Source organism: Physcomitrium patens, chromosome 9, assembly GCF_059467195.1.
Source record: "Physcomitrium patens ecotype Gransden chromosome 9, ASM5946719v1, whole genome shotgun sequence".
In the NCBI taxonomy this organism is placed as follows: domain Eukaryota; kingdom Viridiplantae; phylum Streptophyta; class Bryopsida; order Funariales; family Funariaceae; genus Physcomitrium; species Physcomitrium patens.
In genome coordinates this window covers 12,639,336-12,708,793 of record NC_143418.1, presented here as the reverse complement: position 1 = coordinate 12,708,793, position 69,458 = coordinate 12,639,336, and the positions used below count along the sequence as shown (strand labels likewise).

The 69,458-nt window shown below is 35.4% G+C and overlaps 7 protein-coding genes and 3 long non-coding RNA genes across 22 annotated transcripts in view; 5 read left to right on the top strand and 5 right to left on the bottom strand.

Moving 5' to 3' along the window:
• Positions 1–15,530: 15,530 nt before the first annotated feature.
• LOC112286659 (putative serine/threonine-protein kinase At1g54610) lies at positions 15,531–21,990 on the top strand. 2 transcript variants are annotated; one of them, XM_024528759.3, is made up of 8 exons: positions 15,531–17,071; positions 17,284–17,568; positions 18,262–18,579; positions 18,837–19,064; positions 19,234–19,334; positions 19,660–19,783; positions 19,903–20,544; positions 21,263–21,990. In XM_024528759.3, the coding sequence occupies exons 1-8, from the start codon at positions 16,655–16,657 to the stop codon at positions 21,491–21,493; spliced, it is 2,346 nt and encodes a 781-aa protein (XP_024384527.1). In that variant the 5' UTR covers positions 15,531–16,654; the 3' UTR covers positions 21,494–21,990. The 2 variants fall into 2 exon arrangements, with proteins under 2 accessions (XP_024384527.1, XP_024384526.1); XM_024528758.3 differs by having other exon boundaries at positions 21,254–21,990.
• Positions 21,991–24,754: 2,764 nt separating this feature from the next.
• On the top strand, positions 24,755–26,624 carry LOC149988382 (uncharacterized). The gene is made up of 4 exons (XR_016504796.1): positions 24,755–25,079; positions 25,465–25,728; positions 26,154–26,268; positions 26,488–26,624. It is a non-coding gene; the product is annotated as an uncharacterized LOC149988382 (long non-coding RNA).
• Positions 25,948–26,627, bottom strand: LOC149988381 (uncharacterized). The gene is made up of 2 exons (XR_016504797.1): positions 26,493–26,627; positions 25,948–26,243 (listed from the first exon to the last, which is right to left on the bottom strand). It is a non-coding gene; the product is annotated as an uncharacterized LOC149988381 (long non-coding RNA).
• Positions 26,628–27,047: 420 nt separating this feature from the next.
• On the top strand, positions 27,048–31,044 carry LOC112286495 (uncharacterized). Of its 3 annotated transcripts, XM_073536094.1 has the most exons (5): positions 28,370–29,173; positions 29,358–29,690; positions 29,951–30,151; positions 30,319–30,396; positions 30,515–31,044. In XM_073536094.1, the coding sequence occupies exons 1-4, from the start codon at positions 28,370–28,372 to the stop codon at positions 30,370–30,372; spliced, it is 1,392 nt and encodes a 463-aa protein (XP_073392195.1). In that variant the 3' UTR covers positions 30,373–30,396; positions 30,515–31,044. The 3 variants fall into 3 exon arrangements, with proteins under 3 accessions (XP_024384192.1, XP_024384191.1, XP_073392195.1); XM_024528424.3 differs by lacking the exon at positions 30,319–30,396 and having other exon boundaries at positions 27,048–29,173; positions 29,954–30,151; XM_024528423.3 differs by lacking the exon at positions 30,319–30,396 and having other exon boundaries at positions 27,048–29,173.
• On the bottom strand, positions 28,206–30,601 carry LOC141045750 (uncharacterized). The gene is made up of 2 exons (XR_012218134.1): positions 30,466–30,601; positions 28,206–30,190 (listed from the first exon to the last, which is right to left on the bottom strand). It is a non-coding gene; the product is annotated as an uncharacterized LOC141045750 (long non-coding RNA).
• Positions 31,045–32,995: 1,951 nt separating the features above from the next.
• LOC112286216 (uncharacterized) lies at positions 32,996–38,224 on the top strand. 6 transcript variants are annotated; one of them, XR_016504795.1, is made up of 7 exons: positions 32,996–33,201; positions 33,918–35,221; positions 35,472–35,744; positions 35,948–36,099; positions 36,646–36,946; positions 37,272–37,482; positions 37,947–38,224. XR_016504795.1 is itself a non-coding variant. In XM_024527899.3 (6 exons), exons 2-6 carry the CDS (start codon positions 33,937–33,939, stop codon positions 37,421–37,423), a joined length of 2,163 nt encoding a protein of 720 aa, XP_024383667.1. In that variant the 5' UTR covers positions 32,996–33,201; positions 33,918–33,936; the 3' UTR covers positions 37,424–38,224. The 6 variants fall into 6 exon arrangements, 2 of the variants coding, with proteins under 2 accessions (XP_024383667.1, XP_090109344.1); XR_016504794.1 differs by having other exon boundaries at positions 37,272–37,557; XR_002970960.3 differs by having other exon boundaries at positions 33,039–33,201; positions 35,469–35,744.
• A 614-nt stretch (positions 38,225–38,838) lies between these two features.
• Positions 38,839–47,701, bottom strand: LOC112286215 (uncharacterized). Of its 2 annotated transcripts, none has more exons than XM_024527896.3 (19): positions 46,968–47,701; positions 46,551–46,698; positions 46,038–46,126; positions 45,537–45,606; positions 45,285–45,370; positions 44,553–44,696; positions 44,293–44,411; positions 43,977–44,075; positions 43,630–43,702; positions 43,383–43,502; positions 42,673–42,741; positions 42,325–42,387; positions 42,039–42,194; positions 41,582–41,725; positions 41,187–41,255; positions 40,830–40,901; positions 40,079–40,330; positions 39,462–39,542; positions 38,839–39,138 (listed from the first exon to the last, which is right to left on the bottom strand). In XM_024527896.3, the coding sequence occupies exons 1-19, from the start codon at positions 47,295–47,297 to the stop codon at positions 39,016–39,018; spliced, it is 2,307 nt and encodes a 768-aa protein (XP_024383664.1). In that variant the 5' UTR covers positions 47,298–47,701; the 3' UTR covers positions 38,839–39,015. The 2 variants fall into 2 exon arrangements, with proteins under 2 accessions (XP_024383664.1, XP_090109343.1); XM_090253217.1 differs by having other exon boundaries at positions 46,551–46,711; positions 46,968–47,683.
• A 4,334-nt stretch (positions 47,702–52,035) lies between these two features.
• LOC112286368 (COP9 signalosome complex subunit 7) lies at positions 52,036–55,849 on the bottom strand. Of its 4 annotated transcripts, none has more exons than XM_024528180.3 (9): positions 55,621–55,849; positions 54,980–55,055; positions 54,457–54,545; positions 54,207–54,296; positions 53,970–54,014; positions 53,797–53,867; positions 53,521–53,653; positions 53,003–53,097; positions 52,036–52,381 (listed from the first exon to the last, which is right to left on the bottom strand). In XM_024528180.3, the coding sequence occupies exons 1-9, from the start codon at positions 55,777–55,779 to the stop codon at positions 52,372–52,374; spliced, it is 768 nt and encodes a 255-aa protein (XP_024383948.3). In that variant the 5' UTR covers positions 55,780–55,849; the 3' UTR covers positions 52,036–52,371. The 4 variants fall into 4 exon arrangements, with proteins under 4 accessions (XP_024383948.3, XP_024383949.3, XP_024383950.3 ...); XM_024528181.3 differs by having other exon boundaries at positions 52,036–52,378; XM_024528182.3 differs by lacking the exon at positions 54,207–54,296.
• A 3,153-nt stretch (positions 55,850–59,002) lies between these two features.
• Positions 59,003–61,298, top strand: LOC112286261 (peroxidase 5). The gene is made up of 4 exons (XM_024527988.3): positions 59,003–59,458; positions 59,646–59,837; positions 59,957–60,134; positions 60,264–61,298. The coding sequence occupies exons 1-4, from the start codon at positions 59,216–59,218 to the stop codon at positions 60,674–60,676; spliced, it is 1,026 nt and encodes a 341-aa protein (XP_024383756.1). The 5' UTR covers positions 59,003–59,215; the 3' UTR covers positions 60,677–61,298.
• A 3,544-nt stretch (positions 61,299–64,842) lies between these two features.
• The window catches only part of LOC112286929 (uncharacterized), a 6,237-nt gene continuing 1,621 nt past the window's right edge, over positions 64,843–69,458 (bottom strand). Inside the window, exons 3-11 of the mRNA XM_024529345.3 lie at positions 68,850–69,458; positions 68,132–68,202; positions 67,807–67,895; positions 67,470–67,573; positions 67,186–67,288; positions 66,824–66,899; positions 66,599–66,713; positions 65,944–66,475; positions 64,843–65,750 (exon numbers count right to left, since the gene is read on the bottom strand). The exon at positions 68,850–69,458 is cut by the window's right edge and continues 126 nt beyond it. Coding sequence (XP_024385113.1) covers positions 65,249–65,750; positions 65,944–66,475; positions 66,599–66,713; positions 66,824–66,899; positions 67,186–67,288; positions 67,470–67,573; positions 67,807–67,895; positions 68,132–68,202; positions 68,850–69,458 — 2,201 coding nt within the window. The 3' untranslated portion in view covers positions 64,843–65,248. The remainder of the gene's footprint in view (positions 65,751–65,943; positions 66,476–66,598; positions 66,714–66,823; positions 66,900–67,185; positions 67,289–67,469; positions 67,574–67,806; positions 67,896–68,131; positions 68,203–68,849) is intronic.

Genomic DNA, 69,458 nt, shown 5'->3' with positions numbered 1-69,458 from the left:
ATTTTAATTTTTTTTCTAATATAATCAAGAATTTTGCTAATTAAGTAGAAAATCGTAAGTCTAATACTAACAAATTATTTATAAGTATAAGAACTTCTATGCATGTTACATAAAATGGTCATCTTTTTGTATTTATGCAATACTTATTTCTAATAGTAAAGAAGTTTTAAGTGGCATTCCAAACCAATATAAAGATTATCAAGACATTTTTTGAAAAGAATAATATTAATATTCTTTTAAAGAATTTTTTCTATGATTTTTCAATTGATGTTTTAGAATGTGGTCAACTGCCATTTGAACCAATGTACAACTTATCATAAGATAAATTTGCTTTATTTTATAAATACATTAATTAGAACTTGGCCAAAAACTTTACACATCATATTAAATTTCTATCAAGAAATTTTATCTTGTTTGTGAAGAATAAAATAAATTACTATAAATCTATTTGGATTATCAAGGATTCAATTAGATTACTATAAAAAATTAGTATCTTCTTTCTTTGTTATTAAGAATTTTTGATAAATTAAATCAAAAAATAATCTATATAAAAATAGATCTATAAAGAACAGACAAATTGATATGCATTAAAAGAGTGTTGTATCAAATATTTCTTTTTGAAATAAGTATAGATATTTTAAATATAATGTCATGTATTTTGGACTCACAAATGCACTAGCTGGTTTATAATATTTAATAAATTATTTTTTTTAAAAAAAATTAAAATTTTATATATTATCTAAATAAGACTTTAAATGTAATTAAAATTTTATATTATCTAAATAAGATTTTAATCTATCCTAAAAGCATAAAGTTTATAAATTTTTTCTTGGTTGTATGTTGCAAAATCTTAAAAATACAAGGCAATATGTCAAGATAAAAAAGTGTATATTTCATATAATTTAGATTAATTTTTTTAAATATATCATTTTGAATCATGGTTTTATGATGAATTATAAGAGATTTATAATTTCATAAATTAGAAAATTTTAAAATTAGTAAGAAATGCTTAATTTTTTTAAGAATTACTATCCAATATCATATTTTTATCAAAATATTTTTAAAATCAAAATTATATTCATACTTTTGACTTGTTAAGACAAACTTGAATGAAAAAAAGAATCTTAAATTACATTTAAAGTCTAAACTATAACTTTTTTTACAAATTAATCTTCTATTATATTGATTTTTTTAAAGTATGTTAAATAGAAAGAAACATATAAATTTTTATTTTAAATGAAATAATTTTAAAAATAGGAAAAAATAAAAAAACTTCATTTTTTTACTTTTTATTCAAGAAAATTTTCAGAAATTAAGAGCAGTTACAAAATCCATTATAAAAAATTTCTTGCAGTTATGGATTCATTTAAAAAATAATATTATTATTTATAAAGCACTTGTATATTTTTTTAGCTTAACAAGTTTTTTTGGCTACATGAATGTTTGGATATAATTGCCATTGAATATTAAGATTTAATTTCAAATATAAAAAATCTCTTAAAATTTGATTTTTTAAATAATTTTTTATATTAGGATCTAAATTTAGGAGATTTTTATGGCTTCAAATATAAAAAGTAATTAGAAAATTTTGAAAATCATATGATATTTGTGTAAGATAAAAAATTCCTTTTCATCAATCTTTTGGACTTTAATAGCCATTACTTATATCATAAGAACTATGTTTATTTATTTTTATAAATTTTATTATCATTATTTTAATATCAATCTATTATTATTATATATTTTTAATAAAATATTACTTTATTAAAATGGTATATTTTGTATCATAAAAAAAAATTATTACAAAAAAACAACTTAATTTTTTTAACAACATCCATTGCTATCATAGATTGTTAAAAGACATTATATTAGTGAAATGGATCCAATTTGTATCTATTTTTTTGATAATTATTTTAAAGATATTAAAGATAGACATAAATTTATTTTTAATATTTTATCCTCAAATTATTGAATAAAAAAAATATGTGAATTTAGTGTTAAAGCAATATTTGAAATATACCATCAACTACTACAAAGATGATTTAACAATTCTTTTACCATGAGAAAAATTTGATATTAAAAATATAATACATTCTTCTATTCAATAATCACCTGTCTATATTAATTATAGTTATCATCTATAATTCGATACTTTAATTTTAAAAAAATTAATAATCATATAGCCAAAGATTTATCAATTTTTTTTATTGAAGCTACATGCAATTACAAATGCATAATTAAAAGAAGTTTAAGAATGATCAAAGATCAATTCAAATACCTATTAGAAAGAACAACCTCAATTCTATGTTGGTGACAAGGTATGATTACTTTATTGTAATATCAAGACTATTTGTCTTTGTGACAAGTCAAAAAATTGAAAATTTAGACCATTTTTTATTTACAAAAAAATAAATTTAATAGTATAGTAATTATCTCTATAAGAGTCTACAAAGATGTATTTTATATTCTTTTTTTTGAATTATGTAAAATAATAATTAAAAAATAGATGTTGTTTCTTCATAGTAAAAGAAAAAAAAATCAAGAATTTGAAATAGAAGAAATTTTATACTCAATATAGAGCCAAAATTGATTGAAATACTTTATATATATATATCAATACATATAAAAAATTTCAAGAATCTTATAAAAATAGCAAAGAAGATTGATGCTTTTTATTAACAATATCTATCAAAATTAAGATGAAGAAATTTATTGTAATAAAATAAAATATATTAAATAAAATATTATATTCTAGATTCTATTATGTTTTGAATTTTGTATTTTTTATATTTGTGGCATTAATGAGATAAAGAATCAATAACAAGTAGATTCAATTTGAAAACTATCTCTTGATGAGTTACCAAATGAATTATTAAAATTATCATTGCCTTTAAGACAACATAATAGACATTAAGATCTTCAAAAATGACATGATTTTTGTCAATAGATGGCAAAATACAACGCATTTGATATCACAACTATAGGAAAAATTCTTAAGTTTTGGTAATATTATCAAAGTCAAAAATTACTTTGAATGGTATTTCAAATGTTTTAATTGTAATAAGTTATGAAGGTTTCAATAATGATTAAATAATAGGATGGTCTTTTTTCCATGATATGAGATACTAGTAATGATTGAAAGGACCTATCAACTACTTTCAAAAGAAATAAAAATCAAAATATGTGGCAAATACAATCTATTAATACCTTGAACTTCTTTAACATGTAATCATTGCTCTTTGTAAAACTTGTCTTAAGAAGGGAGAATATCATTAAAAATATATCAATTATTGAGACAAAACTAATTTTTTAAAAATTATTAAATTTAATAATATTTTATAGAAAAACTTTTTATAAGCTTTGTAGATGCAAATTTAACTTTTCAAGTGTTTATAGGAGATTGATAGGTTTTAATCTTATTCAATAAGTTCACTATATATTCTACACATTGGACATTTGCCTTGCAAGTTAAACATGTATCTTGAAATATGGACAATGGTCAAATAACCTATAAAATGTTGTCATGTAGCTTCTTAATTAAATAATATAGATAGAGATAAAAATGATGTCTCCATCACTCTTGTCAATACTTTTCTTATTTTTTAATTAATTTTAAGTATCTCTAGTTCTCTTATTTTTGGCAAAAATCATTTTTATTTCTTGTATAATATACATTCTTTTAATATATATATATATATATTTTTTAAAATATAAATTCTAATTTATTTTATTTATCTTCCTTTAATTTCTTGTCTTTAAGAAAAGCTTTATAAAGATCTATAATAGTAAGAACTTGGGACAAAGATGAATAAAATAGTGACCCTAGGATTTGGACAATTTTAAAAATAAGCTTTAATAACTTATAAGTTCTAAAAAAGAATATGTTTATATATATATATATATATATTTATATTTATATTTTGCTGATAATATATTTTCATGTAACATGTTGAAAGAAAGAGAATTCTAAATGTTGACAAACTGTAAAAGATTTGAAACATGATATAAAATTTGCATTAAATACATTGATTTGTTATTTATTGGCCAATATTGATGAAGATGGATTTATCAAAATACATGACCATTTAAGAGACATGAATCAAATGACAATTAAAAGATATGATGTATACAAAGATGCAAGAATATAGAAAATAAATCAAGTATTAAATAACATATTTTTAATAAAAATAAGTAATTTATTTTTTTATAAATAAAAAATATAAAAATTAATTAATATTTTATTTACTTTAAATTAAGTGGTTATGCATTTAGAATTTAACTAAAGTAGAATTAAAATATTTTTTAGTATATAAAAAATGTAAAATTATTTTTTATTTGAAATAGATTTTATTATCATTAAATAAATAAAAAGCATATCAGATCTAAACCATGATTTATTTGTATTTTGGTGTTTGAAAATTAGAAGATTTATATTATTAGAATAAAAAGAATATCGTATTAAGTGGTATTAGAAATATGAACTTTTTTCTTTTAAATTATTGATTCATATACTAAAAGAAAATGTATTAAATGGTGGTATATAGGTATAAAATATAATAACATTATTAATAAAATATTTTTATAAATTATACATATTTTTGGTATATATATATCTATAAAAAGATCTATGTTTAATGATATTTATATAAAAAATTATAGTTATTAAAGACAAGAATTAAAAGAAGATATATAAATATGTGAGATATGTATCAAAATAAGGTGAAAAAATAGAAATTAAAAGATATGTATATTTAAGAAGAAATTGGAATGGCTATTGCCAAAGACTAAAGATCTATAGATTCTTGAATCTAGACTAGAAGCAAGAAAAGAGTTGACAAGAGTGAGGAAGACTATACTCTTACATCTATATATATATATATATATATATATATATATATATATAACTAAGAGCTATGTGGCAACACTTTATATGACTTCTAACACATGCCCAACTTGCATGATACATATCTAACTTGCAAGAGAAGTTTCTTATATATATGTCGTATAGTTAGTTTATATAATAAGCTACCAATATGTACAACACGTGGTTAAATTGTTCGACAAATTTTCAACCTATTAATCACCTATGGACATGTGTAAAGGCAAAATTGAATCTATGGATCTTCTTTAGAAGATACTATCAAAAAAAATTATTTTTACATACTTTTATCTATTCATTTCATCTAATTAATTATTTAAGTAAATATATATGTCCATGACAATAATTACTCACAAACATGTTTAATTTTGTTTAAAGAAGCAATATTTTTACAATTAAAAAAATGATTTTATATAAAAATATATTTTTTTTTCAATTAATTTAAAATATTTTTTAAAATTAGAAATATCACCACATAACATATATAGTTTAATGTTATTGAATTTTTTTAACTCAAGAAGATATAAAAGCTTAAAGATACTACTTCAATCACTAAGAAAAAGTGATTTTCTTATAATGTTTTAGTATTACAAGATTCTTAAATTTAAAATCATTACTAAAAACATTGAGTAAGCTTATAGCTTTGGCATACTTAGATATAAGTACATGCTCAAACTTGACATCATTGGCAAAGAAGTTAGATAACATTTTATCTTTGATATGCTTTAATATAAGTAGACTAAATATAAGTAGATGATCAAACTTGATATTATTGCCAAAAGAGTATAGCAACCTTACATCTTTGACAAACTTAAATATAAGTAGATGTTTAAATTTGACATCATTGCTAGAAGAATTAGACATCTTTACATCTTTGATATTAGTACTAAAATTATTGGACAACCTTACATCTTTAACAAACATAGATATATGTGGATGCTCAAACTTGATATAATTGCTAAATGATTTGGCCTATTATATAAATTTTATAAATTTAAAAATAAGCGTATGCTTGAATTTCACATCATTATCAAAAGAATTTGGGCAACCATAAATTTGACATATTTAGATATAAGTGGATGCTAAAACTTAACATCATTGCCAGATAATTTTATCAACTTTATATCTTTGATATACTTACACATTAAAAGATGATACATACTATATTTGATAAGACTTTTGTCTACTTAATCAATATAAAAAATTAAATATATATTTAATTAAATTTATTTTTATTTTAAAACACATTATAATATAAAATATTTAAGATCTTATGATTAGCTATATTTAGATTAGAATTACTTTCTAAATAATATATATTTTAAAGATAAAATATTAATAGCATATAATTTTCTATTATATATCTCATTATTAATTTTAGATCTTTTAAAAAATTTAATAAACTATAATAGATTAAATTTTAATATAAATATATCCTCATTTTTAATAATAATAATTTTATTAAAAAGTATAATATAATTTTTTCTTAAAATAAAAGACTTTAAAAATTAAATTAACATTAAGTTAAAAATTTATTAAATAGAAATTTAAAACTTTAAAATATTAAACTTATGTCTTTCTTATATCATAATTTGTATATAAAACTTAATTTTATGGTTACAACTTAATTATGAAACTAAGATTTAGGTCTCAATTAAATATTAATTTATAAAAAAATAATTTTTAATTTAATATAAATAAATAAATAAATAATATTTTTAAAAAAAAACATTAAATCAACTTTAATACTAGAACTTCTAAGTCTTCATTAATAAGACCTCCCTAATTCTTTTTTTAAAATTTTTTATCAAAACAATTTAATATAAATCTCTTTAATACTTTTTTTAGTATATTATATTAATTATAATACAATAAAAACTAAAAATAATTTAATAATATATAATTTTAAATTTATTTTAAATTTTCTTTGTTATAATTTTAATTTTATATATTTATTAAATAAAATATTTAAAATAAATAGATAATTTTTTTCTTATTATATTTTTAAAATTATTTATAATTATATTTTAAACTATTTGAATATATATAAAAACCATATTCTTATTATTTATATTTCTCTCTCTCTCTCTCTCTCTCTCTCTCTCTATATATATATATATATATATATATATATATATGTCTTTTTACGTATTAAAAAGATATAGATTAATTAATAAGAAATAATATAAAATATCATTCTTAATATTTTAGATCTTAGATTATAGCTTAAATATTAATATAGCAAAAAAATTATCCAAAAATTGTATTATTGATTAAAAATTATCATCATTTATTATATAAGAAGAAGTTTGAATTTCAAAATATATATATATATATATATATATATATATATATATATTTATACATAATTATTACTTTAAACTTTTGATTGTATTATAAACCATTATTTTTATTTATTTATTTATATTTTAAATATATTTTTAAAAAATATATTATTATAGAGTATTTATTATTTCATAGCAATTATGCTATAGAATAATGACTTGAAAAGTTATCTTAGTTTTTTCAAATTTGAATTTTTAAGACCTCATTGCACTCTTTTGACCACACTTGCATGTATTTTTACTAATCCAATAATTTTAATATATATTCATTCAAATCATTTAACATTATTATATAAGTTATAGCTTAAGACAAAGAAAATACAATTGTACAATTGATCAAATAATAGCATTTAGTACTTGAGATGTTAAATTTCATTTAATATTATTTTTTTAATCATTGGTTACATTTACAAAAGACATATTTCACAATATTCTACTATTAAAAAAAATTGGCTCTAAGTTTTGGTTGACATCAACAATAAGAAAGTCAAATACAACATTACAAGAAATAAGGTAGATATTGTGATGTTGTATTATAATACAACTATTAGATGAAACCAAAAAAATATAGAGTATATTGTAGAAGTTCTTTATTAAAAAATATAGTATCAAAATAATTTTAAAATTATAAATAAAATATAGAGAATCAATAAGAATATTTATTATTAATACAATATTTTCCTAAAAAAATACTTATATTAACTTTATTATATCATAAACAGAACAAAACAAAGTAGATTAGAAAAAATAAAAATGTAAGTATCTTAAGGTGGAAGCAAAGAGTAGTTTCTAGCAAAAATTATCTAAAAAAATAAAAATTAATATTTAAAAAAGATTAATTATAATTCAAGGTCTAAATCAAATCCTAAGATTTAAAATTGTGCACCTACAGCATTTGCAAGGTTCTTTGAATAATTAGAAGACAAAGTTAATGAACAAATTTTATATGATTTATTTGACTATATATTTTGAGTGATTTGGATTGATATTTATTTTATAAGAGCTTTGCAAAGTTTGAATTGTTTTAAGAAATTTGGGATTTTGTGAAATAAACAAGAATTTATAATTTAAATAATTTTAATAGAATTATTGTAGATTAATAGGTGAAAATTTGTAGAATCGTAAATCTAAGTGATTTGAATAATTTTTGGAAATTTAAAATTAATCAAATAATCAAATCAAAGATTATTGAAATTCAAATGAAATTGGATCTTAAAAATTGGTTTTTAAAGATATTTTAGGGTTTCAAGAATTTCAAGAAATTTTTTGGTTGGATTAATTTATTTTTATAAATCTATACTGAACTAAATTTGAAATATTTTTTACACATTTTGAAAGCAAGTGAATGGTGTAAAATAAGATTCTGTTGTCGGATGAAGTGGATTGTTGACATTCAAGTAGATTAAGAGTTTTTTATTCCAAATTGTATGTCTAATTCTTTTTAAATTTTATGTAATTATTGTTAGTTAATAGATTGAAATATGTGCTAATTTCAAATTAAGATTAAGAATTTAATTCATAATTATTGAATTTAAAAATTTGAATGTATTGTAAGTGACATTAAAAATTAAAAAGCCGTTGCTATTACATTGTTACAATTAAGTATATTTAGACTTTGCCAACTCATACAAGTACTAGATTATTAAAGATTGGAAAAAGTTGAATAGTCTAATGAAACTAAGATAAACCGGTTGGAGTTATATAGACAAGTTTGATGTTAGAAGAAAAAAAAAAAAAAAAAAAAAAAAACATTTTCTAACCGTACTTGTAAAACAACCATTAAGCATGGTGATGATTCACTTATGATTTGGAAGAACATAGCCGCCCAAGACATTAATTATTTTACCAAGGTTAAAAGAAATATAAATATAGACTTATATTACAAGATGTGGCACAAAAAAAATCATAGAGATTCTAGATTAAAACAACTTAGGTGATAATAATGTGATTTTTTATTAAGGTAATAAGTCAAAACACACCTCCCAAAAGACAAAGGAGTGTTTTAAGGAACTTGGATTGTAAGTATTGCAATAGCTAATTCAGTCTCTAAACTTCAATCTAGTAGAACATTTGTAAAAGTATCTCAAACATTGTTTAAATGCTTGACCAATGCAACCATTTGAAATATTAGAGTTATAGAAGAGGGTAGAAGAAGAGTAGAAGAAAATCAATGAAGAAGTCATTTTAACCTTACAGATAGTATAACATATCATGAAAAGGCAATTTCAAAGTCAAATTATTGCCAAGAAAGTATTGACTTACCAATCAAAAAATTGTCTCAATGTCTTTCATACAAATATTTTTTTATTATTCTTTGGTAATACAACCAATTATTGTGATTCTTGTACTAGATATTAAAGTGATAATATCTAGTTCATTTTTTGAGCAAAAGATCATTTGGAATTAAAGAAAGAATAGTAATAAGATAAGACATGGAGTAAAAAAAAATATTGAGTTTCTTTTTAAGTCCTATAAATAACAATTGTGTTAAAATTAAAATAATGAATAATAAATTGAGACATTCTAGTTATGCTTTAAACTTATAAATTTTAGGACAAAAAAACTCTGGTTGTTATTATACTAATATATCTTTAGTAGCTATATTTAAAAAAATATTTTTTTAGATATTACTAGCTTCAAGACTAAAAAGAAGTTTTTGTTTTTATTGATCTAAATGAAAATATATCTTTTTACCAAATTTTCATTTGTAATGACTTCAAATTTTTTTTTATAGTCTTAAAATTATAGGTTTCATTTCTATTAAGTTTATTTTAGAATAAAGACATGAATATAATATATATATATATATATATATATATATATATATGTATTTATTTTGCCAAATTGAGATGCTTTTGAATGCATTGCATTAAGTATTTTATTAACGTGTTAGAAAAATATATGTTATTTGTCTACTATCGTTTTTAAAAGTTGAACATATATTAACAACATCTTGAGCAATTAAGCACTTGAATAATAACAAAAAAATGTAACTTGTAGTTATTTTTATTCCAGAATATATTTATTTAACTTTGTATAAATTAAGTTTTATTGAAATGTTTTAGGATTATCACATATGTGTTTCAGCAATTCAACACTATCATGTACAATCACAATTATTATTTTAAACTCAAAACAGTTTTTTGCTCTTTTACTTCTCTATTATGTTCTATTAGCACATTTTTTCTTGTAAATGTTGTAAAAAAAAAAACAAAATCTACTTACAGTATTTGGTCATTAAACTAATTTATCTATTAAGAATTCATTTGATCTTCTGTTTAATTTATTTATTTTCAAAGTTATTAAAAAATTGTAATCTGACCAAAAAAATTAACTTGGTATATGCACCTTGGAATATGCTGTGGAATTCATCCAGAATCATGCAAGCAAGACCTTGGCTTGTTGGAACAAGGCTAAGTAATTAATGTAATTGATATAATGATGACACTGTGTATTTTGTTTGTTTTTCAAAAAATCCCTCCCTTGTATTTTTTAATAAATTATTTTAAAATTATTCCATCTAAACATGTAGAATTAAGAGAGACTTTGTTGCATCTTATTAGACTGTGTGTGTTTGTATATATATATATATATATATATATTACTATTTATATCAACTTGCACTTTTTCCACACTAATTCTACAAGCTTTAGGTATTGTCATAGGATCTTTCTTGTTCTTTTGATGTATACCTTTCCAAAAATTAATTCTGCACAACTGTTAAATGGCTATGTTAAAATACAAGCAGATTGTAGACAAGAAAAGAAAAAATATTTCATAAAAGTTTTTACACGATCAAGTATGTCTTTGGTTTAACCTTTAATAATACAACTTGCCAGTCTACAAATTTATTGTCCAAATTTATTCATATATTTTTTGGTCTAATTAGTTTTTTATTTTTTTTATGGAAATACACATTATAGACATTTAGAATATATTTTTACATGTAAACATACAAATTATATTACCTGTTATTTTATATTTTATAAAATAAATTTATTAATTTTTTTTAGAATAATTCAAAAGATTTTGAAATGATATATAATTGGAATTTTTATTATGGTTTTTTTACAAATATAAATTTTGATCAAGATAATTTGTTTGTTTGTTTGTTTGTTTGTTTGTCTTTTCTTCTTCTTTTTTTAATAATGTTAATAGTTCCTTCAATTATAAAGATTGTTAGTTTTTATTATATATCTTCTTCTTCTTTTTTTATTTTGGCATGTCTAAGTTTAATGTACATGTTTGAAATATCAATTAAATTCTTTTTTTTTGCATTATTACATTTAAAAACGTATGATTTAATATTCTTCCAGGTTTTATTCAATAGCTAATTATAATGTAAGAATTGTTTTGCTTGTAAAAATTTAATCACCTATATTATCTTTTGCACTCTACTTAATTTAAAATCTTGGTAAATGGAAAGTTTCAACTTATGTAAGATTTTATAATTTATTTTGGATTATTAAATTTCATAGTTTCTAAGTATTATTATGGAATTGGAAAGTTATGAAAAAACGCAGATGAATGAACAGTACCAAGAGGCTATTATCATCATCATTGTACCTCCCTCTATTAAAGGTAATAGGCATAGGTTTTTTAGGTCGAGATTTAATTAGGTTTAACAATAAAAACCTAAAAATCGGAATTTTCACCAAACATGATTTAACCTATGCAATTCAAATTGCAAACAAGACTGCTTAACTGCTTATTACTACTTTTTAAGAAGTTAAATCTTAAGGATCACAAGTCTACAGTCTAACAATTTTTGTTACTTAGACATGCCTATAGTGCCATACATCATTATTAATGATTAAGCAAATTTGGCTTCTTATGTGCCTCTATTTAGCTTAAAGTAATGATGCATTTGGTAGTTTGGTATTACAAGCAAGGTAAATGGGGTGACATATAAGTGATGCAAGATTGGCAAGTTGGTGCTATTTACAAAAGACCAAAGTGACAAATTTTTCTTCATTGAGGTTGGCAAAAAAATATGTAGTTGCCAACCTTGAAGTTTCTAGTCAATTTTTTTAGAAACTATTAATCCATACTTTTTTAAAAAAAATATCCACAAACATTGCAAAGAAAATGTTATCATTTATAAGAAAAACAAGTATGCAATCACTCATCTTGTTGGAAGGTGTAAACTTTACAACATTATAATAAAAAAATTCAAGAAATTAGGTATTAAAGAGGATCTTTCCAAATGGTATATAAGTTATGGTAATGAGAAGCATAAAGCTTCTCACTCTAGTTTCTTTGTAGCTCTTTTGTTTAAAAAAATAAATTTAATTCATACGTTCATGTTGCAAAAATTCAACACCAATATAGAAGTTTTGTTTAAAAAGTATTTGGCAATGCATTATTTTGTGACATAAATTGCATTCTAAAAAGTCAAGGATAAGAACCTCAAAACAAAATTTAAAGTGTTCTAATCAAAGAATGACCTTCTTCTTAATTGTAAGAATATCAATAGTATGCTTTTTGAATAATAGTACAAAGATATTAAAGGTAAGTGCAATTAGTTTTTGCAATCAATATTTTTTGTAATTTGCCTTATGTATGGTCCAAAATTGTACAATCAATTAGTTTTTGCAAATAATATTTTTCTATGTATGGTCCAAAATTTATAAATGTTGATTATTGATTACATAGCAATAATTCCACTGCAAAATGAAAAGTTTAACAAAATAGAAGGATTATACTTTAGAATTGATCATTTTCCATAATAAAAAGTATAATTGATTACAAAAACTAATTGCACTTACCTTAAAACAATTTACTTTCCATTAGTTTAACAAAATAGAAAGGTTGTACTTTAGAATGGATTGCAAGGAATATTTGATGGATCATGAAGAAAAACACTATCAAATTTATTAGACTAATGATTGATAATACATTAGTGGATAGGAAGGTGTGGAAAATATTTTTTGTTAATTTTCTTGTATCATTTTTTCAAAGATATATATTGTATGTTTTCTATTTGTTGATTAAAGAGATCTTTGCTGCAATAAAGACTGTAAAGTTAGTAGATACAAAACCAAGCTAATATCTTGGATATTTATTTGAGTATCTACAACATTTGTTTTTGATGTTAAAGAAGTTTAAAATTCTTTAAATCACACCACAATACAAAGGCTAGGCTATCTAAGCTATAGAAGCCTCACAATTGTTGTGTTCTTACAACTTGTTGTCATAAGCTGAAAACAAGCTTATGCATTTGTTGAAAGTTTAATTGATTGAAACTATAACTTGTTGTCAGTAGATGCAAAAGATGACAAGTCAAAGATAATGAAGACAAAGTAGCTCCAAGCTTCCAATACAATACAAGTAAGAAACAATTATTTGAAGCAGAAGTTGGCACTTCCCTTGGTCTTGCTTTAGTCATGCAAAATAGATGTAGAATAAAAACAAATTTATGCTCTCACCTTCAATTTGCCCACTAAAAAGAAAGAAGATTGTTTTATTTTTATCATTCATTAACAAAAATCATTTGTTGAAATAAAACCTTATTGTCACATATATTTTACTATGGTTTTATACAAGTTTATTCTAACTTTGCCTTCCATCTATTTAATAATAGATAAAAACAAGACATTGGAAGTTTGGACAATGTGTTGATACTACATCCCATGAGTACCTTCAATGTGTGCATAGATTCTTATAATAACCTCCTTCTTGGTGGTCTTCATCACTCTTTCTTTTCCTTCCTCCCTCATATGTGCCTATGTCAACAAATGATCATTTCTTCTCAATCCACACCTCCTACTTTAATTATAAAATTTTTATTGATTTTAATTATATTTATTAATTATGCAAAAAAAACGTGATAAGTTTATGAATTAGGAACAGCTTGAGTTCCAACAAATATTATCAAGTAAGAGAAAATATTAATAAATAGATATCAAATAATCAATATACATTTATACACGTTTTACTTCACAACCTAAAAGTAGACAATAATTTAGCTACTATAGTGGTCTTGTGTGTCTTAGACCTTGTTATAACATAAATAATTGGATTGCATTATATTCTGTAATTTACAAGACAAATAGTATTGGTCAATATACAATTGTTTTGGGTAAAAACCTCATGGATAAATAATATATATATATATATATATATATATTTGTCATACCCCATGATCACTTGATCTGAAGATCACGTGAAAAGTTATTTCAAAAATAACCAATGACAAAAATATATTTCATGGATGCTGTTGCTTGTGAAATTCTATTCCATTTATTTAATCTACATTGACATTACTTGTGCTACTGTCTATTGACTACTGGAACAACAAATGAATAAACTAGAACAACAAGAATGAATAATACCCAAATATCCCTCAAGTATGGGAGGGGGGTCTGTTCAACAGTCATCCATTAAACCTGCAAAATTATTTCGCCCAATGTATTAGCCCAGAACACAATGAAAGGTGATGGTCTCCATGCTCTTAAACAGACTTTTTTGACATTTTAAGGAGATTTTAATATTTTAATGCTATTAATATTCTTCATTCTTGCCTTGTTTAAACTTGTAGGAATGTTATGGGTGGGGTATCCCTATAGCAGAAGTGCCAATGACCAGAACCCCACACACAACCCAATTCCGCACAGAATGTCGTCGTCTCGAAATGAAAGCTCTGAATTGATGAACCCAAGTCGCCCATTCTCAGCGTAATTGTGCGCTGGAAGAAGAATGTATTTCTGGGTGGTTCCCATGGTTCCCCAAGGGAGGGTGGGGGGACGGGAAGGGTAATGGCGCCGGCACAGGCAATAGAAATTCCTTCATGAATGCCCAATTCCCAGATCTGCACAATATCACATAGGCATAATAAAGTGGCCCGGCCCAGTGAGTGATGCCGCGGGTGGGACCTGGGGACGGGTTCGGGAAACCTGGCACTCACATGGGCACTCTCGAGAACGGAGGGTGGGGGAAACGGGAAAGCGCCCGGTGGTGGCGGGAACGCTCATTAACGTCGCGAATTTTGAGTGGAACGGGAGCTAGGGAACAAGGAATTTCCAAGCGGAATCGGCTCAGATGAGTAGAATGACCATAAATAACCGTCGGATGCCGTTGGGTGGGTGGGTTGGGGGCATTTCGGAGCGGGCGATCTCGAAGAGCAGGCCGGTCTCGGCCAGAACTGCCACCTGCTCGGGGTGTGTTCCCCCTTCGGAACGGTCGTTGAGACCGCCGTTGGCGGGCTTCGTTGCCTCTCAGAACACCGAGCGCGGGCAATGGCGTTTGTCGGAGCATCGCGTTGCTTTGTTGCTGTTGTTGCTCCTCCTCGTTGCATCCTGCTCCTCTTCCTCTCCTGTATCTCCTCCAAGGGTCCTTCTCGACGGTGTGGAAGCTCTATTGTTTACTACCCCTCCTCCCCCCTTGCTCCGTGGTTTTGTTAGGCTTGCCTGGTGTCTATCCCACTGTTGTATCATATTATATTATCATCTTCTACATTAGTGTAATCCAGTTTTCCTTTACAGTACTAACTTATTTAGTTGTGCCGCTCGGAGGCGTGGGAACCAGAAATCACGCCAATTATTTTGTGAATAGAGGATTTGTTGAACAGGACGCAGAGTCGGAGCGAGGAAGCTCCATTGCAGAGTGAGAAGCTCCTTTCCGTCGATATGCTTTGTATGTATGTCGCGGCGGGTGTAGCTTCTTTGCAAGACTTGGGGGGAGAGTTGGTTGGTGTATGCTAGTTGTTGTTGCGGAGGAGGAAGAAGGGAGGAGGGGAAGGAAAACGCATTTTGGCGTGCATTGGATGTGTGAGGGACAGAGGTGTTTGTTGGGAGAGGAGTACGACGAGACAGGATTTTGACTGAGAGGCTCTGACACACACTGGAGGTGAGGGGAAGGGCAAGGGTGAGGAGGGGGGGAATTAGGGTAGGGGCAGGGCGGCCTTACGTAGGTGTGGAGCTTGAGCATGGCAGACGCAGGTGGGTGAGAAGGGGCTGATAGAAGTGAAAGTGTAGGGCTGGGCAAAAGCGAGGTCGAAGGGAGGAAGGCACATTTTTTTATGGTGGCTGATCCTAGGACGGGCTTGAATGGGGAAGTGAGGGTAATGCGTAGCTCGGTGGGGGAGTGGAGCGGGGAGGTCGGCGGGAGGAACTTCAGAGCAGGTGGTGGCGTCGGTGCGAGACGGGGTGTGGATGGTGCGCTGTTGTGGTCTTTGTGAGTCGTGCGTACGTGCTTAAGTGCGTAAGCTAGTGCGAGCGGTGGATGTTTAGGAGTTGAGGTGCTTTATGGGCTTCTAAGAGGACCGGTCTGGGTAGGTTGGTTGTGAGTAGAAGCAGTCGATAGTGTTGGAGTGGAAATGGCTGTGAGGCGCGCGTATTCAGAGTCTGCGAAGGACGTGTAGTGGTTGCGGAGGCCGGAAGAGGTCCGGCGGTCCTTGCATCAGCGGGGCCCTGACAACGAAGGGACAGGGATGGGCTGTGCGAAGTCCAAACCTAGGGTACCTCAAGAGGAATCAGAAAGCCCCAAGGAGAAGCAGAGCAGCCACAGTGGCAGCACTCGGACGTCAGTGCGACGGCCAAGCGCGAGCGCGAAGGTCGAGACTACGGACCTGGGACCTGTGATCGACAAGGAGAAAGATCGGCCCAAGGTTCGGGCAAGGCATAATGGGACGCAGTTGACCCAGCTGAAATCGGAGGATGCAGCCGAGGGTAGAAGACGAGGGGACAGAACACATGGGGAATCTCACCCTCGTTCGGGTATGGTTCCAAAGAACTTGGAAGGGGAGCAGATAGCAGCGGGATGGCCAAGCTGGCTCTCTCAGGTGGCGGGAGAGGCCATCAAGGGGTGGATACCTCGGCATGCTGCATCATTCGAGAAGCTAGACAAAGTGAGTGGTCTTCGATTGCTTGGGGTCATTCTGGTATGTCGCATTGCACTGCATTGGGGTCAGTGAGTCTTGCTTTTATGATGGTGGTGTTCGGATGCGGTGAATGTGCGTTAGAGCACGCATGCAGCGGAAGCACAACGGTTCCCAGGATCTTGTGTTGAGTGAATGCGGGCACTAGGCGTTAGCAATGGAGTTTTTGTGTGTTGGTTCAGATTGGACAGGGAACCTACAGCAATGTGTACAAAGCTCGGGATCTAGAGACAGGGAAGATTGTGGCTCTCAAAAAGGTGCGCTTCGACAACCTGGAACCAGAGAGTGTACGTTTCATGGCACGAGAGATTCAGGTTCTGAGACGCCTGGATCACCCAAACGTGGTGAAGCTGGAGGGCTTGGTGACTTCTCGAATGTCTTGCAGCCTCTATTTGGTATTCGAGTATATGGAACACGATCTAGCTGGGCTGGCCGCATGTCCGGGTATAATGTTCACAGAAGCCCAGGTTCGAACACACTCCTCACACTATCATAGCAATTCCCCTTTCCCCATGGAAAATTAATCTGTAGAACTATTTTGTTTAATGGTAGCTCGTCCAAGATTGGACACGCATGGGGAGACGTCCTCAGAGAGTGGTTCTGCGGAGCACATGCTCGTGTACCCTAAATGCCCCACGGTTAGCAATGTGCTGTTTCGTATTGATGAGTTGTTCTCAGGTAGGTAGATTGCCCACCTTAGTCATGTTGCAGCGAATCCGCCTCGTCATGAATATGTTTGAGCTTCTGTAATCGGGAAGCAGAGCAGACGCTGCATGTCGAGCAGGAGCGTGTGTTTCGGGATGTTATTGCGTAGGTTCAGCGTTGCTTGTTTTTCTGAGTGCTTTAGGAGCCGGTGCTGTTCCAGCTACCACCGTACGTCGTGAACGAATTTCTCATACTCAGTTACCTGTATCTCATTAACTCGATTTTGCGAAGTCCCAGCGGACCGGGGGGAAATTTATTGCATTTTTCATTTTAAGATAGCGATGAAACGCTGTGAGGGAGGACGGTACCGCGGCTGCAGTTAATAGACGAAGAGTTTTTAGCGGGGCGGTGGGGATTGATTGTAGCATGATGGCCTCGGTTTGTTGAAAGGAGAGGTGGTTGTGGCGAGGTGACAGTAGGATGATGAGCACTGTGTGCGGTTGGGAAATGTGCAGGTTAAGTGTTACTTGCAGCAGTTGCTCCGAGGATTAGAGCACTGTCATCGGCAGGGTGTGCTGCACCGGGACATCAAAGGGTCCAATCTATTGTTGGACAACGGCGGTGTGCTGAAAATTGCAGATTTTGGGCTGGCAACTTTCTTCAATCCAGACCAGAAGCAGCCTTTAACAAGTCGCGTGGTGACTTTATGGTACCGCCCCCCTGAGCTGCTGCTGGGAGCGACGGAGTATGGTGTGTCCGTGGATCTTTGGAGTACGGGGTGTATATTGGCGGAGCTGCTAGCGGGCAAACCTATAATGCCCGGACGAACGGAGGTATGCAAACTGTTTTACTTTGTATTGATTGGTAGTATGACGTAATTACGGTGTGAATTGCTGTCATAATTATCCGAGTCGTGGTGCCGGTCCCGGTTCCTGCGTGCATTGTGAGAGCAGATTGGGTAGTGACTAGTCCTACGGAGTGTGGTGTAATTTTACCTCCGGCGTTTGGTAACAGATTGTAGGGTTTGTAGGGCCCAAGTTGTGGGGTTGAGGCCGTAATTGGAGGGGTTTGGCACATTCTTGTGATGTAGGTGGAACAATTGCACAAGATCTTTAAGTTGTGCGGTTCCCCATCCGAGGAGTATTGGAAGAAGTCGAAATTGCCGCATGCGACGATATTCAAGCCTCAACAACCATACAAGCGGTGTCTTAATGAGGTGTTCAAAGAGTTTCCAGCATCTTCCCTTGCTTTGCTGGATACTCTTTTGGCCATCGAACCTGCGGATCGTGGAAGCGCTACTCAAGCTTTAGCCAGCGAGGTGAGCAAGTGCTGTGATTTTGAAATTGCGGTGCATGCATTGTAGGGGAAGTTGGTGTGGTTGATGCCAGGAAGCAGTGGAGGCATGTGTTAGAGGGCATGAAGCATTTTTGCTAATTATGGTTTGCGTAAGCTTACTCACGAACTGTGCGCTTGCTATTGGTGTGCAGTTCTTCACGACGAAGCCTCTTGCTTGTGACCCTTCAAGCTTGCCGCAATACCCTCCGAGCAAGGAGTTCGATGCCAAGATTCGGGACGATGAGGCTCGCAGGTAACATCTAGGGTCAACTTAAGAACTTGTTTTGGAACGTGTTACAATGAACGATGTCTATAAATGGGATGTAGGGTTTTGGTGATGTTGGTGAGGGTGCTGTGAATTTCACTTGCCAATACTTCCATTTCTGCAATGATTGTACATGGAGAACGGGTATTAGGAGCCAGAAGTTTGTGCACCCGTTGCCATGAGTGGAGGAGAGTCCACCAAACTGTGGGTAATGGTTGTTGGTGTGAGACATTGCGTTAATTGTGTGTAATATAGAGTTACGCGAAGGAATTGTGTGTTCTGAACCAGCGCGATCAAGCGTGGCTTATTGCAGGCAAAGAGCACAGGGATCTAGAGCAAGGAACTCGGAGATGAAGCGTTCAGGCACTCGGGAGCGTGTAATTCGACCGGGCGGTGCCCCGGAGGCGAATGCGGAGCTTGCCGCTTCTTTAGCATATGTATGTGTATTTTCTGATGACGTATACGTTGTGAAACCGTTGCAATTTTAGACGTACTGTTGTGAGAACGATTTAGAAAAATGGGAATATAGCTGACATGTTTGGGTGGTCCGGTGCAGAGACGTAGTCGGCCAGGTCAAAATAAAAGCAAGAGTGAGAAATTCGGTCCCCTTCACGAAGACAAAGCCGTTGCTTATCCCATGTACCACGCCCAATCACGAGCAACCCAAACATTCACGGGAGTGCAAGGTACATCGCCAGTGACGCTTGGCCGACAGTACGGTATCCCTTCCGCAGCAACACGCTCGGGACCGCAGGCTCCTCTGAGTGGCAGCGTAGGAGGTGGGTCGTGGAACAAGAAGCACAGAGACGACGACGGTCGGAGCGGATCTCGTTCAATGTCTCGACCAAGCAAGTCGATTACAGTGTCAGACCTACACCAAGGAAACTACTCCCATGGGGCGGACAAGTGGAGCCTATCGAGTGCAGCCGGCAGCAGAAACGGGCCTAGTGGCAATCACTACAGGGATCGAGGTGCAGGAAGGACCCGCGATGGCGATGCTGGACACATGGAAGGGGCCGAAGGGTTGAGCAGGCGGGGCGACAGATTCGAAGCGGCTCACAAGAACGATTTGTCCAAGCGAGAAGGCAGTTACAAGCACGATCAGCCTTACACGGTCGCAATCGATGGGCCACACAGACGGGACGTAGCCTCAGTTGACCCTCATTCAAGGGACTCGATGTCCAAGGTTCCAATTGCGGTAATTCCTTGACAACAATTACCAATGTATGAGAACTGCTTGTGCAGAGTGGTTCTCAAGTTGCTGTTGCAGCTTCCTGTGAGATTGGATGAATGGTTGGGTTGGGGTCAAGGGTGACGAGCTCGACGGGTTTAGAGGGTAGAGTGGGCAATTTGGATTGGACCAGGCTGAAGGGAGTGGAGTTCAGGGAGGGATTATTTAGATCGTGGCAGCTCCGGAGGTGCGAGTCCTTCTTGACGATGGTATTGTAACTCCGAGAGCTCTGACGAGATGTGAAAACTGATGAAGTCGGTAGTAGTTTGTATCTGTAGAAAGAGTTTTTTCCTTTTTCTTCTTTTTTTGAGGGAAACTCGAGAGAGAAGTTGGCTAGTGGCTGAAGTGCTAACTTCTGTGGTGCGCATGAAGAGGTCAGAGCACACATAGTTCATTGCTTTGGACGAGGGGTAAGGACGCACTCGTTATTGTGGCGATGCCAGGGATGAGCGTGGTAGTAACGTTGTGCATACCTGGTCGTGCCGTGCCCAGAGTTACTGAGTCATTTGATAGTGGCAGTGCGTGTCTTGATCCTGTGAATTTTAGGTAGAAGCTTGATCGACGACCCACCCAAGAGGTGGTGCAATAGTCTTCTCTGAGACGGGTGTGTAAGATATGAAGTTGAAGGTAGGGTTATGAGTATGTCGTGCAAGAGTTCTGAGCTGGCTGCGTGCAGGGATACCAGAATAAGCAAGAGCGGATGTATCATTCTGGACCTCTCCTTCATCCAGGTTACTCAGGAGCGTCGGCCGTAGATTTCGATTTGGAAGAGCATGGTCGACGGGTAAAACTATTAGGGAAGCGAGCGACTGATAAGGAGAATGGCGTGCGAGGAGAGTATCGGGGCAAAAAGGAAGCGGAGACGGGGGAGATTGTGGAAACTGAGAGCGGTTTCGGTCTGAGCTCGGAGAAGTGAAAAACGAAGAGCTTGAGCTTGCGACTTCACCTGTAGTGGCCAGTTGGGGGCAGCGAAGGGTAGCATTTAGGGACTTTGAACGGCGGTGGACCATTTTTTTGGGCTAGGGTTGAGGCGATGTGCATCCGTGTTTGCGGTTGCGAACGAAAAACATCTCAGTTCTAGGAGATGATTCTTAGTTGTGCACGGGTTTGCCCGTCTGCTGACACTTGCGCCCCTTTCCTTGGGGGACCTACTCCAACTCCATCTCTAATTGGCGTTCGAGCATTTGAACCAAAGTGAGTTTGACGTTGGGATCCGTTAGAAACTACAAGTTTTTGGTTCTATAGGTTGATTGACGCCGGTCGGGCAAAAGGAATGTCACAGTCGCGTCCACTCCGACTGGCGGTTGTACTGTAGGGATCCATCTTGTCAGAGCGGCCTCCGCATGTTTGGCCCTCTAAATGGAGGTATTTTCTCGCAATATTCTACACGACTAATTGATGTTTTGGTAACAATCCCACGCATATGAATGGAGAAGGTTGTGGTAGAAAATGCACAGATGCAGACTATGAATGGTGATGGCGGCAATTACTCGAATTGGGAAAAGCTTGACCATTTGTTTTGGTGTACTGGTGGGCTTTGCTTAGAAACAGTCTTGGTTAGTGTTAGAATTGTTGCTACCGATTGAGCTTTGGTGTTTTAAGCAACCCTGTTTTTAAACCGTAAGCTCTCACTCAACCAGATGAAAGACCAAGGTGCATAGCTTAGATCATGCACTTAACATGCATAAGGTTTTTCACACAACTCCCATCACAATCTTTAATCCGTTTTCATTCCATGTGTGGGCCTGAAAGCATGTCTGAAGATTCAAAACCCTAGCAATAAATTTTTTGTTACATAGTACCACCTGCGGAAAGTGATGTTGGCTAGAATTGAGGCTACAATTTTAAAGAGAAATCTCGTAAGGAAATCGGAATTGCATGTCCAACGCAACTGTTTCATAGTGTAACCAATTGTGCCCAATCGTATTTTTTCACCCTCTCCAGTCTGTTACCAGAATTTTATCCAATTTTTTTTGTCTGTTTTACATTTTATTACCGAAATATGTGATATATCTTCTAAGTGTGTCGATCCACTGAATCTTTCAGGTAATGATGGATGTGAGACGTTATCAGATGAGTTGTTTTTTTTTGAGGATTTAATATCATGGTAAGAATACAACAATTTCGAGGTTATGTAGATTTGGATACAAGCATAAATTGTTTTGTATGTTGCACTGCAAAAATTTGTAGTGATTAAAGGATCTTAATTTATAATTTACTGTCATTATTTGATAGATGTCTACTGTAATTAAATAAGAATATTCTATTGGCAACATCAAAACGTGCATTCATGAGTCAAATCTATTCATTGATCCTTGTTGGGTCTTTAATGTTTACAATAATTATCTAGTAACAAAACCATTCCAATCCCTGACGCATGAAATTTTAAGAAATTGAGTAAAAACCCGTTGATCTGAAATGCATGTACCTCTTCAGATCACGTGAGCATACAGATAAATTTTTATGGCACTGAACTTCTCATCACCACAAGACATATTTTAATGTACTCTCAATAAATATATAAAGAAATACAAAAAAAAGAAAACAAGCTCCTATACTATTCTAACCTTCACAAGTATAATAGTAAAATATGGGGTGTTGCAAATACTACCACAGTTTTGCTATTGCCACCACAATTTTTGTTTTTGTCACCACAATTACTTTTAATTAACATTATAATTTTTTTAAAAAATAAGAATATTTAAAAATTTCATCAATTTTTGTAGTTGTATATATTTTTAAAAATAACTAACTAAAATTGTAGAATGAGTAGTGAATTGTGATGGCAATAAATAAAAACTATGTTGACAAGTGGATGGCAGATTGCATGGCACAAGCTATACCCAAATTCTAATATCAAAACTACTATTACATTACATATTAATCAATCAATCAATGATAATCCACTTTACATACCTGATCTAAAACTGTGTTAATAATCAACCTGAACATGAAGAAAGAATAGGGGCCTAGACTTCTCTATCTAGACACCCCTCAGAGAGAGCAAAGATGAAGGTGGAGCTGGATGGGTGAGTGTTGAGGGGTGTGGTGATAGGGTGTACACTTGGTCATAGGACATGTGGTAATAGAGTATGTACTCGATTATAGGATATGTGGTGATAGAGTATGTATTTCGGTCATAGGACATGTGGTGATGGGGTGTTCACTTGGTCATATGGCAAGTGGTGAAAGCTGTTAGGATTTGTGTAGCTGCCCCCCAAGCCACAGATGCTGCAGATGTACAATAATGAATAATAATTATAATGGCCCCCCTTAACCCACACACTTCTTCAACTTTCACTTTTCCCTTTGCTTTTTCAGTGTAAAAAACTCTTCCATCTCTCCCTCTCACTTTTTCTTATTTCTTATGCATCATGCTTGATTAATTAATTTACATGTTGGCTATGCAGTAGGACATTCTGATTCACAATGCCATCCCCTTCTCCTCTCTCCTTCTTTTAAACAACCCAGTACTGTGTTACTTATTTTCACCAAATCATCATGTTGCATGAAAAAGAATATATTCCCTTTTCTAAATACTTTAATGTCACCTACACAAAATGAGAATGAAATAGGTGAAATGTTTTTGGGATTTTTATTTTTATTTTGATAAAAGCATTATTGTTGAGCTTTCTACCAGCTAAGGTCTAGGATTCTGTTAGTTTCAACAATTTTCTCCATGGGTTGTGGTAGTAGTGGCATCATGTGCTTCAAAGATATTTCTTTTATATATATATATATATATATATATGGTTTCTTCCACTTTGAAAAATTAGTACAATTAATATTTAATTTCAATTTAAATTATTTATCAATATTATTCTGTTGTATTCCAAATCTTATGCATATAACCAAAAAGTATTTTATTATAGATATTTTTTGATTTGGTTGTTTAAATATCATTCACTTGAATATACTGTAAAAATAAAAGATAATAGTGTGTTCATTTTAATATCTACTTAAAATATTTTGTTAGAGGCATGTTGTAACTAAGATTTGCAAAGATATAAGCACTTTACAAATGAGTACTAGAAATGTTTTTAAGTGGTTAGAGAATGTTGATAATTTTTTTAAAATACCATAAAAAAGAAAAAGATGAATTTGCTGTTAGCTTTTTTTTAATTGAAGAAATTTTTTTAATTTTTTAATTGTATTATTTTAAAAGCAAATAATGTTTTTGAATTTCTCTATTTAGTGTTGAGGTTGGATTTCAAAACACAGTATCATATCAAACAAATCATTTCCTCATTTATTGCCTCATACGTACATACATACATAAAAATTAATGAAAATGGTATTTTTACATTCACACTTGAGCAATCATGATGGCATGAATATCACTTCAATGCCTCCAAATAATGAAGCGGTATAACTGTTCAAACTAATTTTGCCAAATAGAATGAAAGTGCCTTAAAAAACAATGTTATAATCAATTGAAAATGGGATATAAACACTGTTGGAAGTAGAAAACGAGTTACATTATTGAGGTTTACAAGATCTTGGTATTTAAAACACCCTAACCCTACAGACATTTGACATGTATGGAAGCAATGCTTTGTACTTCTTGCTAGCACTAATTTAATAAAATGGTTTCTGTCAATACAAAAAATATATAAAATATAAATATTATTATTATTATAGAAATTTGGGACCAACTTCGATTATTTAATTTAAAAATAATAAGAGAAAATTACAACATTATTTTAATTCAAAAAACCATTTCTTCCTAGAAAATGCTAAATAAAACATCTTGACTGATTGTGAAAGTTTAAAGTTTAAATCTATCATGAAAAGTTATCATGAAATTCACAAAAATCAGCCTTTTCAAGTACATCTTACCCATGCAAACAGATATGAACGATCTAAAGTACTTTGTTCTGCCTTCAGATTCTTCTGGTATAGCAAGTTTTGGAGACCTATGGCACACCAAACCTGGTAAAGGGGACAAGAAGAAGAAGAAGAAGCAGAGGAAGTAGAAGAAGGAGAAGAAGAAAGAGAACTTTGTTTTATTACTCAGAATAGGACAACCTAACTGTACTTCAGCCTGAATTGAACACTAAAAAGATTAAACCCTTATATTTTTTACTTGGAGAATGAAAAAGCATGGGATACAACAATTTCTGGGTTTGTTTGGAAAGAGGGATTCTTTTGGTGAGAACCCAGAAAAGCCATAATTAATCACAATCATATTACTATTAAAACCCACAGGAAATTTGTATCAGTATTGGTATTAGGGTTTAGGGTTTAAGAGCATGGGACTTTGGCCTTAGACAAGTTTGAAGACAGGGTTTAATCTTTTTAGTGTTCAATTTGGTTTGAAGCAAAGCTTGGCTTCAAACACTTCATGGCTCCTGGAAACATTTTGGTACAGAGGGGAGAAGAGATTAAAATATGAGAGGTTGAGGGTCTAATTCTGCAGACACTGGCTATCATGAGCCCAACGAGTAGTAAGTTAGCCCATCATTTACCCCCCCTCCATCACACTGACATTTGAAAGGCAAGCACTGGTTGTATGTACAAAGACCATTATATTATTTTTATTATTTTATTTATTTTTAATATCATCTTCAAAACAGGTGGAGAATGGGGGCATCAGTGCCATTAAGGTCTTTCATCATACTCTGGACCCCACCTTACTGTGCCATCCACACAACTCCAATGGCAACCTGAGCAGACAGAAAAAAATGGGTTGTAAGTATGACTTTTTAATGTGATCAGTCCACTCATCATATATCTGAGATGGAGAGTAAATGACAGCAGTTCTATGAAAAAAAGGAAAGCGACTGAAACAATAGGTGCATTATCACATACTACTTGTGCAAGCAAATGTAGGTTTTTTTTAATAATAATAATATTATTTTTTCTATATGTTTTGGGTCACTAACTGATTCTGTCTTTGTAGATGAGTAGGTTACCTGATGAGCTAATGCAGGGTAGTAGTGGTATTATCACATGTAGTCCTAGAAATGTTGGAAAGGTGGGCTGAAGCCAAACCCTGGAAATCAACTGTGGGTGCACCAGGAGCAAATGATGAGAGTCCTGTATGCAACAAGATATAGTACTGCCCTGTTAAGGACTGTATTGTTAGCTCCCTTCAGTACAAGAAACCCCTTTGGATATATGACAGCTGGTTGGTTCTACTTTATTGGATAAACAACAATAAAGTATCTTCTAAGCACAACCCAGGTGCTCCAGTAATTTCAAGCACAAAGTAAAATGGGTGAGACCCATTAATGTAAAGTAGATTAAATCCGAGAGATGTGTGAGGGATTAAGCAGAAGTTTCTATTTTTCACTCCAATGTGAACCAGGGGAGAATTCCTACCAGAATGTTCAAGCCTTGCTTGAGCTAATCAAGCAGTACCATGGGACATTAAAACCGAAAAGTGACTCTTCAATCTTTGCAGTTTTCGAAGTCCAGAAATAGTGAAGAAGGGGAATGCTTGATGCGTAGTAGTGTTATGCGTAGTACCTGAATTTGTGTGTCCTCTCTAGCTCTTCAAATGTAAGTACACTTGATGAATTGCTAGAGCAAAGCCATTATGCTGGAACTGCTTGTAGCACAACACGGTACCATTTGTACACACACACATAAGGCTGGCTACCTCAGCCTCTGCCCTTACAAAATGTCATCCAATGGTCTGTAATCCTCCACACATTCATGGTGCTGCTTGGGCTCCCAAATTGTGTAGGGATGATTTTACAGTTTTCTTGAAGAGGAGGAGGACAATATATTACCCTTAGAGGGTACTTGGAGGGTCCTTGCAACTGTGGGGAAAAAACTAACTGTTTACTCAACATGATTGTTTGTCCTTTATCTCATTATCGGTGGCAATAGTTGTCATTGCGAAGCCACAGCCATGAACATTAAACTGAACTCAACATTGAAGAGAGATAGCATGGATGGATTGATTTGGCTGGTGCAAGCAGGACACCACGGTACTTGAAGAAGGCAGGGGCAGCAGCTCGTACTGGTGAATAAGATCAATTAGTTGGTCATTGTGTTGATGAGTGAGGTCACTCCATTCCAAGACTCTACTACACTCCAAGACCCAAGTGTGTCCTGTAACTTCGTGGCTTTGGGTTTTTTAAGTCAAGCTTCATGGCCTGCTGTCGAACGTCGGCAGAGTGATCTCTGTCAACACGATTGCACTTCGAATTGTCACTGATAGACCTTAACTTTTATTCTGATTTCTTCGTGATCGTGGTTTGGTGATCTCCGTGAGGCTGGATATTTCAGAAGACGAAAGAAAAGTTCATCTTGGGAGGCATTCATCTCTATTTCAAATGCCTGCAAGTGAAGCTGCACTCTCTGAATATCGAACGATAGTGGTAACAGCAGAGCAATCGTAGATAATGAAGATTTTGTTAGGTGCAAGATTCATGTGAAGGAACTGACTCGCTTTTGTCTGAATTCCGTTGGAATTGGAATGAAACAATGTAAACGATGTGAGGTTTGAAGCGGAGGTTTTTACCTGGCTAGGACATCCTTCTACCATTGTCATCGTGAGAGAACTGAGTTTCTGCTCGCCGACATTGGTTTCTGTAATTCTTTTTTCTGGTTGTAGAAGCTGTGTTTGTGATCGATTTGCAAATGAAGTGGTAAATGAATGATTTTTGTCGAAGAAATGCTGAGGATTAGCTAAACACCTTGCACTATGACCTACGAACTAAGGCTGTTGGGAGATGACATTTCCGCATGGTCGGTTCAAAGTAGTAGGGCATGATCCAGCCTCGGCGTTCGGAGGGATCACATCTCTGCAACCGTAGAGCCTGGAAAATTTCCAACCTGAATGGATCAGCGGAGAACATCGGCAGCCCAACCTGCGCTACCGTCGTCACTTCTCCTCAGTGAAGACCTCTACGATCTTCTGCAAGGAAATAGGTTCAGTACCACCACCTCGACAACGTCGGCGTCACCAACGACATCAACGCTCTCATCTGGTGCAGCTACCACCCTCTCTGACGTCAAATCTAATCCTAACTCACTACAAGATCCTTTGAACCATTTCATATTCGACCAAATTGCCCCAGCTCCAGGCGCCTTGAAGATGGAGCCCGAGATTGGCGACTTCATGTCCAACTCTTACAATTGGATGCCGACTACCCAGCTGTACAACGTCGATTCCCTGAGCTGCTTGACAAACTACAACACGAACCACTTGCCACATCAATTGCCGAGCACATCACAGTTCTCATATTCGCCGCCTCAACCTTCGGTTCAGTCGTCGTCTCAAATCCAGGCTCTCCGGGATTTCATGGTATATGGCAACCTCGCCGATCCGATCATGCCAACGCCTCAGTTTTCCTCTGCTGTAAGCTCCCGAGCCACCACTCCTATTGGTAACTCCTTGCTATATCAGCTGGACGATGTAGGAACAGACTCCTTAATCGGAATCAGCCCTGGAGTTCAATCCAAGCCGCAAGACATGAATTTAGCGTACCGCGCGCTCTGCAGTGAGATTTACGCCACCGAGCGCAGCCCGCACCGCAGTCAATTTCAGCGGGAAAATCACATCCTCGCTGAACGACAACGCCGTGAGGAAATGAATGAGAAATTCTCTGCACTCCGTGCGATGATCCCTAAAGCCACCAAGGTAATAAAATCACTCTCTGTTGCTCAGAAAATTATGTCGTAGTTATCCTTTATTTCCAGAATCATTTTTGGTGACTAGATGGCAGTTTGTTCTCGTTGCGATTAGGTCAGCTTTAGCCACATTGCGCTCGAACTATGTAGGAAAACGCTCACTATAGCTATTAGGAGTGTACGACCCTTAACAGAAAGACAAAGCTTCCATTGTTGGCGACACGATTGATTATGTCTTGGAGCTCGAGAAGCGGCTGAAGCATCTTCAGGCATGCAAGGACACCGCCTCAGGATCCCCTTTCATACGGTCACTCAAACGGAAGTCGCCCTCTACATCCGCAAACACCGCTTCCGTCCACCAAGACTCGCCAACAGATGCAGTTACTAAGGATTGCGACGCACCCGATCATCGAGGCACTAATCCTGCCACCACCACCACCTCATCGCCTTCTTCCACCTCGCCCAGCCGAGAGGGCCATTCAGCCGTCAATTCGCCATCAGACCAGGTCACTCAGGAATCAAAGCTGGTAAGTTATATTTAACATAAAAAACCTTCAACTATATGTGATCTTAATACAAAATTTCTGCTATGACAAACTGCACTTGTCAGCTGCAATATCCACAGCTGGTAAAATCAACATCATGCACGCACCTACTCCAAATTTCTCTCAAGATTTTCTTATTTGAGCCCTCCACAATACCGAACTTTTTTCTTTTGCTTTTTTTATATACATGAACTGATTTCCTCCCATCACCGAAGTAACAATGGTTGGCGGTGGCATGCTAGCAGCAAGCAGGGAAGAAAGCAGCGGCGGCAGAGGTGGAAGTGCAGAGCCTGGGGAGTCGAGCAGTGATCAAGATCGTAGTAGAGAGGAGGCCAGGCCATGTGTTGAGCGTGCTCAATGCACTTGAAGAATGCAAAGTGGAGGTGATGCAATCGAATGTGATGACGGTAGGGGAGAGCTCCATCCATTTCGTCACCGTTCAGGTAACTGCTCGTTTAATTCACCATCTCTTACCGAGTCCCCTGCAGTTAAGAATTTTTCTGCCTAGTTCATGCCTAATAAGACAACAAATCACGACTACACATAGTAGCAAGACGTGATTCTAACAATGGTTCGCTGAAAATATGAACAAATTTGGAACCGGTTTAAGGTCGCGTTCAGTGCTTCAAAACATACTTGGACGTCCCAACCGCGATGCGAATAAAAATAAAAATAAAAACAATTTAAGGTAAAAAAAGAAACGCTCCTAAAACATTATTTCGCCGCAACTTTATACAAATAGTAAATATAAGATCACCAGCGGATTCAAGCAAGGATAAGAGCGTGGTGTGTCTGATAATTGGCAGCTTGAGGAAGGAGCGAGCGCTTCCACGGAGGAGCTTGTCTCGGCAATTCTGCAAGCCATCAACCCTCCCAAAGCAAAGGGTGATCCGCCTCCCACATGCTGACAGTTTCAAAACTCCTCCCCACCTTGGCCGTGCCGCGGGACGTCGATTGCCGCTGGCTACCGCATACTGTCGCAGAAGTGGGACGAAGAGCGGCAGCAAGGGGTGGTCGGACCTCGTCCCGGGTATCAATTAAACGCTCGCGATTCCTTGCTTCGGATCCGAACCTAGAAGCCGAAATTTCGTTTGCTTTGGTAGCGAACGAGACGTTCATATCCCTTGAGATAACTTTTGAACGCCAGAGGAACGATCCTCCCTGCCCGGATATCTCCCACCGGCTGGACCTGAACACGTGTGCCCTAATAAAGTTGCTCCCTTCTTATTCTGCTCCGCCACTTAGGGTAACTTTACAATAAGGCCCAATTCATGGCCTTGTTCCGCAGTGGCAAATTCCTATCAATAAAATTACTTGGAATCATTGAATTTATCAACATGAGTTTTAGGTTGATGTGCATGGAAACATTTTCTTGTCTTTGATGTGCATTGCAGGAAATTAAGATAAACAACCAAGGATGAGCAATAAACATTGTTGTTCATAATTGTGTGGGTTGATTCCAAAACCTCATTTGAAGTACTTTGTGTAGGTTTCTTTTTGGAAATAAACTTGATTTATTGGCCTGACTTTTAGTGGGGTATAATTTGTCAACCAATAACGGAATTTGTTGAAGACATCATATTCTCAATTTTATGATTTATATATTCTAGAAAAAACTATATAGTAGTTATGTAGATTTGACTATTCCTTTGATTTTTTATTTTATTTTATTTTATTTTTTCCATAATCTTTTAAATGTCACAATACATTATATTCTTGAAAGATAATTAGTTTAAGAACTTACATATATATATATATATATATATAACTCAATTATTTTATTAAAAGCTTTAGTCTTCTTGAAAAGTATAATCTTGCAAGTTATTTTGTTTACATAATAAAATCATATCTATATATAAGTAATAATTTTTATTTGAAATTGTAATAAATAAACAAATAATATATATATATATATATATATATATATACATACTCTTTAATATTATATAGTTTTATGATTTAAGAGATCTTTATACTAAGTTCATAATCTATTAATATTTAATATATTAATATTTTTATTAAAAAGGATAGTTAGTAAGAAATTCTCCTTATTTTCTTCTACGAATAAGGATAGTTAGTAAGAATATTCTCCTAAAATAAAGATTCACAATGTTAGCAAAGTTACATAATTAAGATGTTTACATGTATACATATTTATTATACAAATATATTGTTAGTAATACATATTACAATTATTAATTATGAATATACTAAAATTTATTTTAAAATAAATAAATAAACAAATAAATAAATTTAATATCATTTAAAATAAATAATATTTTAAGATAATTATATCATACTTGTACATTAAATTGTTATTTTTATCTCAAATACATTTACTAGTGCTATAAAAATAAAGCAAAAAAATTATGATTTAATATCCAAATTTATGATTTAAAATAATGGATCTTAAATCATAAATTTGTCACTTTATTTGACAATGAGTTAATATCAAATGTTTGTAAGTAATTTCAATTAAATAATCAACATACGTGTTTAAAAATAAACAATAAATAGTTTACTTTTAGAAGTTCTTTACACACTTCTAATTTCATCCAGTTTGTATGACCTTTTTGTAAAGTTTTGCAACTTTTTACAAGAGAGAATACTCTATTGCAATCTTGTCAGTGCATACTTGCATCAAATGTTATTTGATCTTTTATATGAATGGGCAGGGTAAGTTGCAATCGTAAAAAACTATTCATTCAATTGGTGGATTCAAAAATCATAATACTTTTGCAATTTATTTTTTTTACATTATTTTTTCAAAAAAAATCAAAAAAATCAAACATTCTAGTATATAAATTTCTCTTCAAGTACAATGCTTATTAATAAGGATTTCAAACAATTGCATCCGTAATAATAACAATACCAACTAATCTCAATTAAATAATCAACATACATGGTTATTAGTTGGTATTGTTATTATCAAGGACGCAAAACAGAAAAAAATACTGCTTAAATATATATAACTTAAACAACAAAATAATACATAAAATACAATTATAAGATGAAATAGATTTTAGCTTTAAAATTGATCAAATAAATAAATATATACATACATACACACACATGTGTATGTATAAATATATTTTCACTACAATTGTTTTTCTATGCTCATGATTTGTAACAAAATGCACTTCACGTAAAGATGCTTCATGGTTTTTCTTCTTCAAAACTGACTGAAATGGCTGGGCTCGCAAGGGGAAGGCCATGTCAGAGGAGAAGGGGGGGGGGGGGGGGGAGGAAAGTTTCACGGTGGAACAGTCATGGACGAGGGTGCCATTACGCTCCGTAATGTCCACATTCAAACACCTTCCCGCACACTTCGTGACCGAGTGCTTTGTGTTTGGGCTTGTCCTTTGCGAGCTGCCGTGATGCTGCTCGCATTGTGTTGTTTTTTTGGCTGCGTGAGGGCGGAGGAACGGTGGAGGAACGGCGGAGGGAAGGGCTCGCTCGAAGGAAGTGAATGCAGTCACAAGCTCTGCTGCAGGTTCGTCAATTTTTTCTTCTTGCTGCTCTGTTTTTGTCCAGGTTGGTGTTGATTAGGGTTTGGTGTAGTTCTTCGAGTTTTAATTTGGGTGGATGCGTGGCGCAAAGAATTTCGGTGATGGAAGGGTTTCCAGTTGTGCAAAGAAGGGATTATACAGTTATACAGTCGGCATTGTGATCGAAGGATATATATATATATATATATATATTGCTGGTGCTCTGTTAGGATTTTAATATCTTCAACGGATCGCTTGTGCTTCAACTCGCGCAGGATGCACGAGTGCTGCCGTTTTCGCAGTGTCTCCAGATTTATGTCTGCTAATAATGATTGAACATTTACGGTGTCTGCACTTTGTGAACGATGTCTGAAACTCCCGCTAACTTTGTAGATCTTGATTTCTGGTAGCTGGCAGGGTCAAGGTTAGGATTTTTGTCTACAGTGTCCCGAATGTGGTGGTGTGTTAATGAAGAATAGTGATTACTTCATCCATTGCTACTCTTGTAACCCGCTTTATTGCCTTCGAAACAGCCCATTCCTTGACTCTGTAGTCCTCGTTTATATGTTGTGCGGTACCTGCCGAGCTATTGTATGATGTAAGTGCATGAATAAATGTTTATTTCGAGTACATACCACCTAACGGATCCACTCATTTGAATAGAGTGATGTGGGTTTGCTTACCTCAATGTGATTGTAATTTTTGAGTTTGATTTTTTCAGGATCTAATTGAGATACATAATGGTGACACCGTCGAAGGCATTAGGGAATCGCACTCCCGAGCAGTTAAAGGTTACGGAACTGCGTGAGGAGCTCCGGAAACGTGGCATCCAAATCAAGGGTTTGAAAAAGGATCTGGTCGATCGACTTGAAGATGTACTCAGGCAGGAAGAAATGGAGCAGCAAAAAACATTTGAAACTAATGGTCCTGCTCCTGTGGATTCTGTGCTACCTGATCCTGTAACTCCAGTCAAAATGAAACATTCTAAGGATCATGCGCATGCAGCTGTAGAAGAGCATGCGTATAATGTGGTTTCTGGACCTGCTATCGCTGTAACAATGGATGAAACTGAAGTTCCGGGAAGTCCAAAAAACATTGCTTTGCCTTCTGAACATCCGACAGAGGAACCAACGGTTCTGTCAGTACCAGATGCAGAAACCAAATCTCAGGAAGAAGATACCTCATTCCATAGCATTGCAGCTGAAGAAACCGAGAAGTCAGAAACTGCGTCTCAGAACGCGAGAGTCGAGGCAGACGAGATAGCCACTGCATCGGAAGTCCTCGTTACTCAACCAGTAACTGCAGTAGGAGAAAGCCGAGAACCTGTGCTGGAGATCGCAGAGGATGAAGATAAGCACGCCAATAGGGAATCCCCTTTAGAAATCAAAGAAGACGCTGTTGAGGAAGGTGTTCTTGCAGAGGTTGTTTTGAAAGTCTCGAATGAAAGCCTTGAAAGAAAGGAAGAGCCTCAAGTACAGGAAGTAAGGGAAGAGATTATTCATACAGTGCATGAAGAAATTCTGTCTGAGAGGTCTACCGATGGAGTGCCAGCTGTTGGAGGAGTTGTGGATGAGGCCGTGGGAGAGGAGGAGGAGGTTGTCACTAGAACCGTTGAAAAGACTGTGGTAACGACTGCGGAAGACCAGATTGTTTCAGTTGTCTCTAAAGACCTAAATGATACAGGAGGGCAATTGATTGTACAGGAGGAACGAATTGTTACAACGAGCACCACTGTTACAAGCTTGGAAGAATCAGCAACCGCGGTTACGACGACGGAAGAGACAAGTACCACGGTAGTGAAGTCGGAGGAAATTTCAACTTTGGTTGTTGCTGGTGAAGACTTGAAACGTGATGCGGAGGTTGTAGAAACGTTGGAGTGCAAAAGTGATGATCCTATGGGCGAGGCACCTATGGAGGATGTCATCAAAGAAGCTGACGAAGCGACAGCCGCAGAAAAACTAAACGATGGGACGCTGATGGATGTTGATGCGGATTCCCTGAAAGGATCGAAAAGAAAGGGGGCAGGTTGGCCCTCTTTCTTGTTCACATTCTCTTCCCATGCGTTCATCTGTAACAGCTTCCCTATCAGCTTATTATCTTTCATATAGTGTATTCATAAGTGCAGGATCTGGTCCAACCTACAATCTGGCTTCCTTTTGATTAGTTTGAGTATCGTAGCAGCCCTGATGGTTTGTGCTTTTAAATGGAGTATTTGCACCTTGTTGTAACTCTAATCATTGTGGATTCGTTTCGATTTTCCTCCATTGAATAGTAGATGGAGAAAATACTGCCTCGGAGCCCACAAAACGACGACGCTGGAATTCAACTAAAGGCGATGGAGATGGCAAGGGGCCGGGAAAAGAGATTCAACCTCTCGAGTTGCTAGAATCAACCTCTCGGGATGCAGTCATTTCTCCGAATGCTCCTGTTTCATCTGCCGCAGCGCTTACTCCCAAGAGTATACCTTCGGACAAGTTGGCCGTTACTAGGACTGCCCCAGTAAGAATGGAAGCCTCAGGCAACGGAGAGAGCCAAAAAACACGTGTTGGTAAGGCAGTTTCATCTTTGTTATCGACATCAGGTTCATTTACTTCAACATACAAGTTTTTTTGTCCAGCTGGGAATTGCGATTGTTATTTACTTCGCTGGAACAAGATTATTTGCCTGATTAGAATGCTATAAACAGATGAGCATCTTGCCGGAATACTGTCTGTTCATCTTATGTGTTTGTACTTGCTGGATGATATGCAGTGCCACCTAGTGCCAAGCCCGCCACAACATCGTTGAAGATTGATAGGTTTTTAAGACCCTTCACTTTCAAAGCCGTCAAGGAGCTACTTGCACTAACAGGCACGGTCCAAGATATTTGGATGGACCAAATCAAAACCCACTGCTATGTCACAGTAAGTTATATATTTTGATATCGTTTTTCAACTTAAACACGTCATAACTTTATTTTAGTGTCAATTATTTCTGGTCCCTACAACCTCCCTCTCAGTCTGGGACTAATTCTGGCTTGGTGTAGCGAAATTCTGTTGTTTAAGTTGAAATAGCTGGGTCTCTCCTTTTTCTTCTCAAATTATCATACTGCACAAATTCATCTGATAATTCACTATCTAAACTTATATCCTGTTTTTATGAATGTTTGAGATTTACTATTCTTTCCTGTCTCAGTTGAAATATTTGTTTTCAGAATGTAACGTCTTTCTTTACTCAACTTATAGCATTTGCGGGAGTTTGGTGTTAGTTTCTCTGTCAACAAGGTTATGTATGAGGTTTAGACTGAAGTCATGGTTTCAGGTTTTCCCGAGAGTTGTGTTTTTCCCGTCCAACAAGTTCAAGTTGTGCTGACCTTTACTCTGGCGTAATGTTCTCTTAAAGTTGTGTGAGCTGTTAACAAAACTATTCTCAGTACACTCTTTTAACGATGTGTATTTGTGCCTGTTTAGTATTCATCTGTTGAGGAGGCCACAGCCACACGCAACGCACTGTACAATCTTCAGTGGCCTCCACAAGGAGGACGACTTTTAACAGCTGAATTTGTCGATCCATCCGATGTGAAACTTCGAAGTGATGGTGACAAAGCATCCGCAGCTGTGGCTTCAACTCCAACAGTAGCTCCTTCCACCAACGCTAGTACTCCTAGAGGAGTCATGTCAGCTAACTCAAAGGCTTCAACAGATGGAGCAGCCTCACTTCCTCCTCCCCCACCCCTTCCATTGCCTTCCAAGGATAAGACTAATAAGCAAGGTAAGCAAAGATTTACAGATTATCGTGAAGTGGGTGAATATTCTGTTCAGACAAGATGGTCAACATTTTGATGATCGTCACCGTGTTGTATTAGTTGCGGCTGCTACTACCTAAATCTTTTGTTGCTTAGGAATTTTTCAGAATAGAATCTTTTTTTTCTTGTTTCTTTCTTTTCTGTTCTTTTCTCTGGGTTTTAGGATGGGTCTTGCTGAAAATAGGGGAGATCACTCGATTTAGCAAGTTGGTTACCCTTTCGATTTATTTCGGCTTACAAGGAACCATGGTAGCTACTGATTATTGTGATTTTGAACGCTTATGTGTACAGAAGTCGAGAGGACTCCTACCCTGGATGATCTTTTCAGGAAAACAAGATCGAAACCACATATATACTACCTCCCTTTGACCGCCCAGGAGGTAGCTGACAAAGTGGCTGCCAAGAATCGAGAAGCTGCCACTAAGCCTGCTGCTAAGGCTTAGATAGATTTGATTCGTGCACAAGTCCGACCTCCAATTTGTATCAGCGTCCCTGTTGGCTGGTAAGAGATGTCTGAAAATCGTTACACATGCTAGTCCGGCATAATATCGGGTCTGTTGGACATGAGAACCATCTGGTAAGTGTGCGTGTGTGTTTTTAATTTTTTTAATTTTATTTTTAATGTTAATATTAAAAAACCCCTTACATCCTATAGATGAATAGAGAATGCGAAGATTCAGTTTTTTTTCTTTTTTCTTTTCGTTTCTTTTCTTTTCCATAGTTGCTGTCAGCTAGTGCTTAGCTCCGCAAGAAGTTGACAGACGATTTTCTCAATCTAGTCATTGCCAGGTTCCTCTCCATCTTCAGCCTAGTCTTCAAGTGCAATCTCCGTAGGGTTTGTAAAATCACACAATCATTGGCTGCTTTTGATACCCTGACTTTTGAGCAGAAAGGCAGAGAAATTTTGGGTCGGGACTAATCTCGACCTTGGAATTTGCATTCGTCGGACTGGTGTCTGTGTTTTAGAGGAATTTTGTCTCACAGGTGACCAAGCTATGACGCAGTTGGCACTTCGTTTGGGATTACGTTTTTCTTTCGCCAGTTTCAAATGCATCTTCGACCGACCTTCCGACATATAGCACCCAGTGCATACATCACAATTCTGAAGGATATTTTTGTTGCAATTTGCTTAATATATTGAGATGTAGTTGCAGAAAGGTTGGAGCAGCTTTCAAAGCTTTGCTTCATACAATGTACTTGTTAGTCCCAGATTTGTTAATTGATCTTTCTGTGGCAGTTTCTTATCCTGTTAGCATTTTAGTTCAAATCTTCCATGCTGGTTCTACTATGACAAAATGATACATGCTTTTCTTCTCTATTACTTTAAACCTTCCATGACGTGTCCGTTTGAAAGCTAAACGCACAAAGTTCACCATTTAAAAATGGGATGTGCATTTTATTTTTTCGCTGTATAGTATTTGGTTGCATTCGATCAAATTTTTGTTGTGCCCCAGACAGACTTATTTCACTCAATAATCAACTCATTTGAATGAAAGAGTTACGTCTATTGTGATTAGTACTATACTGTTAAAATTGTTAGAAGTAATCAACTTTATAAAACTTTATAAGATTTATTAAATTTAAATGGCCGTTAAAAGTGACGAATTCTATGGACCTAGACTATTATTCAAAAGTCTACAAGACGTTTCAAATGATACTTGGATCAACATCTTCTGTCTACTATTATATATTCAGGAATAGGATAGACTAGGATAGACTAAAAATTACTTTTGAACAATTACTCCTATCATTACTTCTACGACGATTATTATTATTACTATTATTGTGATATAGTTCTTGTTTTTCTGAAAAATTACTGCCTTACTCACACACAACCACATGCCAAGTTGAGAGTATGAAATTTGAATTCGCGAGATTACAATCTCCATTTCATTCTGAGCTAACTTCTACATTACTGTGGCGTTTTAACACCTAAAAATTTGAGCTCAGCAATGACGCTTTGTAAACGACTACGAGCTGCAAATATCTCTGCCGCATTTCAAACTGCTACTTTGTCGAGTATGAATGATAATTCTCAGCAAGTAAGCGTCCATTCCTCAAACCTCTTGACAAACGATGCGATGACTCCCTCAAATGAAGTCGGATAATCTATCAACCGCACACCTTCTTCGCAGCTTTCATCCAGGACTGTGTTCACCTGCAAGGAAAAACACGAACGACTATTCATTTAAGTAAATGTCACACATTGAGTATCGCCCAGCTGAAATTGGTTCCACTAATGTAGAAACGTCACACGAAAAGTTAACATAACCAAATGATTCTGTCCTCTGACGACCAAGGTCATTTTGAGAACTTTCAACTTTCGATACACTTATCTACAATAATTTGAAAACCTTCAGGTACCGTTCTTCTACAATACAAACCAAAATTCTTTTCATAAACAACTAGGACTGAACCAGGTTTAAGTGCAGTCACACATAAAGTTGCATTTTATAAAAACTGAGGGGATCGGAATATTACCTGAACAAGTAGAGGCCGAGGCCTTTTTTTGACTAAGACTATCCGTCGCAAGGCGAGCAAATTGTCTGGCACTTGAGAGATCTGGACATCGAAACCAGACATAACAGATGTAAACACCACTAAGATTTGGTGCCTTCAACCTCTGACCTACATTGGCTCGAGCTAGACGAATTGAATTCGACTATTCTGAAGAAAATATTCGACTATTCTGAACACGAACTAGAACTGACAACATTGGTAGTGATGAGATGTGAAGATGCAGAGTAAACTCTTTCGCATGGAAATTCCATTCAACTCTGTCTCCGATGTGTTTACTTTCATCTAGAGCATGGCAAAAACTAGTACTGTAACTTCTCAGAAATTTAGTATTTAGAGTGCCAGTAAGAATAAAGATTTGAGTACAAACCACAGAGTTGCATTCTTAAATTTGACATACTGAAACCCTAAGGATTCTTTAACCCACGATACTATTGTCAAAGAACTTTTTTCTAAACAGTTCAAGACGAACAAAAACAAAAACAAAAACAAATATCACAGTATGAAGTTAAGTTTCATTCAAAATGATCTAGCCTATGAGTCTGACTAGAAGGGAGGCTGATTGAAGATAGTTTCCTCACCTCAGTATACATGGCACGTGCGCTATCCACATCTGCTGTGGTTTTGTACACTTGAAGACGTTTCAAAAAATCTCGGAGAGCAGGAAGTCCGACTGAGCGCACTTTTGACCTATTCAAGGAGATCATAACCTCGGTTTCTTGACTTACCAGTTGAAGGAAGGGTGGCTCAGAACTTCCACCAGCCTGATCAATTTCGTCTTTTGCTTCATTTTCTGAAGCCCTCAACAGGACACGTAGTAAAGCGTATCGCGCCTGCACAACACAGATAAACACCGAGTAAAAATACTGATATCCGTTAATAATTTCCAATGCAATTAAATTCACCATATCAAAATTGATGAAATTGAACCTTGTTTCCAGCGTTCCATTTCAGAAGCAATGACCAAATCGACAAGTTGAATTTGTGATTAGTACAAAAATCTCCGAGATGTCGGACATTCAAAGCAAGAGAGAAAGATGTAATGAAAAGATATCAGACATTTAGAAATTAAGAGGTAATAATAAACTATTCCATACATTCAAGAAAAATGCGATCCTAAATGCTCATTTCAAATAACATCGTTAAAACGACATTTACATACAGTTGCTTAAAGCTGTAAATAAAAATTTCCGTCACTTATAAGTTTTTGACTTCATTTCGCTTGGATAGCCAAAACTAACGAGCAATTATCAAGTGAACTCGAGTCCACATCGAATGAACCTATAGATGCAAACAGGAACTAATGAAGGAGTCAGGTTAGGCAATACTTACTTGCATGTGAGGCTGACTCCAATTTCGTGTTTGTGGGTTAAAAAACTCTAAAGCAACTAGCCCTGCTCGAACCTGTGAACACACATTCAATTCAAATGACGAATCCTGCTAAATGTCTTAGCGGTTCTCATTTAGGCTATTCAGAAATAGCTGAATTCCTCATATTTTCGACAGATTTTGAAACTCCATATTAAATCTATCCAAAAACAGTTTAAAATTTATATTTTTTTTCTATATATTTTTTTCTTGAGTTATAAAAAAACTCGAAAGGCCATTTAAATTTTATAGCTATATGTCATTTTAAAAAGCCAAGGAAAACACCATTATCTACAGAAAAGATTGCACTAGAGTACCTACCATGCAAAGCCAGTTGACGTACACAACATCGTCCGCCTCATCTTCAGTATGGCCGAAGATATTAAGCACCTGAGCGCACAGATACACCTTAAGTACAACTCTGCAACAATTCGAAGTGAAGGTGTACCAGTTCCACATATCACTACACCAAATCACATATGAACTTAAGCTAAGTGCTGATGTTACCAGTTCAAGAGCAGTTATGTACTCTGAGTGAAAATAAAGAGGATTCACTCATCACCTCAACTCAAAGCTGGCTTCCAACTAAAAGCAGGAAATGGAATTGCAGATAATATTTATTTGCAGATAGAGGTCGTGATACTACGTTCACTAACGAATTAGACAGTGACCAGAAAGTCTGTACTGAAAATGAATTTGAGAAAAATATTGTGTACCAATGGTTCTGCGCTCAGATACAACCCAACGCAATCTGCTCGACATTCTTCAAATGTGGCACTCAGCGAACCAAAAACACTGTCGAATGTTTGATCAGATGTATAGCATTTCATCACCGATTCATTTGTTAAAGGATGCTGGATCTGCAAAAGCCACCAAATCGGAAGAATATAACTTAAACATTGCCACAAACTCGATTAGTTCAACCAACATGTCGAAACATTAAATGTAGCAAAACTGAGGTTTTCATATTTAGTGTATAGGAGAAGGTATCACTTCACACAAAAGGCGTTAACACTCTTATACTTATTAAGAGATTGAGTCAATATGAAGACATTACCTTCAGGACTTGGAAACCTATACATGCGAGAACTGCTGAGATGTTACACTTTCAATTTGATGACTCAACCTTCAAAGAAATGACATTTGATGAAAGGTTGATATGGTTTAATTTACTTCTCCATATTTATAGTTGTAAGTACCATCATCCCTCTGCTTGAAAAGCTTTCCTGACCCGTGGCCAAGGAGTTCATGACAAGCAATTTGGATATGCAAAGCAGATTGTACTCGCTTTTTGAAGATTTCTTGATCCCCGTCTATTAGGAATGTCACCTGACAAGATTTCCAGAATCATCAAGTACTTATCAAGAGTGATGAGATTGTCAAGTAAAAATAGATGTCGAAAATAAATGTACAAATATATACATAATTAGCGGTGACTCTCAGAATAATGGACATCTACCTTTCCAACGTTCTCATGATCGGTCAGAATGTTCTCCAAGACAATATTCTTGAAACCAACTTCCTGCATGACAAGACAACTTCTTGGGTTATCTATATAGGAGTAAAAAGAACGTGAACGTGACAGAATTCTGAATCATGCTCTGTGACAAAATATTAGCACCCCACGTAAAGCATGAACTATGTAAATACGTGTACAAATTAGAAATTAACAAGCTGATATCTGTACATGACCACGCCATGACCTATAACATCACACAGTTATCACTACTTGCGATGGACATTACAGAGAACATATCACGAACGAAAACAAGACATTAGTGACTAACTCAACATCAATTAGCCTTACCCGGCGCACTCCTTCATAATTTGGTAGGTTGATTCCTATTGGAATGCTGCTGTTAGCGAAAGATATCATCTGCAAAAAAATAGAAATTTTAGTCTTGCGAGATGATAGATTCTGATATACGTTTTGGATGAATTTTACGTTAGAGACCCGAGAGAGCATTAGAGAAATGGCTAGTCCGGTTCAAAAAATCAAAAAAGATACAGGAAAATACGATTTCAATAAAACATTTCTATGCTTAATATATTTCCATGACTAGACTTCATGGATAATCTACTTCAGTATATCCAGTTTGACACCCAGTACCGATGCTCAATTTTCTCCATCTTTACAGAATGAGTAAACGAAATAAAACTGAGCGTAGCACTCAATATTTTAAGACGTGTTTTTTAAGTATGATATCATAATAAGTCAAAAGCCGGGTCAAATATGAACACACCATATTATTGAAATGTTAGAACTTTCATACTTAGCTAGTGCACATATGGTACTCAGACCAACGTATGACATTTATTATTGAAAATTGGAGGGAAGACACCTACAGAAAGTGGAAGGTTTGGCGTTTTCCATGGATGCCACAAAGTTGAGGATGTTCTTAAAATTGGTTAACTTAAATCAGTGACTTTTTTGGTTGTGAGCTAAATTGTGATTTTCATTTAGCAAATTCGGTCTTACGGAGACATACTTTCATGAGAAAATAGAAAATTACTTACAGTTAAAGATTGGAACTGCGGCATATGAAAGACATCCTTTTCAAACTCCCTTGGCCATGGAAGCGTTCGCAATACTTGTTCTGATATTTCCGCGAGACGTGAATACTTAACGGTCTTGTCCTGAATCAAATTCATATCACAGACACAAACTAAATCATACTTTCGTTGCTAGCGCAGTCAAGAAGGGCCTTGAAGAATTTATGCACATGACTTAAAAAGAAAGGAATAATTTTGAAGAACCAAAGACCTTGTCGACTGCTGCTACAAATCCTTCAAACTCGGCTCGGATACCGATGGGATCGCGATATGTCTCCATAAAACTAAGTCAACACCCACAAGTCTCCAGGTTCGTCAGTTACTAGCTTTTGCAGGCGAGTCTTCCTTAAGCCGATCAGATGTTAAACCCAAAAATGATATACAAAGACCAGGCCATGGCGAGTCCACTAAGAAAATATGGTACTATTTTTTGAATTTAATCGAAGATCATATTCGAAACTTCTATTGCTAATAGGCTAAATATGAAAAGAGTTGTTCATTGCAACTCAACGAATACATCTAGAAGAGAGACGAACCAAACAAAAGATATTGACTTACCCGATGTTTGTCTCTAACGAGAGATCCTTTACAGAAACCCATATCTTCTGTGCTCTTTTATGGGCATCTATTGATCCAGTCTTAAAATATTCAATAAACCTGCAATCAGTAATCAGTCCCCATGGTCAAACTCCCATCTAAAATACCTGAGATGAAACAATTATTCTACTAAATCTCCTGCTTCCCCTCAGGTTTCCTAAATTTCATATTTTAGCACAAAGTACACACCTACCTCCCTATTCGCATTGCGTGTCCTACTTACAAATACCGAGGAGAATCGCATGTCAAAAGAAGTTTCAAAAACTCAAAGCCTTACTCTTTAATCATGTCTCTTTGACGGCCGTTGCCATAATGGAAAGCTCTTTCAAGATGTTCCACAACCTCCTTCATTTCTTCACAGAAATGTCCATAAATAACTTCAATCACGCATTTGTCCTGCAATGATAGGACATGTTAACAATCTTATGCATCACTTAACATTGTAATCATGATCATCCCAGATTTTCAGAGTCGAACTTTTCCATAAAAAATTGATTTTCGAGAAATCACCGGGGGACTAAAGAAAAGGTTATATACCCGATAAGTGTAGACCTCAGTGGGCAATTTTTCAGAAGATGCAATCCACAGCTCATACAGCGGTAGTCCATTCCTCTCCATTTCCTCTTCTCTACGCCATATTTTTGTATTCCAACCTTCTACACCATGTTGCGCCATCCAAGCCTACGAAGCATATTCTTTTCATATCAGTCTTGTTGACATATAATTGGGAGTACGAAGCATGTTTTTTTCATCATACTCCCAATTGTAAATTATACGAGTAGATCTACAAGGCTATTCATAAGTATAGCGAGTAACTTCCATCTCAGCATCCAAGCATGACATTATACCCACTTCCAAATCTTCGTCCACTAAAAAGCGGCCATAAGCCGCTCCAGGAGACGTATAGGTCGGTACGTCTACTTTTTTGACACTTCATTCTTTGATGATCAACAGAATTTATTCAGCAGAGTAACATGGTGCTCGCATCGACCTCAAACTACATATCAAAGCTTGTAATTCGTTATGAGCAAAAACTAATTGAGCTAGGTACGGGCATCCTGACCACCACGAAAGGGCCAGGCCATAACAGTACTCTAAGCGATTTCATTAAGATGCAGGTACCTAACAATATGTTGTCAGTCAGCCAAAAGCCTCAAAAAAAAAACAACAATGGTACCCTCAAGTTCTCGCTACTTAAATTCCTCAGTCTTCAGTCATGTCTACGGTATTGGTGTAATACTGAAGAAGAGCTAAGGAGTTTAATGATACCTGAACAGTGTCAATATCTTCTTTTCGAAGAGTTGAGTGGTAGTACATAGAAATGCCAAATGGAGGGAGTCCTAGTTGCCTTTCATCTGACAAGCAACAAATGATCTCTCCATTCGTCAAGCAAAACAATTACCAAAAAGAAGAATATCCCCCAATATCTACTTGAATTGCCACACAACCACGTTGATAAGCATTTTCTTGTAGCAAAACGAAGACATTAATCACAAGAAACATTATGCTATTAGCAGTTACCTTCTCTAAGAGAGTATATCTTATCTTTCGTTTCATTCCAGAGTTCCAGCAGCCTTTCCTTCCTATTTCCCTGATCAGAGTTTTCTGTGAATAGCACGTAAAGTGCAGATATGGTCTTATGCGCAATTCTGAAATTTCTTCAGATAAAAAAGGACTTCATTATTATATGCCTTCTCTCGCTACCAAGTAAACTGCTCATCTACACGAACGAAAGGGATTTATCCACTACTCAAAGTTGAACGTCAACCTTGAACACTGGAACTTACAACGTAGTCTTCTTTCAAAATCAATCAACATATTGTATACTGCATTATTGCATTGTAGTGTCGTTAGTTACCGACGTTTTTCAAAAGTTGACCTACACTTCTTGCTGGAACACGAGAACAGAGCGGCTTTACTACTACTTTTAGCATTTTAAGATGATGCTGTTCCAAACACATTGATACGTTTTATTTTTTACTCTTTAACTTAAAAAAAAAATTACAATTGAAGAAATCCTACCTGTAACCCACACAAGTTAATTATGGTGTCAAGTTTCTGCTCGGGAATTCCAGGTATAATTTTTATACCACCAAAAGCTAGATAATTTCCTGTGCAAATGCAAATCCAGCAATGCATAACCATGAGTATGCTGGTGGGATACTTTACGTGAATGATTGAACCTTGCCATATAGTCCCTGACCGGTAGCATGAGATCCCAGTCAATTAATTAGCATTGCAGAGTTGTTATAACGTTTGAAAATTGATTAGCTCAATAATCCACTTGTTTTCCAAAATTAAAAAAATAAAATTTGAGGTAGGATCAATCAACACTATGCTATCGACTATGTATGCCGTTTCACATATGTGCGCAATCAAATGGGAAGAATCATCCCAAGTAATCCAAACGGAATCATCTGCGCTTTGTAGTAATACATAGAAAGCACCGCGAGAGGATAGGAAAGATTTTTGACAGAAGATCATATTTGAACATGAATCAATTGCTCGGACTCCTAGGCTCGTAACTGATCTCACCCATATTAGTCAAGAAACAGGCAGCAAATGCTGTTAGGTATTTCCATTCCCGCTTCGTGATACCAGCAGCATAGCTCCTATTTTGCAGAGAACTGACCGACTCTCCGGAAAACATCAAACACAAGATCTTCAGGATCCCTGGACTTTCCTGTAAAGATACTCTGTTCCTTCAATAAACGGCAAGAGAAGCACGATAACTATACAAACTTCTAAGCTGATTGCGAGAAAGCGTAATTGGGGAAATATTATGCCGTCAGATCAAGTCAAACATGAAATTGCGCCAAGTATGTAGCAAGCAAGCACAACTGTCGACGAGTGCGTCTAGTTCGACTAGATTTTAATTCCCACTCCTGGGAGTAACCATCCCTCAGTTAGGCGATCTTTCATGCTAGACACTAGTCACTGTGGTGGCATTACCTGCGATGATTGGAAAGCACAAACACGGGCTCCGGCCCAAGTTGCTTGACTAAAATGATGTACATAGAGCTTCTCCTCTCTAGTGATCGCAGTCGCCCATGCTTCCCTACATTCAACACGATTAACCGTCAAGGCATGGGAGACAACGTGATATTTATGAACAGAAGTTTTTGCACTCTTCGTCTCTGGCGCACTAAGCCGCGACGGTCCAACGTCGTAGCGCACTAATAGGTCCTGTCGGGCTTGACTAGGAAGTGGTGATCTCTCTGCCTCATCCGCCTCTAGTCTCAATCGCTTCGACCTCGGCCCGGTTCCACACATCTCCTCCATGTGACGACACCTTCCTTTCTCCTCCCTGACTCAAAGCACTGACCAGAGTAATTCCTCTTCGGATGAAATTCCCATTTCAAGCCACCAAAGTGTGCGCTAAAGCCAGCCCTCACTTCCTCTACAGTTTCGCCTCACCTCAAATATAACCTCTTCTTCACTAACACAGCTATAGGACAGAGCGGCAAGCAGTCGCCTAGCGAACTACTACATCCGCCGAAAGCGTTCCTATCTCCCTAAGACAGATTTTCTTCTTCTTCTAATTCTAAGTGTGCCTTAGTTCGGTAATCCACTGCACTGTAAGGATTACAAGCATCGCTCCCCTGTAAAACATCGTCCATGGGAGGGGGAAGCGGCATGGCCATGTCAGACAGAACAAACACACACACACACACACACACACGATTGACGAAAAGATCAGAAGTTGAAGAGTGAAGGTGGGATGGGTGATGGGCAGGGGCGGGGTGGTGGGATACAAGAAGTTTCCTTGCACTGTGGCTCCCGATGGGGATATTGTTTTAGGGGGGGGGGGTGGGGGCCCGGAATGGGGGGGCGGGAGCAGCCCAGAGGGCGCCACTTGGCAAGCAGAGAACAGCAATGGAACTGAGTCCCCGAGGCATGCAACTCCCTTCCACCCCCATCCCCCATAGGCCTCTGACTCCCTCCCTCCCAACTTTGTCATTCTTTGTCTACTTTTTCTTCTATATTATAATAATACCATCTTTCGTTACTGTTGTTGTTGATACCATATATATATATATATATGTATATATCCACAAACAAATAAATAGCTTTTCTTTTGTGCCCAACAGCAAAGGTTTCTACTAGTATATATATTTATATAGATGCATGCATTGTCAATTTTGGCAAGGATAAATCATGTCCATTGTGTATGATTGTGATTTTATAGTTGGGATTAATCTTGCCAACATTTGGCATTGTTTTATAAACTTAGGTACAATGTTCTATATAGTAACATCTTCGTTGATTAATATCATTCATTGCAAGAAAAAGTATTCATTAACATATACTATTACTTATCATATGTGACATGATGAAGGTAGGACAAAAATCAACCTTGCCAAGGTCTTGCAATCTAGATTGTTTGCTTTTGCATTGGTCACCACATGACCTTGCCTTGTCCAATAACATATATGCACTTATTTTTACTAATTAATAAAAATCAATACATTATTGGAAGTTGTTATTTTTAGAGAGATTGATGATTGAGAGGAGCATTGTATTTTAAGAATTTAAGAACATTCTAGACTAGATAGAGGATATCTTGATAAAATGAACTTTATCATATTTATAGCTCTTGATTCAATAATTATTTTTTAGATTATATTAAAATTAAAAGATCAATTATTGTGAGATTGTGTATAACATAAAATGTAACTTGTATTATAAATTAGGTGGTTTTTTCACATAGACAATAAATATTATGTATAAATAACATAACTAGACATATTACTGAGATTTTTTTTAAAAATGAAATATCAATAAATATTGTCCAAAAAAAAATATATTAGAATACAAATAGATAGTCAAATGGCTACATAAAGGAATAACAAAACTTGTTTGCTAGGAGGTTTAAAACATTTAAAAGATGTGTTGGTCAGACTTACCTCCTGAGCTTCTCCTTTTAGTTTTAAAAATATTTTACAAATATTGTAGAAGGATTTGTAAGTCCTTAGAAGCTTTAAAAAAAAATAATATTGAAATCAATCTTTATAATAAACTTTCTTATCCTTTTAGTAAATACCACAATAAGATTTTTATATTTTATAAACAATAGGATACCTAATAATTTCTAAGAATTTTTATTAATTCTGAGACAGTATAGGAGATTATAAAGATAATACATAGGTTGTAATATCTAATTTTGGGATTTAACAACTAAGTAATTTTTTTTGCATAATTGAATATTTTACAAATGTTCAATATTGTAATTTCAAAAATATAAATAAACCTATTTTTTTTGTCTTTTTATAGATTAACAATCTACATGTATTTTGTACAAAATCATAACTTTATATCTATTTTACATTCAAAATTAAAAGATTATATATATATGTGCGTGTGCGTGAATGTATAAATATAAATATATATATATAAGACTGTGCATGAATAATAATTTACAACTTTTCTATTGAAGATATTTTAACAATCTCATTGCAAAAAGGATTATATTTAAACTTTGATAGTAAAAACATTTGACAAATATCAAAGTATTACCAGAATTTTAATTTTGAATTTATACGCTTATATTTCAAAAATTAAAAGGTGCATAACACAAATCAATATATAACTAAATAATTCATATAAAATTATATATATATGTATTTATATATATATATATATATATATATATATATATATATATATATATATATTTCTAATTAATTGCTATATCTTTACATCATATTGTTTTTTATTTTTTTGATAACAAATCTAAAACAATATTTAAGCTTTGTTATTGATATCATTTTAAAATTTAGCTTATTATCCATTATGATATATCTTTTGTATATATATATATATATTAACTTTTTATGTTTAGAATATATAAATACATATTGGTTTTCAGTAAATCATTCTTCATTTTATGCGTGAAGACATTTGACATAATTTTTGGTCTAAAAGCATAATAATATATTGAAAAAAATTATTTTATTTTTAAATTTATAAATATATGCTTATATGTATAAATGTAGCATAAAAATATTTGAGTGTAAATGTTTATTTTTATAAACAAGTGGATGTAGGATTGATTATAGTAGGTGGTAACATTTTATCACTTATTACTAAAACCAATAAAACAAAAAAAAAACATAGTTCTCTGTCTCTCTTTCTTTGTTTCTCTCTCTATATATATAAGAATAAAAAAATATTCTATGTAAGATTTGAATTGGAAGAAAACCTTTTAACAAAAACTTACTTACTTTGTATTGAATATCCCAAATTTAACAATAGCTACTAGTCATGTTTTTAAAATCCAAATATATGTTATAAAGCTAATTTCTTGATTATGTTATTAATAGTAATACTCTTATTTCATATTTTTTTATTTAATATATGGTGGATTTGAAAATGATTAATGACATTATTATCTTGGAATATGCTTAAATTCAAATTTCAATATAAAGAATTTTGAGTTCTTTTATTATAATATATATTTCTACAATTTATATATTATCTGCTTTTTTGGTAGATTATATTGAAATTTTTCTGTTACTAGGAGTTTATTCCTATTAATAATAAAAAATTTATAAGAACTGTATCCTTTTATACCAGGAATCTAAAAAATATTATTATTTAACCATTGTGATGTGTATTATTATTTACTTTAAGAAATTACAAGTAAATTCTTTTAAAGCTGAGGAATATTTATCCATAGACTTTATATATATAATATAAAATTTCGTATCATTAAAAGGGTGGTACATATTTTTAAATGCGTATTTATAAGAGGATGGAGTTTTTGTAATATGACATATTTCTTATTTTTTTTAACTTTTTAAAATCATACCTGCTTTAGCATAGTTAGATAAGAAAAAATTACAATTAAAACAAGAACATTGTAGACAATACATAATTGTTTTTGAGTTTTTAGAATAAATTCTATAGACTATTCTTTTTCTTGTTGGTTTGTTTTTTAAAAAATATAACTGATAAATAGAAGATAACACATCATATTTTTTAAAACAACTTTTAAGAACTTTGTTTGAAGTATCAGTTATGCTAATACGTGTTCTAAATATTGAAATCATAAATATGAGGTACTCATATTTTTCATATTGATTATTTATTTATTTTTAAAAAATTATAAATCTCAGTAGATGTGCTTTAAAAAAAAATCAGAGTTGACACACAAGTGGGTTTCAAATGAGAATTTTAATGAATGGTTTGTAGTTTTTTTAAGTATACCTAAATTACATTACAGATTAGTCTTTATCTATGCACTTCAAGATAACCTGCTCAAATTTATTTCGATAAGCTGAAGCATTTGAGTCACAAATAGATTCTGAACAACACTCACGTGATATTCTCATCCACGGAGCACATAGTTTTGCAAAATATTCGGAAATCGAGTTTACAAATTTTATTAGACAAACATACATTATTACTTATAGATAAGTATACAGGTGTTACGTTATGAAGATGGTTGCAAATTACTATGAGAAATCCAAAATCATTAAATTCATGGTATATGAATGAATTGCCAAAACACTCATGCAAAAATGTACGCTACGAATCAAGAGGGTTGAACTGAGGATGTCCCCAAGACTTTTCCAAGTAGAAAAGATTCAACTTTCCCAATCTGCTCTAAAATGAACACCATGCAAAAATATCCTAAAAATGATGGCGCCCCACATTACTTTTCCATTTAGTAAACGAAGATCCAACTTTTCCAGTTAATAACTTTCTCAAAATTGAACATCCAACATGAAAAGCCTAAAAATGAGTCTTCTTCGAGAAATGGAAGTGACGCAAGGAAAGTAACAGGGAACACTGCTACTTCAAGTCCATGTTAGGTCACAGATCTCAAGGCAAGAATTGTAGTGTCTGGAAGGAGCATGGCATGAGACATGATAACACAATTTGACAATAAAATGTGTTTGAATGGGTTTCTCCTAGAGGCTGTCGGCAAGCAACTAGGCATCATTCCAAACCCCAGCACAGGATCAGCTGGATGCGTACAAGTCAGCTCAGGCAACTGGTCATGAAAACAACCACATTAACCACAAGGCACAGCTGCCCAAGGAAGGAACACCTTTTATATAATTCACCTGTATTTCAATACGCAATATCTGACAACTCACTTCCCCAGTACTACAGTGCTGTAACCTTTACTTTTACACTCTGAACACATGCAAGAGCACAGGAAAAGATTTGTCGTGTAAAATATGCTGTGCAGCTCTTAAGGTCTCTAATGACATAAATGTACAAAAATTGTTGAGAGGGCTCAAGTCAGAGTCCCCTACCAAGGACACCAGAACAGATTTACGCAAAATTCCGAGCAACTGCTGAATCTCTTTGTACCTAAAACATCGACGCGAATGTATAAGCGCAGCTAACGCCTTCTGCACACCCACCATATCCCAATTAGACCCTATATAGTAGACTTGCACAGAAAGACTTTACATTCACGAACATCTGCTGGAAGTGATATTTTGTGGAAAGAAGACTCGATTATAAAGGGGAAACATACACAGAAAGTTCCCACGTTAAAAAGCACTTTATTTCAGAGACAGTCAGCCATTCAAATTCCATCTTGGAGACTTCTATCAAAACTTGCACTACCCATTATAAGACCTTACGAAACATTTTACGCTACAAAGCACCACACAAATACAAAGGAGAAACGACAAGATGAAGAAGTATCTTCTTAAACCTCACTCAGGAAAGTACACGTACACGTGTATTCAAGCATGTACTTGAACACTTCCTCACGTGAACATATTTACCCGACGAACGGAAAAGCCTTATTAATTTAGCAGCACGGTTATTGCCAACCTCAGAATGTCACTCAACAACTTGAAACCTTAATAACAGTCTTGCGGATCACTACCATGATCCTGAAAGACAATCATTGTTCACAACTCAAAATGTCCATGGACGACTGGAGACCAATGATATAGAGACTCCAGCTTCAGTTACTGATAACATGAGCTACGAATTTTAAACGAAGGCTTAATACCTACCTTTTGGGACGGCTTCGATCTTCGTCAACAAAATCCATGAGAGCTCCGGCTTCTGAATAGACGACATCTTGCTGACCTCGTAACTCCATCTCAGCCTTCACACAATTGTGCAACGACACAGCCTTGTCACACATACTCTCCCATCGATGTGACCATCCTCGTGCCGCATGAGTAGAAGAAGGACACATAAAAAAGGGAAAAAAGGTCCATTAAACTAATAATATGGTGCACAGTTCAGCTACTGGGGGATTGAAAATTTCTTGATTATGTTTTCTGCATCCAGCATCAGTAACCATAAACCTTCCCATGGCAATCTCCAAGCATTTCTTCTTTCTTACTAATTTCTGATACCTGGTTACGTTTTAATTGCTGAGCCAATTAGCCATACTCCTGATTTTTTTCACATTAGTAAATATAACATGGTTGCCGTAGTGAGCCCAAACTGCAGCTTCAAGATTCCTCCTTTATGCTTGCATGTTTTCATGCTGAAATAGAGCACCATTAAAGAACGAGCGTACCTTTATGGATTTTCGCATTTCCTCGGCCTTGTCTTCAACCTCCTTCTTGTGTCGACGATCTTGCTCGCTCATGCTGTCAGCCCATTTGATCTTTTCTTGTATTGTGAGCAACAAGTTATCAGAACTGCTCAACCTAAAAATCAGAGAATCAAAATTGTCCTGTGAGTAGTGCAAATGATTTCAGAAGAGTGATAGCTAGAAATGTATGATTACTCTACCACACTAAACTTGAACTCATGCTAGATGACGTATGCACTCTTCAAGGAATAATTTTACCAGTTTGCCAATACTGCGATCATATTATCCAGTTGGCCCGGTCTCAAGTCCCTTCCAGCGGCAAATTGAACCTGATCCCACAAACATGAGCCATCAGGAAATCGATCCTGATTGAGACCCAAAAAAGTGCTCCAAGGTCATAAGAATCCTTGTGGGAAATCAAGAAAACCCACCTCGAAACATCGTCGTCGTTGATCCAGCTTCCCTCTAACTATACCCTGTCAAACAGCGGACAATTTCATTAGCGTAACTACGTTGTCTCTGTTTTTAGCAAAGCAGAGCTATGAGTGCTAGTAATATCTACACCAACGACCAGACTGGACCCAATGAAACTGAATAGGGGTGATCAGAAACTGAAGTTGTTCAAGACGAGATTAACTCCCGCGTTCTAGACTCGATAGGTATCGTACAGAGTACATGCATTCGTTTATGAGTAGGTCTTCAAGCTCCCGAACATTGGATATATCTAATTGTCGCATCAATAAATCGTAGGACAATACCTGAGTCGCACATCCAACTAACGTGTTAGTGTGATCTTACAAAACATTACCCTTCACATCATAATGATACTCCTCTGGTTAAAATTAGAAATCCGTCCACCCATCCCCAATGACATACTCCACCACCAGCGTAGGCGAAAAGCCTACAACATGGAAATACCTTGGCAGTTTCAGCCAGAGTCATCACGGTTAACTGCTTTAACTTCAGCTCCTGTTGTGGATCAAGCGTAGGCAACATCTGTGCATTATCTGCAACAGGAAGCTACGAATCAGGATCATGAGTGCCAAATGACATCATCCAGAAGCAATATGTTAACGTTCAGGTGAACGTCTTACTCCTAAGAAATACTGAGACAAACACATATGTTGAATTCGATGTTTGTTATCAATTCGCAGAAGTATCTTCTGACAGATCTGATACGTCAATAGAATCTCTTTCAGCAATATCGTAGACATATTATCACATGTTTTTCTGCACTGGAGATTGTTGCAGAAGTGTATTCACACATCACCCAAATCTACTGAACATGCCGAAGTATCCACAAGTCGGAATTCAAGTCGAACATCTAGTGCATGAGTGGAAGATAACGTAAAAACTAACCCTAACAATCCAAGCAAAATACGATGTCTACGGCACGAACCGGGGCAAACGGAAACTCACTAAATAGAGTAAAATCACTTACTTTTGTAATCGGACCAGGTCCCATGTGCAAATAGACGAAGCAGATCCAAAGAAGCAGAGTGCTCCGTTCCCTTTAACTACAAAATCACAACCAGCAAGAATGCTCATCATTTCCAGGCAATCAAACATATTCAAAGATTCAGTCAAATTCATGCGTCACATATCTCCAGTTGCGCAACCATAATAAGATAATGAAACAAGGCCTGATTCGCTAGCTAATCAATATCAGTCCCTTTGTCACTTTCTCCACAAAGATTTCCCGTTTTTAGATCAAAAGAAGAAACCATGACACACAACTAAATCACATACACTCATAAACACATACATCCATATCTATATCTGTCTGACCGAGTGACAGGCATCCGACCCAGGTTACTTCAGAATTAGGGTATAATCCAAAACGCACGATCAAAAAACGTAAAAACAAACAAAAACCTAAAATATACACGAAACGAAACTTCTCCCGCCACGAGACAGTAGGACATGCACTGAGGTTCAATGATCCCAGTAAACTAGAAATAAAAAGTTAAAAAAAAATGAAAAATGAAAAATAAAAACAAAACAAAACACAGCTTAGATGAGGTAATCAGAATTCTCAAATACAACGGTTCATGCAAATCAGTAAAGAGGATAGACGCAAACCTCGGCGATATGGGGCGAGGCAAGAAGCTCAGAGAAGGCGAAGAGCTGAGGGTGCGATGTGGCATGAGTGATGAGCTCGACGGCAGCACGGCCCCGCGCGTTTGCGGCCAGCAAAACAAACTGCTGCACTAAATCGGCCTGCTTTTGCTCCACCTCCATGCCGACCAATTCCGTAGCTATCAATTCGTGCTCTTGGCTCGCAAAACCTAACGCAAGCTCAGACACCTCCTCACGCTCTCGCCGTCGCTGCAATTCCATACTCCATGATTTTCTTCGCTCCACTTCCGTCCGTCCGTCCGTCCGTCCGTCGTTACTTTCGTTCATATCCTCTTTTTCGTTCGTTCAGAATAGACCCAGTGAGAGACTAGACCTTGACACATCTAATTACCCGAAACCTAGATTTGAAGAAAATCTAAGAAACCTAGATATGGGCGGGTCCCCTAAAATCAGCTAATCCAGTTCTTAAAATTGCTATTTCTATTTAAATCCCTGATTATATGAGAATAATAGCATGAGAAATATAAATTGATAGAATATTAGGATGTAAATATATATATATATATATATATATAAATATATGGGCGGTGTTTACTATAAATAACAAGGTTGCAAAACAAAATGCAACATTATATCATTATGTTCAATGGAACACCATTATATCAAAGTAACAAAATGATCCTAAGATGACACTTAAGGCATGTAAAGTCTTATTTGGAAAAATATGTGAGATTTTTTTTTAATAAACGTATTATTCTCATAGTATTGGATGTCGTCTTCAAAGAAAAATCCAATTAATTTGGTGATTGTGTGACAACACTCTTGTGTTGCAAATATAATTATCCTAAATATCATCTCTGTTGCTTTAGTTAGGCTATTATATTGTTATTTCACTGTACTTTTAAGTGTTATATTTTTTTTATTTAAAAGTCAAAAAAACTAGTCAAAACTTTAGCTTTTGAATAAATAAGTAAAATATAAAAATCTGAAAAGACGTGCCCATAGTAAATGTAAGTATTTTCATAATTATCTTTGCTAAGTATCGTAAAATATTGTAACAGGCATTAGTAAAATAAAATTTCATATTTTGTCTTAAGTTTTTATTAAAAAATAATAAAAGGATAAAAAAGTTATTACTTCTTACTTAACTTTGCATGTGTATTTTAAACATAAACAAGTAAATAAAAAGTATCAATAAAGAAAGGGATCAAGCTTACATTGAGACTGGGTGTTATTTGGATTCAGAAGAAAAATTTATGATACAAATCAAAATTGCATTAAGAGGAAGAACTTAATCAAGATTTTTAATGAGACATCTCTACTTCTCTTTTCATTTCTTAATAAAACTAATATAAAATTAAAAATTTATGATTTTTTAAGAGACTTGAAGTAAATTAAATAACTATACAAGGACAAATATATATATATATATATATATATTATTGATTTTTGAAAATCTATATTTTTTATGGTATTTAATAAAAAAACAACACAAACCAAAATAATCAAGAAAAACTAATGATAAAGCTTGAGAAACAACGATAAACATATCTTAATAATCCTTTGCTTGAGATTCATGCTCAAATGCCACAAGAGTTCTAAAATGATATAATTTATTAAAGTATTATACATTTTTTCTATAAATTTATGTTAGATTTAATATATATATATATATATATATACAATGTAGCTTTCAAACAAATTCAACATTACATATAGAGATGTAGTTGGATTTTATTAAGATAAAGAAAACTGGAAATATTTGGAATTTAACAAAAATAAAATTTTAAAAAAAGATGTCAAATTACAATTTAAAATATTTTCATAAGCTCAAACAGATAATTCAAAATAAAATCACATGTTTTTTTTTTTTTTTTTTTTCTATTGTTAATTATGTAGTAACATAATAAATATATAAATATAAAAACAAAGATAATGGTGACATTGAATGACTTTTAAACAATAAACATTGTTGGAAGAGTGCCAACTTGGATGTTTAATTAAGAACGATAAACATAATCTTTCTGCCACTTGTAGAGAATTTATTTAAGATATGAAATAGATTTTTCGAACAAAAAAGTAACTAATAAAATCAACTACTTCTTTACAGTTTATTACTACAAGAAGAAAAAAAAATGAATTCACATATCAGCTGATCAATACATATATATATATATATATATATATCTATATATTTTCCTTACTCACCACCCACTGTACAACTGTGGTTCTGGTATTTCAAGCATTGAGGCTTGCAAGGAGTATGATGGTTGGATTCACATTCAAATCCTGTCTCAGTTACCTCAATCATCAACAAGTGACATTGGTAAAAGGGTGCACATACTATTCTCAACACTGTCCCAGGTCTAACCACAAGATGACTTTTTATTAAAAAACAGAAAAAACAAAACAAACATCCAATGAAAATTACAAACAACAATGAAGAGCAGAGCAACTACAGCAGAGGATACAATCAGGTTATGAAACAAAACAGCAACCGCATCCCAAAACCATAAAACATGAGTGAAACAGTTGCACCCACCTACAGTTGAAGGCACTGAGGCAGGCAATGGTGTGTGGAAAAGGTGTGTGAGCAAATCTCAAGGGCCATGGATTCATGCACACAACCACAAAGTGTCCATCCCCAACGCTGCAAATGCTGCATTTACTACCAGCAATATCGAAGTGCAGGACGCACACACCAACATGTGCTGGCAACAGCACAAAATCCACAGAGAGAAGGAAATGTAAATGCAAGCAGAAGGCGGTGGTGGAGGAGAGTTATCAAGCAGTGAGGGTAAAAGCAAATGGGGAGCTGCTGCTGCAAATAAACTTAATGGCATGGATGTCACTGTTACGCTCTGTTATTGCCTGCAGGGACTGTCGCTGGACAAGAGAAACGGGGCTGTAACGTTAATCCTCAAGCACTGGTGGTGCGATGGTGGCTACCGCATTAAATGGAGGCTGCAAGAGGCGACAACCCAACGGTTGACAAACGCGAGAAAGTGTCGAACAGTAAGAATAATAGGGCCGTCTAGAACATGCACTCTGCCACTAAACACAACCACCGTCTCTGACGCTTGTGTCTTTGTCTTCGAGAAAGATGTCGTGTTCGCTGAGCGATGGTGTCGCATACTCAGCTGAAGTTACTGCAACTTGGACTCTTCTCATCGTACTCCTTGCCTCCAATAATCTCTCTACTGCAGTCCCGCTACTACTACTTTCTGTTTTGGAGTGCGCATCTGCCTAGTTGTTGTGCACGCGGGGTTTCTGACGCTGCTCGTTGACTGCTGGTTTGGAAAATCAGCGCGCTCGCTGCCACTGCTTCTGCAGCTTAAGGGTAGAAATTCAGGCCCTGGAAGCTCAATATTCCGTGGTCGGTGCTAGGCCTCTGCAATTTGCATCCAGCGGAATGGGCATGATCAGTACTTGAGATCTTGAGAACACGAGGCGCCTGGTTTTCTGATCTGTTGTGGCGGACACTCATCACCAGGACTGAGGACTGATCGACTTGCAGAGGTTGGCAGAGGGATTCCAAGGACAATTCCTGGGATACTATCACAAGGTTTAGGGGGAGGGTGTGATTGAGTTGTTGAAGATGGGCGGGCTGGACTTCAGCAGGCGAAGCTCGGCGGCGGAGTCTTGCTTCGTGGTGGTCATTGCATTGAGCTTGTTGCTTGTAACTCAGGTGCGAGCTCAAAATATAGGCGTGGGATTCTACGACCAAAGCTGTCCGCGGGCAGAGAGCATTGTCACCGAGACAGTGAGAGAGTTCAACTCGAGGGATGCCACCGTTCCTGCTGCATTGCTCCGTCTCCTGTTCCACGATTGCTTCGTTGAGGTACAGTGCAATGCCTTCCTACAATTCATGCTATTGATGTCCCAATGCTTTGAGACATAGTTTTAGCGCGGACTGTTAACATCTTCCAGTTCAAGTTTATATGGAGTCTTGTCTCAGGCTTTGTTCGGGGTCATTGAAAAGGCATAGTTGGGTTTGTGACCATAGTCTGATGTAACTTTCAATGCAGGGTTGTGATGGGTCATTGCTCTTGGACCCAAGTCCCGAAAATCCCGACGTCGAGAAAGCGGCGTCCCCCAACCTAACAGTGCGGGGCTACGACGTCATCGACGCTGCAAAGGCACGCCTCGAAGTTGAGTGTCCACAGACTGTCTCCTGCGCCGACATTGTCGCTCTTGCTGCGAGGGATTCCGCCGTACTTGTATGCAACCTCCCCCTAATGCCCCATTGTGTCTGCTTCGTCGCTCCCCCTTTCAGATTACTAACGTAAACCCTTGTCGGAATCCAACTAAAGTGGAGAGTGCTTTCTGATGCGATCAGGCTGGGTTGAATTTTCAAGGCCTCCCCTTAACTATGGCGACTGGACGATGGGATGGGCGCGTTTCCAGCAGAAATGCCGCGGAGGCTGCACTTCCTTCTTCGAAATCTAATGTGCAGCAGCTGACAGCGCAGTTTAGTAACAAGGGTCTTTCTCAAGACGAAATGGTGACTCTCTCAGGTACGTAATCAGCAACCCCATTATTTGTTCTCAGTTCATTAAACTTCATCAACACCACGTCCATGATATCTGAAAACAGTTGCAAGTGGAGAATATCGAGCTCACAGTGAAACTGGGAATCGATGGCAGGTGCTCACTCAATCGGCGTAGCCCACTGCTCGAACTTCATGGACCGGCTCTACGACTTCCCAGGGTCGCCGAATGGAGTGGATCCCACGCTGGACCCTGACTACGCCGCTGAATTGCAGGCAAAGTGTCCTCGAGGTAACCCCAACCCAAACACGGTAGTAAACATGGACCCCCAAACGCCCTTCGTCATCGACAACAACTTCTACAGCAATGGATTCGCCGGCAAAGTGCTGTTCAGCTCCGACATGGCACTCTTCAACGACTTCGAAACCCAGTTCACGTCCGACCTGAACGTCGTGAACGGGATCACTTGGAACCAGAAGTTCGGCAACGCTTTGGCTCAGATGGCCGCCATAGATATCAAGGACGACTTCGACGGCGAGGTTCGTCTCAACTGCCGCAGGATCAACTGATCCGGCGTCTCAAAACACCCATACACATGTGAGATTTCTCAATCAAATCCACAGTCTAAACGTAGTTCTATTCTAACCAACTCTAGAAATCTAAATTCTTTTCTCTTCAAGGCAGATCAATGCTTCCTGAAGGGGTGTCTAGCATAACATACATTAGAATCTCGCCATCGCTGTACACAATCCACCCAGTCGATCTCTAATTTTGACCTGCAACAACAAGCCAATACGACGACGACGACGACTTATTATTGACAGTGGCGAAATGAGTGAGCACCAAATCTGTGGTGCTCACAGTGAGAAATTAGCACCATCGCAGCGATAGAATTTAAACTACTTCCGTGGCTTGGATCTCACAACACACACCAGCCTCATACTATGTTGTTGTATTACTGTCCACTGGTTCTATTCTTTAGCCTGTGGTGTGGCATTTTGCACCATATCCATGGTGATTTCACATGCCTTTCTGCTGTAGTTCACTTCCGTCTACTCCCCATTGATAATCCATGGTTGGTTTAGTGTTAGTGGTGCTGCCATGCGTTTTAATGGGTCGTGGTAGTGATTGTGTGACATTGATATTGTAATATTTTGAGGTGGGTTGAGTTTGAGCAGTGTTGGTGCTGAAGTGATTTGTGGTGTGAGTGGATTGACAGTGTGTTCTGAATTATTAAAATTTGTCTCGGAAAATATGTAGTGGGTATATAAATTATTAAAAAAAGTTAAAAGCATGTACTGGTTTGTTTCCAACTGGGCATGTTTGTGTGGATTGGGGATTCTTTATTGAAGTGGCAGGCTTTCAAAAATAGGCTACGTGTAATTTTTGGTTTTGACTGACATATGGAAAAGATTTCAGAAGAATTTAAGGTATGTATTTTTTAGCAAGGCGAGAAAGTTACCATAGATATCTTGGCCTTCATTGACAACTTATGTAAATTGGTGCAAGGCCAACAACAACATGCTTTTTAAAGCTATTAATTTGTTGAAGAAGTGGTAATCTATTCTTATATATAAAATAAGTTTACAGGAAGATATGTAGAGCACTTTACAATTTCATCAAAAAACGAAAAAAATTGTACAATAGAACGACCTATATTAAGTAATATTAGACTTGGCAACAAATTGATTCAAAGTCAAACCGACCTTTTTCAACATGATTAATCTATAGTTTCTTTTTTCAAGCCACCCTTAACTTTATTTTTGATAAAGATTAAATTTAATATATAAAACACATTTAAAGATATTATTTATGAGAATTAGATTTTATCAAGAACTTAATACAATAATGTATAATTTAACAATTAAAATTAATTAATGAATAAATATTTAATACTTTAATTATGATATGTTTGATTAATTAAAATAGACACCTTCTAAGGTTGTTCTAGTAATTATTTCAGTAGAAAAAAAAGTAACATGAAAATATGCATAATTTTATTACTTTTTATAATTAAAAATTAAAACATAATAATATTTATGGAATATAATTTTATACATAAATGAGTATGATTTTATATTTTTTAAGTACATTTGGTACTCCTTTTGACCTTTATAAACTACTGTAATAAGCTTCATAAGCTTGCAACAAAAAATATTTTACAACAGAAGTTTGAAATAATTTATTAAAATTATTATTTAATAAGTTTGGATTTAAAAAAAAAAATTGCAAGTATTATAAATTTTGACAAGACCAAGGAAAACATTTATCTTTTTTATCTTTTTTTTTTTTTTTTTTTTTTAAATAAAATCTTATTTCTTTTGTAGCTTCTTAGACTTTTGTGCTTTGACAACAACTGTTAGGTTATTGTATTGTATTTTAAGTAAAAGGAACTACTAAGTAGACACCTCTCTATTTCTATGTAAACACATATTTGTGCCACACTAATAATACACCATTCATAAAAAAGTTTCAACAAGTTAAACACTAATGAGAGTAAAAGGTACAAAACAACATCAAAATAATAATAATAATATTTTATACATAAACATTAGCAACACAAATGTTAATAAAAAGAAAACATAAAATAAAAAGAATAAAAAATCAATTCTTTTGTTAAATAGCATGATTTTTTTATCTTCTAAGATTTAATCCCTAAAGTTCCTTATATTATCTTGCCTTCTAAACTCCAAAATTACCAAAAACATACCCCTTTTGAGAAAATAACTTCTAAATATCTATTTTTAGTATTTAAAATACTTTCAATTATAAGATCATGTTTCTAATTTACATTAGGATCAATCTATTAAATCTTAAGTATTGGGGTCATTGCATTTGGGAGACTGTAATATTCAAAGTAAGGAGAAAAGTTTTTTTTTGATGTTGCTTGAAAGGCATTGTGAGACTTGTGCTAGACAAAATTCTTACTTGTGACTCTAAATTTTTCAAGGGAATTTTGTTTTCAAAGTTATCTTTAAGTTGAATAAATGCATGCATATTCTTAGAGCCAAAAAGATGTGCATAAGACCTTTAATTAAATTTTTTGTAAGAAATAGATAGTTAAAAAACTAATAACAAATAAATTATTTTAAAAAATCATATTATTTTTTAAAAAATCTTTCTTAAAAAAAAATAGTGGATAGAAGTACTTTCATATGTTTTAGAAGAAAAAAAATTTAAATATTAAAAACTAAATTGAAATGGAATTTAGAAGGACCATTAGAGAGCACTATAATATAGGACCTCCCTTGCCAATAATGCAGACACCTTTGTATCAAGGATATATATCATATAGAATCAAAGAGTCAATCTATTCTTGTGAAATTGCATATATGTATATATATGTATATATATTAAATCACTCAAAATTAATACAGTATTAAAATTAAAATGACAATTACAAAAATAAAAAGACTAGAGATTCTCTAGTCTTATTTAAGTAATTCATAGTGTTAGTTTTGCCCATAACACCTTGTTTCTATAATAAACTATTGTCCTACAATACTATTATCATACAACTCCCAAAATCGTCCAAAAATACAACGATCATGTAATTGGTCGATACCCAAGTCCAAATTGCTTTGGTTGGGGTCCAAATCTACAAAACACGATAACACTAATTTAAAAAAATATTTTTTAAAAAAAACTTAGTGAAGCATAATCTTTATAAGATTTTCTACTCTCAAAAAAAATTAATAAAAATACCTTAGTTTGATATTTCATATGAAATTTCTAAACAACCTAAAGTCATTTTGGCTTTTAAGAAGCTTTGGAGGTTAAAATAAATCTATTCTCAAGAGATAGTTTTTACAAAACTTAAGAAGTTATATTATAAATTACTAATAATATGTATTAAAAATTTTAAAATCAAAATTTGCATATTTTTCATAATTGGTAGAATTAAAATATAAATTATTATATTTAGACTTATAATAAAAAAATGATTTGATTCATTTTGTGACCTATTTTCACTTTATATTATCTCCTTAGGCTAAGGCTTCTAAAGAAAAAATTCCTTTACCAAACAAAAAAACCTTTGTAAAAGTTTTGCACCATGTCTCCTTAAAGTGAACTTCTAGATATAAAGACTCTTCATTAATATTTCTATAAGAAGAATTATTTTAGATTAAAAGAATATATATTTTTTCAATGTTGAAATAAATGGCTAGAGAGAACAGAAATAAATACTAGAGAGAACAGAAAATAATTGAGGCAAGTGGTATAGTAGGATGTAAAATAGTGCACCTTAAGGTACAGTTTGCATGATATTTATAAAAATCTTGTTTGTTTGATTGATTCATTGTTTGCATGATGTGTCCGGTGACGGTGTCTTTTTCTCACTTGTGTCTGATTGCTAGCTCCTTGTAATGTCGTTCGTTGCAATCAGGTAGAGGGATTGCATTAAAATAAAAATAATAATACAGTTTCTGGCGAAAGTCTTGTGCTCTTTTCTCATCGTTGGCATTACATGACTCTCTGCTCTACTTTGGGATAAAACCGAGAAGTTGTTCACCTTATCACGCGATGCACATAAAATATGACACCTGATTGGCAGCTGCAGTTTTCAGATGCATGAAAAAACCCACGTGTGCTCAGATCTTACTGAGTAACAGAAATCGCTACACTGGACACCACAACTCAATACACTTCTACTGAATTCGAAGGACACGGCACAACATATCCAGGAAAATCAATGACTGTTATCAGGAACGGAAACTATCAAATAATTTCAGGATGAACAAAATATAAGTGATTCTAAAATTAATACAAATTCAACAACCCTCCGGTAAGATGGACCGAAGAGTATATCAAAGAACTGGAATCGAAAAAGGGCTGTAGACATCTCCGTCTACATGCCTGCTGGTTACTGTGGGAGGCAAACACTTTTTCTCACACCTCTACCAATTCAGGAGATACCGAGATCCTCGTTGTGTAGCTTACATCACCAAGGACCAAGCTTTAGTTTACTGCGTGCTCCTTGTGATATACTTTATATATGGAGCAGTCACAGCCACCAAGATACTAAACCAAGGTACCTGACAAAGGCCAAATCCCAGACCAAAATCACTGCCCCAATCCCTGACGCCAAGTTCACACTCTCGACGATGAACTACAACTATTGGTTGCGTCCGAGAGTAGCGCTACTCAGCCTTGAAACGTCGGGACAACTTCTGGGCTCCATCTTTGCAATCATTAGCCAACCTCTTTGTTCCGTCCGCTACTTTGGCTGAAAACTCTAATGCCGTAGACTGCAAGCCTTGAAGCTTTTGGTTTACAGAATATGCCGAGTCCTGAAGTAGGTTCCCAGTGGATGAGGAGGTAACACGATAATAATGCTGGATCTTCCATCTGATCTCTTGTACGAGCTCCCCAGCTCTCTGCAGGAAACCATTTATCACTCTCAGTATTGTCTGCCAGGATTGAATGAGTGCAGTCCTGACGTTGCCAGTAAGGTCTTCAACCTTATCCATAACACCTTGAATGGGAGCTCGCTGGACAACATTTTTAATTTCATCCTTAGCATTGTAGTGCCAGCTTCTGTCTGTTACTTCAACTTGCTCTCGATTAGATCTCCGCTTTAGGGTTTGTTCAAGTGCTTCAGCATGGGCTCGCGCGTTCCGAGCTTCATCCTCTGCCCAAAACCTGTCATACCAGTCGAAAGCATTTTCGCTCAGCTAAATTTCACTCGAATAAAATTAGGAAGCTGAATGTCAAAATGAAGGACATACACTACTCAAAGGGCTCAAATTCTAAGCGAATTAACCAAAATGTGAAAATAGTGTAAAATGTAAACAAAATAAGTAAATAAATCAAGGGTAAGCACTTGAATCAACACCTGGCTTGCATTAGAGCTTTTTTCTCAACTTCAAGTTCAAAAGTCACTCTCGACAATTCTTCCTCGTGACCTTCACATGTTGATCTGAGGTTTTCTAATCGGTCTTGCTCAATAGAGACCTGCATTTCTCGCGTGGTCAGTGCCTGCAGTTGCTCGTCAACTTGTTCTTTCAAATGACCCAGAAGCTCCTTTTCTGATTCAACGGCGGCCTTGTCTTTCAAAAGCACGCCCTTCTCTGCATCTCTTTCGGATTTCATCCTTTCAAACTCTGCTCTCAGTTCCTCGAAGCGTTGCTGAGCCAGTTCTTTTTGTCGTCGCTCGGCGCTCAGTTGTCCGTCAAAGAGTTCATCCAGTTCCTTCTGTTTCTGAGCTTTCATTGCATCATCTGCTATTGCGACTTCGTGAGCCGTCCACTCCGCCTGGTACCTAGCTAATTCCTCACCAAATTTTTCAGAGGTGTTCCCACATGCCAGGGCAATAGCTGCTTGCCCGACAGTTGCTGGCTTCTCTGGCTGAAAAATTCTTGTAAAACCTACATTCTACATACTGTTAGTGAAGTGATTCTACCATACGTATTACTTTTTAACTTAAACTGTAGTCTTGATTCTCAGTCAAATAGAAGGTATCTGAAAAGCTATTAAGGTAAGATGATTACCAAATGCGGACAATATGATACTGTTCTCTCCAGAATCGAGATCATCACTTAATAATGGCCACAGCGTATTGTCAATTCGGTCAACATCGAGAAAGCCGGACTTTGCCTTAAGCGTCTGAAAGAAACAACGATATCTCCGTCTAAGTATGATATAACCACTCAGCACTCGTATAACATTCAACACTGAACTCCAGTCACTAATAAAAGCATGACACTGATCGTCACCTCTTTGTCGATAGTTGGTAGAGAGCGTCGGCCAAGCGCCACCTTCCAGCTCACAAGGTCCTGACGAGTCACTGGACTGCAAACACAAAGACTCAGTGCAACTGTGGACCATATACATCCACGTGCGCCATTAAACCTTCAAGGCTTCTTCTCTGCATAGCAAATAAGATGTCTAGTAATCTAAAGCAGAATACATTGTCACAAAGGCAGACAAAGACATCCCTTTTATCGATGAGATCACTTCCATTTAAGACTAGAAATCAAATGAGTGGTGAAACGAATAAACGCTACTGGTGCTATCAGGGATCAAAGATTCAATGTCATGATCAATAGCTGAACCTAAAACACCAAGCACTGCATACCTGTCAGGAAAAAAATACATCACGTCTGAGTCGCTATCATATGTACCACGATCCTCATTGATGAGAGATAAATTGCTAGGTATGAGCCCAGCTTCAGCAAGGCCTGTATCACAGTATGAAGTATTGCAAGGTTTAAAATACAGAAAAATAGTTTAATTCCACCAGTAATTAATCACCATACACATTTGAAACCACTACTCTAGCTAAAAAGAATTCATGGACGGTTTTAGTTGAATTCACAGTACATGAAAATCCAGATACAACTTTGATATGAGCAAAAACACCTTGAATGTAAGGGAAGTCGGGATCATCGGAAGCAATATCAGCAAACGCTTGTTTGGTGACACCCTCAATGTACATGGCCGGAAGTACTTTGTTAGCGGGGCTCCTACGCATCCAACACAAAACATCACGAAAAGTACTAATTGGACTCCACCAGCGGGTCAAAGCGCCCCTAATATCACTACATCGCTTAGAGACGATTATATTGGACAAGATACAACGTAACAATTAAGCTTCTCGTCATGGTTTCTCATCGGTTCCTAACTAAAGAAACAACGGGTGTTGCCTGTCGGAAACATGGTCACTCAAATTCTAATCTCAAGGTGTAGCGTAGTGTACCTAGACAACGTACTGCTGAATGAAATAATCCAACGAGCATAATCTCTGCGGTTACAGATAGCTCGAGGATCAGCCCCCTCTTCCACAACCTGATATTCACACCAACATGTTAGAGGTTTCTTCCGTGCACGACTTCGTGACTTGGATGCCTGAAAAACGTTTGTTGAACGACAAGGCCTCTATCTGTGTACAGAAAATTTACTGCTGATCAAATTGGAGAGCAGTTCCGTGACAATTTCATCGGTTCTGAGGGTGAATCATCAAAAAATGGAATAGAAATTTAGAGTTTGAGGCCCTGATAAATGACCAAAATCTGAAACCTAACCTTCGATGCCTGCAGTGCAGCTAGTACTTGCTCTTGCATGTGGTCCACAACAGCCGGTACTATCACCTTCCCTTGAACAGCCAAGAGCCCAACCCATCAGTAATTTGAAAGAATAAGCCAGGTATGCAAGATGACATGAAATATCTACACTATTGTAAGGTATTTGACTAATTTCTCAACCCAACTACTCCCCGTATTCAAAGTTAGACATCTACTGTGGAATGTAACACCTTCGAACTCAAGGATCATGCAACCTAGATCACACAACCTGGATACTGAATCAGTTCATTCTCCCAATTAGTTCGTAGAAACAGCTTTGTATACAAAATATATATTAAGACCAATCAAGAACTTGCTGCAGTAAACCAAAAGAAAAAAGTATTCAAACTAGATTCTTTACACGACATAACCTCGTCACTGATTGCCAGCACATTGTAAAAAACATTTGACAGTGAACAGTGATCCCTAAAAAAAACATTCAATTCAATTTGATTAAATATCCCCGTTGATTATTTGAATCTAAAATCGCAATACATTTTTAGATCTTGGTAACCCTAGCATAAATATTCCATGCACAGTTGTTACGAATTGCTCTGTCCCAATTAAGAACACAAATATTGCATAATCATGTTTTTGATTGTAACAGCTTTATGCAGAACAAACAGCCACATTACTAAATAGTTCATCAAGAGAATGATAATACCCTAGAAAAACTAACCTGAAATCTTCCTCTTGAATCCTTGTGATCTTCTGAGCTTCCTACGCTTCGAGGGTGCAACTTGCGGCTCATCACTGCCATCTTTGTGAGACTTATTTGAATTATGTCGTGAGGTTTCAGCTTCAAGAAGGGATTCTGAGAATGGAGGTTTTGACTCATCATAGCTACTATCTGTATCGTTATCTTCAACCTGCTCAGTTGCAAAGGAATTAGCAGCAGGGTCTGAAGCCGATAGTCTCGAATCAACCTTCCCATCACTTAAAACCTTGTCGGTATCAAGCTGTTTGCTCGAGGGTTTCGCGGGAAAATCAGAGGCATCACGTGATGAGTCATCCGTCGAACTGAATGTGACAAATCCTTGTTCCTGCGGTAAAAATGATGCCTCTTGCCAACCAGAAGGCACAGGAGTTGTAATTTTTTGCTCATCGTCACTATCATCACTAGCAAACAATTTATCTTCCTCTAAGATCTGTTGATTCTTGTGCTGAATGTGCTGTACATCGTCACTATTCACACCCTTGCCCTCATCAGAATGGAAACTCTCCTCCATCTGTTTCCCGAAACTGTTTCTTGAACTATTCTCTTCGCTGACCTCAATATCGTCATGAT

Bases quoted from the DNA above. Each gene is read 5' to 3' on its own strand.
- LOC112286659 (XM_024528758.3), top strand. From the start codon at position 16,655: ATGGGCTGTGCGAAGTCCAAACCTAGGGTACCTCAAGAGGAATCAGAA. The intron at 17,569-18,261 runs GTTCGAACACAC...GGAAATGTGCAG, and splicing joins TAATGTTCACAGAAGCCCAG to GTTAAGTGTTACTTGCAGCA. The intron at 20,545-21,253 runs GTAATTCCTTGA...GGCTGCGTGCAG, and splicing joins TGTCCAAGGTTCCAATTGCG to GGATACCAGAATAAGCAAGA.
- LOC112286495 (XM_024528423.3), top strand. From the start codon at position 28,370: ATGGATCAGCGGAGAACATCGGCAGCCCAACCTGCGCTACCGTCGTCA. The intron at 29,174-29,357 runs GTAATAAAATCA...GACCCTTAACAG, and splicing joins TGATCCCTAAAGCCACCAAG to AAAGACAAAGCTTCCATTGT. The intron at 30,152-30,514 runs GTAACTGCTCGT...GATAATTGGCAG, and splicing joins TCCATTTCGTCACCGTTCAG to CTTGAGGAAGGAGCGAGCGC.
- LOC112286216 (XM_090253218.1), top strand. From the start codon at position 33,937: ATGGTGACACCGTCGAAGGCATTAGGGAATCGCACTCCCGAGCAGTTA. The intron at 35,222-35,468 runs GTTGGCCCTCTT...TCCATTGAATAG, and splicing joins ATCGAAAAGAAAGGGGGCAG to TAGATGGAGAAAATACTGCC. The intron at 36,100-36,645 runs GTAAGTTATATA...GTGCCTGTTTAG, and splicing joins AAACCCACTGCTATGTCACA to TATTCATCTGTTGAGGAGGC.
- LOC112286215 (XM_024527896.3), bottom strand. From the start codon at position 47,297: ATGGAGGAGATGTGTGGAACCGGGCCGAGGTCGAAGCGATTGAGACTA. The intron at 45,607-46,037 runs GTAGGATTTCTT...AACTCTGATCAG, and splicing joins TTAACTTGTGTGGGTTACAG to GGAAATAGGAAGGAAAGGCT. The intron at 44,697-45,284 runs GTATCATTAAAC...TATGCTTCGTAG, and splicing joins AAGATATTGACACTGTTCAG to GCTTGGATGGCGCAACATGG.
- LOC112286368 (XM_024528180.3), bottom strand. From the start codon at position 55,779: ATGGAGGTGGAGCAAAAGCAGGCCGATTTAGTGCAGCAGTTTGTTTTG. The intron at 54,297-54,456 runs GTATTTCCATGT...TGTGCGACTCAG, and splicing joins CTCTGGCTGAAACTGCCAAG to GTATTGTCCTACGATTTATT. The intron at 53,098-53,520 runs GTACGCTCGTTC...AATTGTGTGAAG, and splicing joins AAATGCGAAAATCCATAAAG to GCTGAGATGGAGTTACGAGG.
- LOC112286261 (XM_024527988.3), top strand. From the start codon at position 59,216: ATGGGCGGGCTGGACTTCAGCAGGCGAAGCTCGGCGGCGGAGTCTTGC. The intron at 59,459-59,645 runs GTACAGTGCAAT...CTTTCAATGCAG, and splicing joins TCCACGATTGCTTCGTTGAG to GGTTGTGATGGGTCATTGCT. The intron at 59,838-59,956 runs GTATGCAACCTC...TGATGCGATCAG, and splicing joins CGAGGGATTCCGCCGTACTT to GCTGGGTTGAATTTTCAAGG.